We start from the raw sequence: 69893 nt of genomic DNA, 5'->3' as shown, positions 1-69893 counted from the left end.
AAAAAAGTAATTTGTTTACTATCATTTCTTTTCTTTTCTCTCATCTATCTTATCCAAGAATAACTATTATTTCTTTTCTTTTCTCCCCTATCTATCCAAACACAAATAAAAATTATTATTATCCTTTCTTTTCTTTTCTTTTCTCTCGTAATTAATACTATTATTTCTTTTCTTTTCTCCCCTGTCTATCCAAACACACCCTAAAGGTAACATTGTAAGAGATGGGCTATTTAATTTGGGCTGGCACAAAACTGACCGACAAGGTGGGCCAAGTTTGAAATCCGTGAGTTCTAACTGGGTTGGGCTCTGAACTTGAACTTGTGGGTTGTTATTAATATTACAGCTTCCTTAGCCCAACTTATGCATAGCTTTTTCGAACACTTGGGAAAATTCAAGTAAAAAAAGACGCAACAGGCTGACAGCTTGCTCATGTTAACTTCCCCAAGTAGTTTGAAATCAAGATGATTTCAAATTTTCAAAGATTGATAGGTGCAAAAAATTTATTGATTGTGAATAATGCTACTAAAGCAATTTTTGAGAGAAACTTGAATGTAAAATTAAAGAAATTTTAATTTAAACTTAATTTAAAGTGCAAATTCAGTGTAAGTAAGAGTATTGTTATTCAACTAAAAAAAAATCTAGACAACAAATAATGTAAATGATAAATAATCAATGGATGTTGGGTTTGTGATTCAAAATTGTGTACGGTAATGTTTTTTTTTTAGAAGTTGGACGGTCCAATTTTTGTGGATTGGTCCAACAAGCCCGAGAAATTAAGCTAGAGACAATTACAAAAATTGAACAGATCCAACTTTGCTTTGACCTGTCCAGAAATTTGAAGAAATAAAGAAACAAAATTTAAAAGTCACATGGTTACCGTTTACCCTATTCAAGAAAGAACAAAATTTAAAAGTCACATGGTTACTGTTTACCCTATTCAAGAAAGAAAAAAAAAAAGAAAGAAAAAAAAAAAGAGGATTTTAGTAACCAAAACTGATGTAAAGGAACCATAAAGTAAGTAAAAGACGAAGTCACCAAGTTTAAAATTTACGAGAAATGCTAACAAGTGACCATTGATTTATTACCTAAATGCCCATCTAATAATAAATTATTTTATAAGTGGACAAATTTATCAATTAAACAATTTAAAATAATAATAATAATAAATAAACACATTAGGTTGTCTAATAAGAAACACCACAATTGTATCTTTTTTGAGCTTTGGGGTTATTATAAATTTTAATTCCATCTACGTAGGGATGGCAAAGGGACGGAGTTAGAGCGGGTTTGGCTAAACTCTATTCCGCTCTGTTAGAAAATTCATCAGATCAATTCCGGCTCTATTCCATAACGGGTTTGTAATTGGTATATAATCACTATCCCTACTCCGGCAAACAAATTAAATACCTACTCTGTACAGCGGATTACGTTTAATTGTGGGGCAAGACAGGTTAAGCCACTTTTATTATTTAGTTAAAAAAATAAAATAAAATAAAATAAAAAATCCAATGTACTAAAATTGGGCTGATAAATAGTGACTATTGATATATTAACCGACACTTCCAGCAAAGTAACATGGATCTTACAAATACTAAATATTATATATGTATAATTTTAAAAGTTATATATATAATCAGGGGAAGGGCGGGGCGAGTTCATTACTAAATCTGACCTGCCCCAAACCCGTTTCAAATTTTCAATTCTTTTATCATACTCATTCCAAACTCATTTATAGAGCTACCAAATCCGCCCCCATTAGGGGCGAAGCGGGGCAAAAACCCACCGAGGCCTGAAAAAATTGCATCCCTATATCTACATATACACTATATATATATATATATATATATATATATATATATATTTATTTATATATATTTTTTGGTGTTTCCAAGTTTTAGTATTTCTCTTTTCTTTTCAATTTTTGTTGTACCGTGTTTATAATGTGGATTTGACTTTCAACAATTTTTAAATGAGGTAAAACTTTAAAATATTAATTTAAGAATAATGTTTGTCTTAGGCCGCATAAGAAGAAACTTTCTTCTTATGATGAGGTGGCCCAGTAAAATATTAACATATGTTTAAGTTTTTTTTATATAAAAAAAATGATAAATACAGGTAATGGAAATTGACCCTTACCTCTTTCTCTCTCACGCAACAATATATATTATTTATGTGTTTTGAATTTAACATCAAATTTTGTTCTGGAGAAAATTTATATATATCTATATATATATGTATATTAGATCGACATATTTTAGTCATATATTAGAGTTGGGACAAATAATCACTATAAATTCATGGAAAATAATATCTGTCATGAATTCATTTTCATGATATCAATAGTGAGGTTTTTTTTTTTTTTTTTTCTAGGTTTTTTCATTGATATAGAAATTAATTTTTTTTTTCTCGCTTATATATAAATTTTAAAACTTTTCATGTTCACCTTCCTTTTTTTTTTCTTTTTTATTATTTTCCCATCCCAATCTCTCATGAATTACAAAACATTCCATGTTCATCTTTGAAGGTACCAAAAATGGTCTGGGTCGGGTATGACCCATATCACTAAAGACTGGATCAGGAAATAACATTTAGCCAGATCGGATGACTGCCCACCAAGCCTAATATCCATTGAGACAATCTCCAAGCCCAATCTCAAAGCAAAGAAAACGGACCGATGCCCAAGAGGAACCCAAAGGATTGGTCCAACATGGAAGACTAAAGAAGAAGCCTCTAGAATAATTATTAAATTCTATAAATAGAATGAAAAGAGAGGGAAAAACGGTTGAGATTTTTTGAAGTGTAAAGACTTATCTTTCCAAATTGATAGAGTATGTTGATTGCATCTTCAATGGCGCCGTCTGTGGGAATCGAAGGAAGATCCAGTTGATCCTCAAGTACACTGGGAGCAAATTAATCATTCTTTCGGAGGATTTTGATTAATCTACGAAGTAGAAGCTTGATTTATGAAAATTGGACTCCGACCTGAGGAGATCGGGATCTGTTTCGCAGAGATTTGACCCTGACTGATGAAGGCCAGATCCGACGAATTCACGGCAGAAAAGATTTAGATCTAACCGGCGGAGATTGGAATTCGGCCAAGCAAATGCCAGATCTAGTACATTCACGGTAGTAAAGTTTAGATCTGATCAAGATCTCTCGGTTGATGACTCTGCTTCGCTCAGGAACGATGATTGGAGGTGAGAGTTCTCATCCACAAGAAAATGAACAACACATAAAGCTTAATGAATTGATGAGCCTGATTGAAGCTCTAAGGAGAGAAAATGCGGAACTGAGAGCCGAAATAGAGCGATGAGACGCTTCGGTACCTCCACAACCACCTTCAGCAGGAAAAAAAACCTTGCTGCCAAACATTGTTCACCAGGATGAACAAGAAGGAAACGTTACCCTGGATTTGCGCGGTGAAAATTTCAGGCCAGATGATTTTCCACCAAATATCCATCATCTGGAAGATCGTGAAGGATCTATCCATCTGGATCCGCATAGCGAAAGGATAAGCTGAAAAGAAGCCATGGAGTTCGATCCACATCGCGAAAGTATCAGGCGAAAAGAAACCATTGAGTTCGATCCGCCTCGCGAAAGGATCAGGCGAGAAGAAACCATGGAGTTCGATTCGCATCGTGAAAGGATCAGGGGAGAAGAAGCTATGGAGTTCGATCGCAGCAAAGCTACGCCATCTTGGCAGAGGGAGTTAACTGAGGAAAGGTCATTTGATCCAGTCTACCGTCCGTCAATGGCCACGTATGACTTCAGGAGTTCAGGTAAGAGATTTGTTGAACAAAAAATACTCCCGAAGGAAAATGAAGCCCTCCGCACGACGGCTCGGATTGTCGATTCTCTTTTATCCAAACCCTCGGGATATAACCTCATGGAAACATTGTTGGGTATTTCGTGCTTCAAACGAAGAGTTTCTAAGTCAGGAGCCATTGCAATGTTGGAGGAAACTCTCGGATTTAGGTTTTCTTTTTTTAAAAAAAGTAGTAAAGAGCAAAATCCTCAAAAAATAACAAGAGATTGGAACTAAACTTAGAAAGAAGATTTGTAGAGTACACCGCAGCAAAGTGAAAGATGAAGAATCGCAAAAGGAGAACTCATCGGAAAAGACCTTGTTATTGACGGAAACGATCAAAGGAGATGATGCTGGAAGATAAAGATGGGAAAGATTGAAGAAAGGCAAAAAATGGGAAGTTAGGGGTTTTAAAGAAGAAGTGAATCAATAACCAAAGAGTAATGGCAATGATGATATTTCAAAATTCGAAACATGGGCTTCTGAACCAATCGTTTGCTTCCCCATGTCACCGCCTCGAGCAGTCATGCCATTATTAAGTCTCTTCAATAATCTCACCCTAATCAATTACGGAGAAATTATGGGAACAGGTGAAGGTACTAAAAATGGCCTGAGCCGGGCACGACCCATATCACTAGAGACTGGATTAGGAAATAACATTAAGCCTGATCGGATAACCGCCCACCAAGCCCAATATCCATTGAGACAATCTTCAAGTCCAATCTCAAAGCAAAGAAAATGGACCGGTGCCCAAAGGATCGGTCCAATATGGAAGACTAAAGAAGAAGTTTCTAGAACAATTGTAAAAGTCTATAAATAGAATGAAAAGAGAGGGAAAAACGATAGAGATATTTTGAAGTGTAAAGACTTATCTTTCCAAATTGAGAGAGTATGTTGATTGCATCTTCAATCTTCTTTTCTTTTGTATCTAATTACAAACTTCTCATCCAAATTTAATTGTTTAAAGATGATTATCACCAAATAAAAATAGATCTATTAGATTTTTCTATCGAAAAAGTTATTTAATTTGGTATAATATGTTGTTCATATATTATATATAACATGTAATTCTATATCTGAGAGAGGGAACATCATCATTTGCGATAGATCCAATGTAGGCCTAAGGTCATTCCCCCACATGGCGCCACTCTTTATAATATGTGGTGTGTGTGTGTGTGTGTGTGTGTATATATATATATATATTATTTTTTTTTTTTTCCAGAACAATGTTTGATTTTAGATTCAAAACACAGAAGTAATATATATCGTTGCAATGAGAAAGAAATAGGGAAGGATTAGTTTCTATTCCATGTAGTCAATATTATTATTTTTTAAAACTTTAACACTTATTGATGTTCCTTCTTATGCGGCCTAAGGTAAACATTGTTCTTAATTTAAAACATAGAATTGGAATTGATTTGTAGAATCCAGGCCAACAATAATTTGGAATTTAAAATTGTCATCATTGAGTTTTTCATATTTGTTACGTTACTTTTTATCCTTCGGTTATATGACAATACTTAGACCCTCAATAGCGAGGATCCAGCGCTTATGTGGTCTAATGAAAAGAAAACACATCCTCTTTTATTAAAGAAATTAGAAAAATAAAATAAACTAGATCCTACTCGAATGAGATCGGATAAAGTGAGTTTAGCGATTTTTTTTTCCTCTTTTTTTTTTACAAGGGTTCAACGTCCCCCTCTGGTTCTCTATCTTTCCGATACCTCCTTCAGCCCCCTCTCTCCACCATTTCTTCCTTTCAACCTTCTTGTACATTACAATTCAATTGACAAAAATATTTGAAGGAAGTATGATCCATTTTTTCCCTCTTGTTTCACACATCATCATTCATTTTTTCCCTGAATAAAAAATCAGCATTTAAATAACCAAAACAAAAAGGAAAAAAGAGGGAGAGAAACGGTTGTGAGGATAAAATTTCATTGATATATATTTTTCCCCTGAATAAAAAATCAGCATTTAAATAACCAAAAAAAGGGAAAAAAAGAAAAAGTAGAGAATGAAATGAATTAGTTTTTTTTGCCACAAGTCAGGTTTTTGAGTTTTGTGTTAATATGTGTGGATCCTAAATCTAATACATAATCTTTTATGGAAAGCCCCCCTCTAGAAAAAGAACCTTAAATGTAAAAAAAGAAAAAAGAAAAAAAGAAGAAGGTCATACCTCCTTCAAAAATTATTGCCAATTAAATGATGATATCTAGAACTAGAAGTTTGGGAAGAAGAAGATAGTGGAGAGATAGGGCTGAAGGCGATGCCGGAAAGAGAGAGAATCAGAGAACGACGGTTGAAACCCCTTGAAAAAAAGAGTACCCACTTTACCCTCTTTCATTCTGGTAGGATCCAATTTATTTTATTTTTTTGATCTCTTTAATAAAAGATGACATGTTTTCTTTTCATTGGACCACATAAGCAGTAAGAATATTATACCTAGTGAGGACCTTAGTATTGTCCTTGGTTATATATAGCCAGTTTTGGGATCATGGTGGAGAGGCTTGGATAGGATAAGATTGATAAACAAACCCTATTTTTCTTAATTGAAGGAGTTACATTTCTATTGAATGGTAATTTGTCATTTAAAAATTAATTTAGAATGTCAAATAAATATGTAATTGTTTTTGACCAAATTATTTTCAAAAGGTCCTTTTAAGTTTCAAATTTGGTGATTATCTTTTATAACTTTGGGTCACTTTAGAACCAATTTATTTAGGTTTAATCATTAAAATCTAATTTTTTTAAATAAATATATTTTACAAAATTAAAAAAATAAATTAATGTTACCAAACCTTTAAATGCATAAATAGACATGTTACCGAACATCTCCTATTCTCCTTACTCACTTTTTTACTCATAATAAACTGTCAATTGATTTTGTTTCCAAATTAGTGGTAGTGTTACAACTTAAAATCAATTATTCGCTCGACTTTAGTTATGAGCGTTCAACAAAACTCTGTCAATAACAGATGAAGACGGAGTCTTTTTTTTTTTTTTTTTTAAATCAATAACAAATAATATATACATTTTTCTTCTCATATACTCACAAGAATGACTCTATCTATTTACCAAAAAAAAAAAAAAAAATTCCTTTTTCTTTTACCTTCCATTCCGTCGTAACCTAAAATAAAAGTCTTAACTATCACGTCATTCCCCGCGCATAAGTTTCTGCATAAACCCCTCAAAAACCCAAGTCTTGACGTTGACGTCAGTTTTTTTTGCACAGAGAGAAACCAAATGGCGACTCGTCACTTCACTCGCTCTTTTCACTCCGCCAAAAAAATCCTCTCTTCTGCTCCCTCTCGCTTCTGCATCTCACTTTCTCTCTCTAACCGGCCATTATTTTCTTCCTCTCTTCTCCGTCTACGACCTCTCGGCCCCATCTCCGCCAGTTTCCACCAACTCTCGCCGGGGCCGACCGTAAACCGATGTTGCTCAACTTGTCAGACGCCATTGCATCTGAAGGGCCCAAGCCCTCAATCGCCGAATCGTCCAACCCGGGAGGTCATTGATGGTTGCGATTTCGAGCACTGGCTTGTTGTGATGGAAAAACCCAATGAGGACGACACTTCCAGGGACCAGATCATCGATAGTTACATCAAAACCCTAGCTATGGTTGTTGGAAGGTTTGGATTAACGTTCTAGTATTATTATTATTTTTTTTGAAATTTTCTTATAATTTGATTAAGGCCGCTCCACCTTTTGATTGATGAGAGATAAGGAAGAAAAACTTTGGATCATATATATGTGTATGTACATATGTTGTTTTGATATGCACAGGAAATTTGGGAAAAAAATTGTTCTGATTTTGAATCTGATTTAATGTTTTTTCATTTTATCAAAAAATTGTTCTGATTTTGAATCTGATTTAATGTTTTTTCATTTTATCATGTTTTTTAATCCTTTTTTTTCGGCTCCCATGAGCGGAAGGAAGAATAAGACAGCTATGTATGGTCTTGAAACTTTGGATTTCTGTAATTTAGGTTGGATATGCTTTGTTTGATTGTCGATAAGTTACAGAAAATTGAAATTTGTAACTGAAATAAAAAATTTCCCTATAATATTAGAAAGCAGTGGAACAGAAATGACTGAAACGACTTATCTGCTATCTGAGACTCATAGATTGTAGTTTTTTTGGTTTCCAAATAAGAAAGAATTAGAATTTCATATAACTTTTTCATTCTTAGAATTTTATATCAGTGTGTTGAGAATTGAAGCTTTTCCTAGATAAAATATTCAGGAATTGAAGCTTTTGCTACATAAATAATGTTTTATGTTTTCTTCTTTCATCACTGAAGTCATGGGGTACTAAATTTGATTTATGTTTTTGTTTTTTTGTTGGATATTTATTATTGTTTGTGCCTATTGTGTTTTGCAGTGAGGAAGAAGCAAGGATGAAAATCTACTCCGTCTCAACTAAACATTATTATGCATTTGGAGCCCTCTTATCCGAAGAACTGTCATCCAAGATCAAAGGTGCTTCATGTACTTGACGCTTAGTTTCTGCTATTGTTTTATTCATCTTCAAATTTCTAAGCATGAGTTGTTCAAATATTGTGCAGGACTGCCAAGAGTACGATGGGTGCTTCCTGATTCTTACACGGATGTTAAGAATAACGATTATGGAGGTATGGAACTACATGGTCTAGTAGGAGGCATTTTGATGTCTCATAGATTAAAAATTCTCATCTATTTTTTTTTTTTTGTTTTTGTTTTTTGTTGTTGTTGTTGTTGTTGTTCTGAATGTTTATATTTTGTATTTTTATTCATGAGAAACATACACACATTTTTGGGTTGATAAATTTGTTAATAGGGACCAGCTAACTTTTCTAAGCCAAAGTTTTTATTTTTATTTTTTGCATTCTTGCAAATGGCTTTTATTATTATTATTATTATTATTATTATTATTATTATTATTTTCCTTTTCATATATTTTTGGTTGATCTCATCATATCTCATTGGATTATCTTTACATGCTTGTTTCTGTACCAGGTATTATCTTTACATGTTTGTTTCTGTACCGGGTTGATACTCTTTTCTTTTTTCTTTTTCTTCTTCTTTTTCACTTTAACTATGTAGTATTAATTTTTTGAGAAAATTAGCTGGAATGATTATTTAACATTTGGAGGACCAAACCAAGAGTTGGTTAATGTAGAATGTCATGCATACAGACTTGTCAGGTTCTTCATGAGAGTCTGAGACCTTCCCTTTTTTAGTCCTATAAAAGTGTGGGATGGGTATAAATACCTACAATGCGCCTGTTGTGACAGATGATGCACCCCATCACAGTGAGCTTTCATGGACAACAGGTTCTACTCGTAGGTCGTCAATACCATAAAACAATGCAATTGATTACTTTGTGAGGGGCTCGTAAAAAATATATGGATCAAATATATATAAATGACCTTTTACCACGTGGCATTTACTGTATTTTAGGTCTCAAACTTAATAATTGCAATCTACTTATACACAGAAGCAGCTATTCTGCATCATATATGCTATTTCGGGGTACCTGTATCTCCAAGATGCTTGATGTTTTTGTACAAGGGGTTGATAAGAAAAACACATTTTACCTTTAAAAATGGAAACAGAAGAGAGGAAACCCACTCATTTGAGTTCAAGTCGTAATTGGAACTTGGAAGGGGTTATGCTGAATAAATATAGTTACAAGTTATAGGGCCAACATGTCGTTAATTTCTTGTGGATTAATTTTCATCGCCCAAGCTTTTATGTTTGTAACATGGGGTACAGTGTGTAGACTCATTTTGTGGTTGTATCACATATGATATCTGATCCTAGCTATTCTTTTGGTTGTAGAATTCAGTCAATGATTCAAGTACTATTGAATTAAATGAATACTCTTTAAGGTCAAAATCTGGTGCCATAGCAAGACTCCAATCTTGAAAATTTCAATCAAATTTAACTGCTTCTTAAGTAAAGTCGATATAAATCAATGACATCATCTTTTTCATATTTCCATCAAATGATTGTTCTTTAAGTTTAATTTATCTGGATGAGGCATATATACATTTGGGGTGCAATGCAGTGTACTTGAAAATGTCCTAGTTATCTCTCCTACCCCTGCTATTTTTCTTTTCAATGTAACACAGTTTAACATGGGCATGGGCAAAAGGCCTTGTCGGGAGTTGGTATTTTAGTTGGCTCCTGTGTCTATATCTGCATTTGCTGTATTGTAGTTTCTCCTCTTGGTCTAAATTTGTTATTTTAAGCTGCAATGGCAAGGTGTCCCACTTACTAACACAACATTAGGGTTGATTGGCTCAACTCACTAGCACTAGAATTCTGCGTACGTTCAATTATTTCTTATCACCTACTGACATTCTATTCAGGTTTTTTTAATTTCTTGCAAGAAATTCAGCTTGGGCCTTTCAACTTGAGGGTCAACTCTGGCTGTGGTATATTTAGCATTGTTCACATAACTGGCCTTTCAGCTAAGAGGGAGACTGAGGCAGATGGTTAATGTTGAACATCAGAACATTTGAACCTAACTAGGGGATTGCTTGCTTAGTTTTGAGTCTAAAACATTGGGAAAAATTTGGTTGACAGTGTTTTGGAAAATTTTCTCTGAGTTGACTTAAAAAGAATTGATTTCACACCTCGTTTGGATAGAGGAAAGTAGAGAGAAATGAAAAGAGAGGCAGAATTGTTTATTTTGAGTTTGTATTAAATATGAGGAGGGAAACCAGAGGATTGAGACGGAAAAATGATAAGAGAGTTAGTAATTATCCGTTTTGTCCCTTTTTAGAACAAGGGAATTCATGTCTTTTCCTTATTATTCACAAAATAAAGTAAATCATTTTCTTTTCTTTCTCTTCACTGCCCTTCACTTTCTTTTTCTTCCTTATTTATCCAAACATGGGAATAAGTTAATACTTCTTCCCTCTCTTTTCCCTCATAGTAACGGAGAGAAAAGGTCTTTGGAGAATTGAAATCAATATACCCTACATTTCTAACTACTTGCTATTTAAGAAACTGCAAGGAGTTGTTATTTTGGAAACAAGAGAAACACAGATGAATCTTTTGTGATATACAATAGGAATGCTTGCAAAGATAATATATTTGAAAAGAGGAAATAAAAGTACCATTACAATATCTATAATGGTTGTGCCTTACTGTGTTCTTTCATGGTTTTTTCATATAGCCAAAAGAAAGCTATATATTTATTGTCACGTGTGATTGAACTGTTCATAACAGATACTTTTAGTTTCCATCTGTTTTTTCCCCTCTATAATTTGGTACCACATACCTTGTGGACTTGCTAGTCAGCACGTTTGTTTTCTTGACTAGAATTAGGTTTTACCAGTGTTGATGCTTGCATTATTTGTTTATAATCTTCTGATTTGATTTGCATTGCCAGGGGAACCTTTTATTCATGGGCAGGCCGTACCATACGACCCCAGGTACCACGAACAGTGGTTGAAACAAAATTGTCAGTCACCCACCAGAACTCGCAAGTCTGACAAATCAAGGTCCTCCGAAAAAAAACAAACTGTGCAGAAACAAGTTTCTCAAACTCCTATGGCTAATTTGAGTACGCAGAACCCTGGACCCAATATGCCAGAAGTGCCACCCTCTCATGCAGAATGTGAACTTGATATGAAAATGGCATCCAGTATGACGGGGGCACCCAACGTGGGAGGAATACAATCAGATAATTTTGGAGGAGCACCCATATCAAGGAACTCCGAAAATAAACAAAATGTGCAGAAGCAAGATTCTCAAACTCCTATGGCTAATCCGAGTACGCAGAACCTTGGACCTAAAATGGCAGAAGTGCCACCCTCTCATGAACATGCACTTGATATGGAAATGCCATCCAGTGAAACGGGAAGTTGGTCCAACAATGGAGGAATGCAAACAACAAGCATGGAAGAGGCACCCAAAGTGGGAGGAATACAGTCAGATATTATGGGAGGAGCACCCATATCAAGGCATTATGAAAATATACAAAATATGCAGAAACAAGATTCTCAAACTCCTATTGCTAATCCGAGTATGCAGAACCCTGGATCCAATATGGTAAAAGTGCCACCCTCTCATGCAGAACGTGCACTTGATATGGAAATGCCATCCAGTGAAACGGGAAGTTTGTCCAACATGGTTGAAATGCAAGCAAATAGCATTGAAGAGGCACCCAACATGGGAGGAATACAGTCAGATAATATGGGAGTAATGTCACCTCCCAACTGGGGAGGAATGCCACCATCCAACATGGGACCAATGCCACCAAATAACATGGGAACAATGCCACCAAATAACATGGGAGGTGTGTCCAATAACACACCATATTCCCAATATTGGAATGGATATTATAGTGGAGGCATGCAGGCAAATAATATGGTAGGGGCACCAAATTGTGGAGGAGTGCAGCCCAACAACATGGTTGAAATACAAGCAAATAGCACAGAAGAGGCACCCAACATGGGAGGAATACAGTCAAATAATATGGGAGGAATGCCACCTCCCAACTGGGGAGGAATGCCCCCATCCAACATGGGACCAATGCCACCAAATAACATAGGACCAATGCCACCAAACAACATGGGAGGTGTGCCCAATAACACACCATATTCCCAATACTGGAATGGACATTATAGCGGAGGCATGCATGCAGATAATATGGTAGGGGCACCAAACTGGGAAGGAGTGCAGCCCAACAACATGGGGGGAATGCCACCAAACCACATGGGAGGTGTGCCACCAAACAACATGGGAGGGGTACCCAATAACTCACCAAATTTCCAATGCTGGAACTGGCAAAATAGTGGAGGCAACCCTTATTATCTGGGAGGAATGCAAGCGAATAATATGGTAGGGGCACCCAGCTGGGGAGGAGTGCAGCCCAAAATGTGGGAGCAGTCATACAACTTAGGAGGGGTGCACAATAATGCACCAAATTTCCAGTATCAGAATGGATACAATGGTGGAGGCATGCCTAACAATATGAGTGGAATGCAAGCAAATAATATGGAAGGAGCACCCAGCTGGGGAGGACTGCAACCCAACAATATGCAGGGAAATCAGTCATACAACATGGGAGGGATGCCCAATAACACACCAAATTTTCAATATTGGAACGGGTATAATGGCGGAGGCATGCCTTACAATCTGGGCAGAATGCAGGCAAGTAATATGGTAAGAGCACCCAACTGGAGAGGAGTGATGCCCAACAACATGGGAGGTGTGCAGCCAAACAACATGGGAGGGGTGCCCAATAATGCTACAGATTTCCAATACTCGAATGGACATAACAGTGGAGGCATGTCTTACCAAAACAAGGAAATGCCTGGTCCAGGGGCATATAGGGAATACCAGGCTGGTGGAAAGACTTACCAGGCTCAAGATATGCCAGAAAGTGATGTTCCCCCACCACACCAAACCATCAATACGCACGCTGTAGATAAGCAAGGATGAGGGTTGTATTTATTTATTATTATTTTTATTTTTAAGTTATAGGGTTTATGCTATAGATATTCCTTACATTTTGAAGTTCATAAGAAAGTCTATGAATTTCGTTCTGATTCGATCAATATTGATGCTTTATCTGGTTGGATGAACAGATGGTTAGCTTATGATTTCTAATAAGGTTCTATTGGGTGTTTTTTTTTTTTTTTTAACTGTTTTCAATCTGCAGTATCATTTAGTCCATTATCAGTTTTAACACTCTTGGTTGATTGTACATGTCAATTGGTTATGCATGCTTTTCTTTTTTCCATGTTCTTGAATTAATTTAGTAGGCCTCAATCACTTAGTACGTGGAGTTTTTTATAATGGATTTTGGTTTGCATGTCAGTTCAAACAACTATATTGTTGCTCTTTGCTTTGTACATCATCACCCTGTTTGTTATTATAATTGTCAGTATTTTGATGTAATAGAAGAATAGTTGTACGAGCAACCTGGTTAAGAACTACGTACCAGTGTGTTCTTGAACACTTGGTCCTCTTTTGCATGAGGAGATCTGGAGAGCTCCCTCTGGGATCTGATTTCAAGTTTTCTGTAGTTGTTTGTTAGTGCGATATTGGTTTGGTTTTAGTTCAGTATGGGATCTGATTTCAAGTTTTCTGGATTGTTAGTGCGATATTGGTTTGGTTTTAGTTCAGTAGGTTGTTGGCTCTTTATTTGTACATCATCACCCTGCTTGTGATTATTAGCAACTTGGTTAAGAACTACCAGTGTGTCGTTGAACACTTGTCTTCTTTTGCACTGAGGAGCTCTGGAATGCTCCTTCTGGGATCTAATTTCGAATTTCGAATTTCATCATATTGTTGTTGTTTTTGACAGGTCGTAGTTGTTTGTTAGTTTGATAATAAGTTCAATAGTACTATACTGGATCGGGAAAGATCACAAATATCATTAAATTGTTGGTACTCTTGTTAGCCTAACAATTGGTTGAAGTGTTTCTTCCTTGAATGAATGGATCATCTTTTTTCTAGGTTAAGAGTTTTGCAGCATCGATCTTTACTGTGCTTTACCAAGAATTGTTGTCCTGACTTAGTTCATCAACTGGTACATCTGATGATTTGATAGAGGATAACGATCAGAATTCATATTAGAGTTGATTTAGAATAAAATTACAAGTACTGATCAAACTTTTATCTTATCTTTAGAATAAAATTACAGGGGTTAATGCATATTATGTTTTTTGTAGTCAAAATGGGAGATCAAAATAGAGATCACGACAACAATGAGTCAATTTCATGATAGACACTGAACAAAAACATCGTGATGAGTGCATTCTGACAGTGAGCTCGTGTCCTCATCACTGTACACAGACTTTCAATTAGAGTATATCTAATGGGGTATTAAGGGGTGTGCCTTCATCGCAACACAACTATAGTTGACACTTTGAAGCATTTTTTTTATGTGAGAGTGAGGTATTTGCTGGTTTGGCTGCGAATATTAATTTGTTGGTACCCAAGTCATTTAGAGCACTAGCTATGGTGAAAGCGGAAGCGTGAGAGCGATAAAATCTAAGTCAGAGTAAGAGCCAAAAAGTGTTCGTAGCTTGAAAACAACACCCATTGAAAATAATTGTATAACTTAAGTTGGTACCTGTGCAGAGTTAGGAATGGCGCTTTTATTTAGTTATTGGTATGCAAACAGGATCCAAGATCAAATTGGAGTTCTTGAAGTTGAAGTTCAAAATTTTCAGATTGGATAATTGAGGTTCAAGGTCAAGTTCAAATTGTACTCTTATATATAGGATGATTTGAATACAAAAAAGCCATGAGATTTTGTGAAATTTTATACACAAAGTTTCAATTGAATGATTTGAATCCTTGCACATAAAATTGGTTTATTTAAAATAATTTAATAATAGCATTACATAAAACATATCTTTTTGAATTTTTCTGCACAAAATATTTTTAAAAAATATAATATTAATGCATTCAATATAAATATAAAATTAAGAAAAATGGTATTCAAGCTTATTAAATTAATTTATGTGTCAAAGTAAAATAATTAGGATCATTGATAGTTGAAAATAAATAACACAATAATAAATATATATATATATATATATATATATTTTTTTTTTTAAATTAAATTTTATAACGATAAGAGCTTTATTATAGGTTTTTCAGTGAGTTAATAATTGAAGTGTGATCTAATTCAACCATCCAAGTCCAACGTGTGAATTAAAAAATCCCAAGTCCACCCTACTTATACTGAATCCACTCCGCACCCTGATACTTTTACTGTGCAACTGCAAGGTAACAAATCTCTAAAACCCTGCTATTTATGCGTGTATATATAAAGAGAGAGAGAGCCCCCAGGCACTGACGAAGCTAAACTCTAAGTCAGCTCCGGTGATGACCAAAGCCTCTCTCCGTCGGCTTCACTTTGCCGGTAGGTCCTTTTTCCTACGTTATCGAGCATTAGGTTTAGGGTTTCTGTTACAAATTTCTTGAGTTGTTGCAATTTATGGCTATTAGAGAGCTTCTTCTTGAATTGTGGATGATGACAGTAGGTGATCACTATATCTATTTGTAATTTTTTTTTTTTTTGTAAATATATATTTATATTTGTATGTCTATATCTATATGGCGTGAACTTCAATTTTGAGAGAATCTACTTGATCAAAGGAGAAATTCAAATTCAAATTCAAATTCAAATACAGAATTTTGTGATATTAAGAAAATTTCAATTGTTGTAAGAATTGGGATATTGTTTATACACACGCATATATATATATATATGTTTAGTTTTGTGTATATGTTATCTGTGTGCTCTGTGCCTACAAAAGCACGGAGCTTTTAATCTCTCTCCTATGTTGTTATTGTTGTATTAGACTATCAGTTAGTTCTTCCTAAGTTGCACTTTTTCAGGTCCATGCGGCTCTATTTACAAAATTTTTGTCTGACACCATTGCTGAATATTGCCAGAATCTTTTTGAACCTCAGGGATAAAATTGATTGTTTGCATTGAGCTGATAAACTAACCTTGATCATCCAAACCTTTGTTTAAATTAGCTTGATTTAGTGATTTCCTTTAGAAGATGTTAACAGAAAGCTGTCAATTTCTTTTATGTGTGAGTTTATGTAGTGGGCTACCTTTAGCCAGCTTCAAGACACTATCAATTAAATTTTGGTCATCCAAACCTTTGTTTAAACTAGCTTGATTAAATGATTTCCTTTCTAAGATGTTAACTGCAAGCTGACAATTTCTTTATTAGTACATTGCAGCCATCTTTGGCCAGCTTTGTTGTTTGAAATTCACAACTAAATTTGACTAGATCAATGCTGGTAATTTTTACCGGCTCTATCTCTGATTGAAATTTTTTCTCTGAGCTATTCTATCAAAATATTTGGCTAGTTTTTAGGATTTGTCTGAGTTGTTTCGATGCCTTCTAGGAGCTATTTTTGTTTCTTTCTATAAACACCTTGGTTGAGCTCATTTACTCAATCCGAGCCTTGTTCATGCCAGTTTCACTTCTGGAATTGCTTTTCTGCTGACTTTGGTAGTTTTCTCAATTCCACCATTTCCCACGCTTACAGTTGTTGAGCCATACTCATTTTCATATGTTATATTCATTTCAATTGTTTTCATCCTGCATTTACTATACAGCTCTATTGCTTACAACACAATATCATTTGCATACATTGAATTATTTTTACCACTGGGATCCGGTATTGTGGCCATTTTGAATCGATTAGGGTGGGACTGATGGGTAGAGGGATTATGTTTCCTGCAAACCCTCACGCCAAAATGACTGCTAAGCAAAATTTTGCATCTCTTCAAATGCTGAATATCTTATCACGTCATAATATTCAACACTATTTCACTTGAGTTGAATGTCTTTATGTTATTCATATTATCTAATATATTAATTTTATTTTCTAGAGTAAAATAATATCTTAATATGACATAATGTTCAATTTAGGCAGTTCACTTGTTTTGAAGCAATAATATAATAAAGTTGAATTATTGGATCTGGCTTTTAGGTGCTTGTCCAATCAAAAGTGTTGGACACATGTAACATACCCATGTTCAAGTATTGTGTGCTCAATGCAGATATTCCACCTACTTTTGAAGAATCCACGTTACATAGCTTGTGTTGCTTCATACCCTATCGTCTCTTCATCTTTCATACTTCTCAACATTCTTACACTTCTTGGCCTTTGTTTTTTTCATTGAAGGGAAAAAAAAAACTTTTTGATCTACTATTTGTCATGAGCTTAAGGGCTTTATCAGTATTTTATGTACCACTGACCATTTGCTGTTTTGTATTTCATTTAGTATTCCCGTATATGTCTGGTGAGTACTAATTAATGTGCACAATACATTATACAACTCCCTCTACCTTTACTTTATTTATATGTTTATTTTTTTCTTGTGATTGTATTCTGTTCACCATGACCAAAGTTCCATACATTAGGCTCAGGAGGGAAAATAGTGTAAAATTCTAAATGTGCTTAGGTTGAGTACTTAGGGGTTTGAGGACATGGAAACAGATTGGTATTCAGCTTCGGTTAGTTGAAAAGGTTTTACAAATTCATTGTTATGCTGTTTCAAAAGTTCTAGTAGGTGGCTGTATCTTCCGTTTAGAGGCGATTTCTATACTTTTGGCCTCTGCATTTTATCTGTAAATTAAACATGTTTTAGAATCAATCATGCCTTTCGTGACATAACTTTTATCTGAATTTTTACAGGTTAATATCATCAACCTCGATTGGAAATAGTGCCTTTGTTGTATTTTTAGTTTATGAAGTGGGAAAATTCGTTTTAGCAGCATATTATTTTTCTCACTATGGATTTGAAATTTAAAGGTAGAGCCTTGGTTGGGAGCATATACCATAAATTTGAGGCTATGTGCCTAGAGGTTGATGATTTTGTGAACCAGGTATTATTATTATTATTTTTATCTCTCTTCTTTTCCTTGTATATGTTCCTAATATTAGATAGTTTTCTCTATTAACTGTCTGTCACCCTGCTACCTTTCACGGGATGAGAATTCTACAGTCATGTCTTTGTAAGCATAAAGTTATCCTTTCTTGTGTTTGCATGCCATGAGAAACACACATTTTATTTATTTATTTATCTTTTGATGAGTAAAACAAATACCGTGTGTCACTATTTTGTGAATAAGATGGATATTTGTCCTGATTGTTGTCAAAACTGGAAATTTCTCTTGTAATATAATATGCACCATACAGGACACAGTTAAATATGTGGAAAATCAGGTGCAGACGGTTGGAGAAAGTATGAAAAGGTTTTGTTCTGATGTTGTGCAAGAATTACTTCCTCCTTTGGTGGATCCTGTTAAACATGAAACTCAAGCAGTGACTCCAAAACAAGATGATGCTATTGGGAACTATATTAGGTCAATGATAGGTATTGAAGAAGATCATGTCATTGATATAAAGAAGTCATATTTCGAGCCAGATCCTGTTGATCCTTCAAAGCAAGTTCTCCCTCTACCTTCTGCAGATACCATCCGAGAAGCAGATTCTGACTTTTCTTTGGGGCAAGAAGATGAGACTTTGATAGATAGGCACTTATATATGGGTGTTGAAGAAAATGTTGCAAAGGGGGAACTATCTCTGTCTGATGACCTGGACTTTATTTCTCCTGAGAATAAAGATTTGTCTGAACCCTCATTATTTAGTGAATCCGTTGAAGAAAAATATATAAATGGGTTTCTGCTTGAGGTTTCACCTCAAAATACTGTTCATGGTGAAGTGCTTATATCTGACAAGAAAGAGGGAACAGTTCATAATAGCTTTTCAGATGAACTTGAGGTTGTTTCTGATGTTTCAAGCACTCCCCCATCTTCTGGATTGCCCATTGCAGTTGTTTCTGGTGAGAATAAAATTGAAGAGACAGGACTTATTTCTTCCAGCAGTTCCTTATCAAAAGAATCTTATAGTCTGTCAGAATTTTCACATGCAAATTTCCCACAAACAGGAGAGAATAATCCTGTAGTTTCAATTGAATGTGTATCTGATCTCTCCAACGATCATTCTCCTTTTGAGTCATTTCCGATTGTATCCTATGATAACAAGGTTGAGGATATGGGATTTGCTTTCTCCAGCAGTTTCCTGTCATTGGAGCCAAATGGTGCGTATTTTCTGTTTCCCCAGTAATTGGAAATCTCTCTCTCTCTCCGCCTTAAATAAACTTCTTGTTTTGGCAGATGCAAACACCTCCAGAACTGATGAGGTAGTCTCCCTGGTTGGATCATCTGGAAATAGGTCTGAGCATGAATGCGCTCAATTGGAGGCTTTTATGTCTTCCTTTCATATTGGATGTCATGGCAATGCACAAGGTGACACCTTAGTTCCTCATTTTTGTTTTTGAGTTCTTATGTATTTATTATTGTTCTTAATCATGAGAGAGAGAGAGAGAGAGAGAACTTGTATACATATCTTTCACACTCTTAACCTAATAAGCCTATATAGGCTTATATAAAGGATGCAAGTCAACTTAATAACACAAGGGCCCTACTAACTATATGTAATTACATAATGGCCCAACACACACACACACACACACACACACACATAACATTCTAACACTCCCCCTCAAGCTAGAGAATATATATCAAATAATCCCAACTTGGAACAGATAATTCTTAACCGGTTATGACACAATGCTTTGGTAAACATATCAGCTAATTGATCTTCAGACTTCACGAATGGAGTAGAGATGCTCCCACGTAATATTTTTTCTCGAATGAAGTGACAATCAACTTCAATATGTTTGGTCCTCTCATGAAACACAGGATTTGAGGCAAGTTGAACCGCTGCTTGATTATCACAGAACAATGGAGTAGGAGCTTCAACTGTCAACCCAAGTTCTTTTAGAAAATGTTGTATCCAGGTCAGATCACTAGTAGTTTGGGCCATTGCCCTATACTTAGTTTCAGCACTAGATTGAGCTACCACCGTTTGCTTTTTACTTCGCCATGTAACAATATTTCCTCCTACAAATGTGCAGTAGCCTGTAGTAGATCTCCTATCTGAAGGAGAACCAGCCCAGTAGGCATTTGTAAAACCTTCCACCCTGAGATGACCATTTGATTTATATAGTAACCCAAAACCTGGAGCTTGCTTGAGATATCGGATAATCCGAAGAACAATAATCCAATGTGGCATTCTAGGAGCTCCCATGAATTGACTTACAACACTAACTGCATATGAAATATCAGATCGAGTGATAGTGAGATAAATTAATTTCCCAACAAGGCGACGAAATCTGCCCGGGTCATGAAATAGATCACCTTCATCAGACACAAGTTTTGTATTCGAATCCATAGAAGCATCAACCGGTCGACCACCCAACATACCTATTTCTTCTAATAAGTCCAACACATATTTTCGTTGGGATAAACTTATACCCTTCTTGGATCTAGTAACTTCAATACCCAAGAAATACCTAAGTTTACCCAAGTCTTTAGTGTGGAATCGATATTGCAGAAACAACTTCAACTCAGCAATGTCTTCAGAATCATCACCTGTGATCACAATATCATCTACATACACCACAAGAAATATGAAGCTAGCTTTAGTGTGCTGGTGAAATACCGAATGGTCGGTCTGACATCTGTTAAGACCAAATTTTAATGCCGCCTCAGAGAATTTTCCAAACCAAGCCCGTGGAGATTGTTTCAATCCATACAGGGCCTTTTTAAGGCGACAAACAGTGTGAAGATACTCCCCCTGAGCAACAAACTTTGCTCCATATAAACCTCTTCTGCTAAGTCACCATGCAAAAAAGCATTTTTAACGTCTAACTGAAACAGAGGCCAATGTCTATTAGCAGTAAGAGAAATCAAAACACGAATAGAAGAAATCTTAGCAACAGGGGCAAACGTCTCATCATAGTCAATACCATAAGTCTGGGTATAACCTTTGGCAACAAGACTGGTTTTTAAACGCTCAACGGACCCATCTGGAAGATACTTCACAGTGTATACCCAGCGACAACCAACCGGTTTGACACTTGGAGGTAATGGAACAAGATTCCACATGCCATTCTGATGCAAAGCATCCATTTCATCTTGCATTGCTTTCCTCCAGCCCGAATCAGACAGAGCATCCTGCACAGTCTTAGGAACAAATGTAGTAGACAACTGAGAGGAAAAATATGAGAAGGATGACGATAAGGAATTATAAGAGACATAATGAGCAATGGGATGATTAGTGACACACGAGCGAGTACCTTTACGAAGTGCAATAGGCAAGCAATCAGACACAGTGGACTGTGTTAGACCCAAAGATTTTGAAGACGATGGAGGAGGCACGACAGCAGATGGCTTTGGTCTTCGAGTGTACACCTGTAACGGGGCAGGCAAAGGAGATCTAGGTTGAAGAGAAAGTGAGGGAAGAGGAACCGCAGGAAGAGGCGACTCAGGAGTAATATCAAGAATTGAATCACTATCTGAAAAATATGGGATGGACTCAGAAAAGGTCACATCCGCGCTAATAAAGTACCGTTGAGAAACAGGATTATAGCAGCGATAACCTTTATGAGAACGAGAGTATCCAAGAAATACACACTCTGTGGCACATGGGTCGAGTTTATCAAAACCAGGACCAAGATTGTGGACATAACATACACATCCAAAAACTTTAGGAGTAAGAGAAAACAAAGGAGAATTAGGAAATAAAATAGAATGTGGAGATTTGCCATCTAATACAGATGACGGCATACGGTTAATAAGATAACAGGCAGTAAGAACAACATCACCCCAAAACCGTTTAGGCATGCGCATATGAAACAAAAGAGCACGGGTTACTTCTAAGAGGTGTTGATTCTTACGTTTTGCAACTCCATTTTGTTGAGGAGTATAAACACATGAATTTTGATGAATAATTCCTTTATCACTAAGATATGTATCAAAAGGGGTTGAAGAATATTCTTTAGCATTATCAGAACGTAGAATACGAATTGGGCATCCAAACTGAGTTTTGATTTCTTTTCGAAATTTTTGAAAAATTAAAAATAACTTAGAACGATCTTTTATCAGAAACAACCAAGTCAGGCGAGAATAATCATCCACAAATATCACAAAATAATGAAATTTATTGATTGAAGAATGTTTTATTAGACCCCATACATCTGAATGAACCGGATGAAAAGGACTAGAGACACGATTATTAACCATAGACTTGAAAGACATGCGATGGTGCTTACTAAGTTGAGAAACTTCACATGACAAGAATTTCAAATGACTAAGACTAGGAACTTGACGTTGCAAAACTTGAAGTGACGAGTGACCAAGACGACAGTGCCACTGGAATGGAGACAGAGAAGACTGAAGAGCCACAGGATAAGGTGCCAAATCAAAGTAATATAAGCCACCAGCTTCATACCCCGTACCAATCTTCTTCTTCGTTTTGAGATCCTGAAACACACAAAAAGTATGATAAAATGTAACAGAGCACTGAAGAGATTTAGTAAGCTTACTGATAGACATTAAATTAAAGGGAAACTGAGGAACATATAAAACAGACGAGAGAGACAAGGAATCACTAAGTTGAGTTGTCCCCAAACCTGAAACCTTAGTGGAGGAACCATTAGCAAGGGTAACTCTTTGAGAAGGAGTTACAGAATTAAAATTAGATAGAAAGAAGAACATCTAGTCATATGATCGGATGCTCCAGTGTCTATGATCCAAGGACTGCGAGTGGAAGACAATAGACATGTGTGTGCAGTACCTGATTGGGCAAAGGTAGCCGTGGAAGATGAATTAGATGCTTGCTTATAAGACAAAAATTGAGTATACTCATCACGTGGAACAGGGACCGTATCTGATTCAGCTACATTGTGAGATCCAGAAGCAACATCATTCGGAGAGGAGGAAACTTGATTTGCATAACTAGATGGTTTGCCATGAAGGTCCCAACAAAAATTCACAGTATGATTAGAAAGGCCACAATGAGTACATTTTCGTGATTCCCTGCCACGACCACGTCCTCCCTGTGAATCACGACCACCACGGGTGGAGCGTCCCCCACGACCTCCACGGTAAGCAGTATTTTCACCTTTTGAAACTATCAATGCTGAACGCTCACTACTTTGCCCAGTATTCAAAGTTGAGGTATCACTTACAAGTGTAGCGCACTGAAGTCGAGAAAACACATCAGCAAGAGATGGAAGTGTGGGACTGCCCATAATCTGTGAATGAAAAGACTCATAAGCTAATGACAAACCAGTAAGAAAACGGACAACAGTAAAGTCCTCACGTTGTTGTTGCATACTTCGAACATCAGCAGTAATGGGCTGATACAGCTCCTCACAGACTCCCATAACTTTGGAATAATACTCTTCTATACTGTGATTACCTTGTTTAAGATTGAAATACTGCTTACAGAGCTCATAAATACGAGTGATATTACCTTTCCCAGAATACAGTTGCTGCAATCTGTACCATATCTCCTTGGCAGTATCCAAATAAAGTAAAGTTGAACTAATTTGGGGTTCAATACTGTTCATCATCACAGAGATGATCTGAGCATCTTCCTTTTCCCATGCATCAAAAGAAGCATTAGTTTCCTTGAGTTTCTCTTTAGTCAGATGAGTACCAAGGCCTCTACCTTTGAGAAAAATTTTAACAGATTTAGCCCACAGTATGTAATTCTTCTCATTAAGTTTAATTGAAGTTATGGGAGAATGAAGACCGGATATGGGAGAAATCAAATTTGAATTGGACGCCATGTTAAACCCAGCAAAACAGAGAAGAAAAAGAAGCAGAATTTGTATTTTAGCCGAACCTTGCAAACGGGCCAGATCTGGTCAAACGGTCCAGATCTGGGCTATCCCAGGTTTAGTAAACCAGGGTTGGAATGGCTATTCTAGGTTTAGTAAACCAGGATTGGAATAGCATAACCGTGTAGCCAAGCACGGGTCTTCTTCTTCACACCTTCACAAACGCCGGTGAACAAAGCAGCGAAGACAATGGCGACCCAGTCACAAGCAACGGCCGAATTAATAGGCAGCTACCTCTGCAACTTCCGGCCAAAAAAAAAAAAGGCGAATCGATGAATCTCACCTCTGTAAATCAAGACGGCAGATGTCGGCGAGTTCGCCGACAACTAGGGCTGCAAATGAACCATGCTGTCTCGGGCTCGGCTCGGGCTCGTTCGTTAAGTAAACGAGCCAAGCTCGAGCCCAATTTATAGGCTCGTTTAGTAAACGAGCCAAGCCTGAGCAATGTTAGACTCTGCTCGTATAGGCTCGTGAACACGAGCTCGTTTAGGCTCGTTAATGTTCGTGAACAAAGCTCGGCTTGGCTCGTTATATAAATACATGTATTAGATATTATATATATACATATATATACACACACACTCAGATTTTTAATTTTATTATAACTTAAGTACTAAAATAAATAAAATAATGTAAGCATTATCTCTTCACAATCTCCTTGATTCTCTAAGCGTTGACACGTGCAATTTCCATCACTTTTTACCTTTTTTTTGTGTTCTTTTCATTTCTTTTGCATTCTTTAGGTAGTCAGTCACTTTATTGTTTATACCAATTAGATGAAATTGTGAAGAGCAAGTGAAGACCAAGAGAGGCAGAGACCAACGAAAAACCAGAGGGCAAACATAAAAAAAATTAAATCATCTGTGCATTCTTCCTCTCTTTCTAAGTCCATTGAAGATCAAAGTCCAGTGGAAGGTAAAACATCATCGATTCTTTCTGTAGGGCTCTCTCTTGGTGTCTCAAGGCATCACTGAAAATTGGGGCTTGATCTTTGCCTTCAGTAAGAAACCCTATTTTGTTTTTGGTGTTTTCATGTTTAGGTATTACATATCATACTTTTAATTCTGAAATTGTATTATATGTATTGTAAGTTTAGACTTCTCTTATAAAAACAAGTAGCTTTGATTTGATAATTGGCTGGAAGTCGAGCCATTTTTCCATGATAGTGCATACTGTTTGTTGTTGCATGTGGATTATAATTAATTTTGAGTTTGATTTTTATTTATTTTTGTAAAACGAGCTGAGCCCGAGCTTTTAAAATTAAGACGAGCCCGAGCCCGAGCTCAATTTTTTGAGCTCGTCACGAGTTGAGCCCGAGCCCTAGCAGACCCCATAAACAAACGAGCCGAGCCCGAACAGACCCAAGCTCGGCTCGGCTCGGCTCATTTGCAGCCCTACTGACAACCAAAAAGAAGCTGCCGGCAACGACGATGACGAACGATGCAGATCTGATGACGACGAATGATGATGCAGATCTGATGACGGTGAACGAGGAGCTTCCGGCGACGAACGAAGAAAGCAGGAACACCAACACCACAATTGCGATTCCGATCGTGATTCCGATCTTAAACAACACAATTTTAGACCCTCACACCCATGAATTCGTGTTGCTCTGATACCATGTTCTTAATCATGAGAGAGAGAGAGAGAACTTGTATATATATTTTTCACACTCTTAACCTAATAAGCCTATGTAGGCTTATATAAAGGATACAAGTCAACTTAATAACACAAGGGCCCTAATAACTATATGTAATTACATAATGGCCCAACATATATATATATATATATATATATATATATATATATATATATATATATATATATATAACATTCTAACAATTATATTGATTCTGAATGTTCTGCTGTGAAAATTGCATCATTAGTGATATTGCTACTAATGTTGATGACTACAACAATAAATCTGTTAGTTTTGAATTTTCATTGCTTTATGGGAGTGTATTTTGGAATTTTTCGGTGGATATGTCCTCTTATTTTCAATTATTTACATTTTTCCTTGCAGAACTTTGTCTTTAGGGCTAAGAATGTGTTTTTTCTAATTGTAGAGTAACTGCATACAATTCTTTGAGCCAATCCTCACAGATGATTCCTGTAAAAGCTTAGGGCCTGCTTGGTTCAATTTTCTAAAAACAGTTACCAAGAACTCGGAAAACAAAAAACTGTTTTCAGAGAACCATCTAAAAACAGTTCCAAAGAACTAAGAAAACAGGAAAACTGTTTTAAAAAACTGTCAGCAGAACAGATTTTTTGTACAGTTTTCTGTTTTTCAGTTCTCAGGGATTTTCAGTTCTCGGAAAACAGAAAACTGAACCTTGCAGGTCCTTAGTTTCCCCTAAAAAACATTTGAATAGATTAATAGGAAACCATTGGGGTCTTCAGGTTACTATACTAAGTTTCCCTAATTTTGTGATGCACGCACTAAAAGGTGAAAGTTTGACGCACAACTTTGATGTCATGTGGAGTTTAAAATGTCAGCTTAGTGAAAATGAATTCCGTCTAATTCTTTACTGAAAATTTGAACTTATTCACAGCCACATCCTTCTGTTAGGCTTCAGATTACTTGGTCCCTTGCGGCTTTTACCTGTCTTGTTGTGTGGGGTGCTAAAAGATTGTGTAGGTCAAGCTGCAGGCTTTCGAAGGATGTCCAGAACTATGTCCCATTGTCAATTCTTATAGAATATGATACATAACATCCTTCCATTTATATTTCAAGATCCATTTTTTACTGAAAAAAGACTAAAGCGACAATGCGTTTTGGTCTTCTATATTATATACAGAGCCAAAAGAATTTCTCTTTGATTTCTTCATTGTTCTTTCTCTTCATGTGTGGAAATTGATCCTGATAGTGATACTTATTTCACAACCCGCGCCCCTCCCCCCCCCCTCCCAAATTAGGGCATCATGTTCTATCGCGATGAGAAGTAATAATATGTTTTGCACTTTTATAAAATAATAATTATATAAGCAAGCAAAAACTTGAATTTTAAAAATATATAGAATTTTTGGAATTTTTCATATGCTTTGATATATACTGTATATATTCACCACAACCTTTTGATATATAAAGTTTTTATCTTCTCGTTTGCTTCAAATTCATTTGCGTGCTTTTATATGTGCTACTTGGACGCGAGGCAAGTTTTAGGCGGTTCAGGTCCTTCAGTCATTTTGCAGTGTCTATTATATAGTAGGTTCATGAAGCTCAGTATTTGTACATTCGTTATTCATGGTCAATAGAGATAGAAAATGCCAACTTAGAAAATTTAATTTTAAAAAATTACAACATAGAATTTACATGTGATAATGTTTAAGGATTATCAAAGAATATGTTAGTTATAAAATTTAAAACCTTAACGTTATGCGTGCCAAAGGGTTTAGTATTCACTTTAATTGAAAATAATTTTATTGGACAGTGGACGTGGGTTTGATATACCATACTTTATTCCCATAACCTGTATCACTGTATACACAATGACGGCTATTTTGGTGAGGGGTGGGGCTGTATATCCTTCATCTTTTTTCTACTCTTTATGTGCTTCTTGTATGTCCGGGGATATTCTTTTCATTGGCAAAGATATTGGTTTTATTTGTCCTCTGCCTTTGCTAGTTGGATAGATGACCAGCTCACTTCAGTGCAATTCTTTGCATGTCTATGATATGTCTTAAATATTGATTGCTAATGTCAGAATGCATTTACAGGAGAGGCAGATGACTTCAGGGTTGATATTGCTGACCCTAGCATGGAAACCATCGAATTGTCTGATAAGGTGAAGCTTGATGAGAGTTGTGTCATTGTGGACGATAAATTACTCTTTGAAGTCTCCAGTAGAGCAAATAAATCAAGATCGTACAAGGTAATGTGCCTCTTGCCTCGCACCATTGACAATTGTTGAGGTTGCGTTTGGTACTCTGGAGTAGTGTTATTGGAATGTAAAACAAATTGCTAGTTTTTGTTAAGAAGAAAATTCCATGATACATTTTTTTCCTGTATGTAATTTTATCCTGTTAAAATAAGCAAGTCTAAGTTAATCTCTTCCTTTTGCCAGAAAATGATACAGGATGCTTTTACTTCGAAAAAGAGGTTAAGAAAGGAGTATGAGCAGCTGCCGATTTGGTATGGAGATGTTGATATAGATTTCAGCCAGCACTCAGGGCAAAATGTTTTACCCTCTATCGCGAGCATGTCCTTGAACTCAAAGAAATCACCAACTCATGATTTATGTGACTCTGAATGGGAGATTCTGTAGAGTGTACTGCCCTCTGTAAATAATAATGCAACTGAACCGGTCGGCAGCCTCCCTCTATCCTGTGCTGATGAATTTGATGAAGATGAAGCTGCTCAGTGTTAATAATTATGTCTGAATTTCCCTTCCCGGTGAAAAAAAGGATAAAAATAAAACAGTGAGGTAGTTCAAATGATCAAGTGCATTAATTTATCTGTTTCAAGAGATGGAATGGTATTTGTCTATGACAATTTAAAGTTCTTAATAAATACTGTAGCTGAATCAATAGGCATCATTGCACTTCCTGCTTTGATGCTTGTTTAGTGCTTTCCCCCAACTTGGTTAATCGGTGCTTCTTTCCCCTCCCCGAAGACATTTATTGGTCGCTGTAATGTTGTTATTGTTGCAGGTATCTTTTATTGCAGGGTTTCTATGATTTGAGAAACCAGGAGATATTGCTAGGGTTAACTCACTATGGATAGTTGTCCCTATGGATTCCCATTGATGCCTGGGGGAGGAAACGAGGGCCCTCACTCTCAGGTTGGTAGAACTGCAAACCAGCAAGTTGCTCTTACATATCGAAACCATGATATGGATAATTTACGTGCGTCGTTAAAGCTTTTAACACATGCTATTACTTTAATCCAATGTACTACCCCTCTGTGGTACTACCCCAATTAATATTCTACAGAATATTTGATAATCAAACACTAATGTTTTTTCTAATTTTGAGGAGGTAGCATCCTCTCTAGTCAAAATCGTAGAAGTCCATAGAATTGTTTAGTCTTAACCAATGCTTCATTTTGGGAGTTCTAAACAATGCCTGTTTCCTCCTGGTCTCTGATCTTGTTCTTGTTAAAATAAAATTATGCAAGAATAAGATCACTTATTACTTGGGTTGCTCAATTTTGGAAATGGTTCCACCTGTATTTGTGGAGAACTTTGCATAAGTTTGGAAATAAAATCTTCAGTAGTGTGGTTGCATTCTAGGAAAAGAACTAGGTCCTAATTATCAACAAGAACCCAACCTACCAACCTTGCCTGAGCCTCATACCTACACAATACAGAGAAGTAAAGCAACACCCTGTTTCTAAGTTCAGCCAGGACCTGGTGGAAGAATTCGTGTAGTCTTTTGTAGAGCAGCCACCACAGACGCGCACGCACAAAAACAAAGCTCAATATTAATATACAGACACAACTCCTTTGATTTATAAGAGCTTTGGGTTGTGTTTATTTCCCTAGTTTATATCAAAGAATGCGATAATCCTGAATCAAGTGTGCATACAAAATCTGGTTCCATGTATCAGGCACTCCCGGTAAACACCAGTGGATGCAATCAGCGTAAGTTTGTGGATCTGATCTTTGTTCTTTTGTCAAGAGCTTCCCTTTGCGTTCACCATAAATTGATGTATGAGCATCTTTCCGGAACTCTGATAACTGGGTAATATTCAGCAATGTGACATCAATTTTTACTTGTTTTAACACTTCTCGCACTATTCTCAAGATATCAAGATTTGAACCAGTTCCCCAGTATGGTCTTTCAATGGGGTGCGACTCATTGAAGCAGTTTCCATCACTTCCAGGCTCCCATTCCCAGCTCCTGAAAATCAAAATTTTCGTAAGATTCTACTGGTAGACATAGTCAAAACTTTTCAATGTTCTCGAAGAACCAAAGTTTGTTTTGAGACTCACCACAGATGAGTTGGAGACATGGTCATGAAGAAGAGCTTTTGGTTACGAGGGTTAACACTGGTCTCTATCCAGTTTGCCCATGTTTCTAAAGCCAATCTGTATGCAGTGGTTACATTGAATTCTTGGACACTCTGGGCAGATCCATATCTGCAAAAGCAGAAGCCACAAATAAAGTGGAAAATCACATTCTGATATAAGCATTTTTATTAATTTTAAGTGTAGACGTCTAAATACTCACGTTGCGTTGATCAAAGGCTTGTACATCCACCATACATAGCTTTCAAATACCAAAATATCAACTCCTTCCCACTCTCTGCCATGCTTAGATATAGAATCAAGATTAACTTGCCGCCTTTTGACAGTATGATTTGTTGCATGGTCCGAATTAGACTCAACTATGAAGGGAGCCCAGTAATACTCGATTGATGCATCATACTCCTGAAATAAACACACGATACTTATATATATATATATATATTATGTTGTCTAAACATAAAAGTTGCTCATTTACAAGGCAATTAACCAGATGACAGGTAAGTTGATGTACCTCAGCTGTGAAAATCTTTCTAGGAGGAATTCTTTGAAGGGATTTCTTTCCCTCAGGAATTACAGATTGTACCAAACAGACCATTGAGTCAAACATGCCTCTCTGTATCGAGTCTCCTACAAACATCAGCCGTTTGCCCCTCAATATCTCCAATAACTTCAGAGCATTAAACCTATAAATGAAAGAAACATCTTAATAAAAAAAAAAAAAAAAAAATCATAAACTCCCCTTAAGGCGCGTTTGGAATGACCCCACAAATCATTCCATTTCACTTGGCAATGGCAGTTGGAACAACAAACAATTGGTATATGATTTTCATAGAACACCCAAACTTGCCCTAAAAACAATTTGGTTACCTTGGTAGTTTGCATGCATTAGGCTGCCATCTCCAATTTTTATAGTTAGAATCAGGTCTCCCATTCCTCTGGCAAGTGACTTGCTTGACCAAGTAAGAGCAACTCTCTTCTGTATAAAGTGGAAATGAGACATTGTCCCATACCCATTGCCCTTCAAAAATATTGCACCCTTCAGGGATGATTTCGTCGCCGGAAATATTAATCGGCAGTCTCACTACTCTATGCTTTTCGCTCTCCTGCCATAGAAATTGGCTTCGGTTGTTCTTCAAACTGTCTAGGATGATTCTTGCAGTTCCTAGGATCAGGAGAGAAGCTAGTGCTACAGGGAAGAGCAATTGGATCCGTCGATCCGGCGAGGCTTGTGTCGTCATTTAGATGTGGTGGATGAAGATGATACTGTTTGTATTTTACTCCATGTTTGAAAATTGAGATTAATTATGGTTGTTATTTGGAGGTGTTTCTTGGGTTTCAAGAATTTCAGAATCACTCCATGCAACTACCGGTTGGTGAGGTCAAGTTTGGTATCATGGTCAAATATTAAAAATTTTATAATAGTAAAATTGTGTTTGGTATACTAAGGAGGGAAAGTAGATGATATCAAAGAGAAAAGAAAAAAAAAAAGAAAAAGTGAGGATAGTGCTAGAAATTTTATTTTCTTTCTTCTTTTCTTTTATTTTTTTTTATCAGTTTCAAAATTTTGACTAGGGATTTGAGAATTAAGATACAAAACTATTGCAATAAATGTATATCAAAATATAAAATTAACTTGAGAAAAAAATAATGGAGAAAAAATATAAAAAATAAGAACAAAACAAATAATTATCAACTCATTTATCCTTTCTCTTGGACTCTATTCCCTCCACCTTTTCTTACCAAAGACAAATTTTTCATTTTTCAAATTTTTTCCTCTTATTTTTCTTCAAATAACTGATAATTAATCGCACTTCACTTTTCATAACTTATACACCATTTCTATTATAGAATAAAATAATATTATTACTCTACAAAATACATATGCACTCTACAATTATTATAAAAAATATAATTGCACCCCATTTTTATTTGTCACTTTAATTATATAAAAATTAAAATAAAGTGGAAGGGAAGATTCTTGTAATTTCTTTTACCTAAAAAAAAAAAAAGATTCTTGTAATTTGTAGCTTTCTCTCCTTTCAACATTCCTATCCGTATTTTTATTTTATTTTTCACTGTCCCTAATTTCTTTTTGGGATAAGGTATCCCTATTTTTTTTTTTTTTTTTTTTTCGGGAAATTTAAGGTATCCCTATTCCTAATTTAAATATCTGTATTCAAGAAATCCAACTCAATAACCAGAGTTGGAGTGTGCGTGAAATTGAATTTCCCAACTCAAAATCACACCCTCCCTCTCTCTTCCACGATCATTGCCGAAAAATGATTAGTGGTATCGGAGTCATTCGTGCGTGTTGCCTACGCCTTCCGTACTCCGCTGAGACTCCTCTACTCGGACCATCTTCGCCTTCTTTCCGCTGCCGTCGCAACCGCCGGCTATTTACCACCACTTGCTCCGTCTCCGTGGCGCCGAAGAAGAAGGAGAAGGTTATTGTGATATCCGGGCCCACCGGTGCCGGAAAAAGCAGGCTCGCTCTGGAGCTCGCGAAGCGGCTCAACGGAGAGATCGTCAGTGCGGACTCAGTCCAGGTTAGATAGTTCTCGAATCACCGTTCACTTCATTATCCTCTGTTTGGTTCCTTAGGACATTGAGTAAAAGGGAAGAAAATTACCTCTTGAATATTAATTCGAAACTGCGATTAAGGACGTACCTAGTTTCTTATTTAGAAACCCATAAAACCCATCCAAGAAAAAGGAGTTGATTTACGTCAACTAACAAAAAAGGGCAGTACAGTGGATACTTAATACTTGTTCGCATAACAATCTACATGGCATTGCCTAATTGTTATTGACTGATACTGTCTATCACGTATGCTGCATAATGACCTATTTTTGTAGCTTATTATTTTTTTTATTATATAATTTATTATTATTATTATTTATTTATTATTTTCTCTGTTGGATGCTAAAGTTGGATCACTTCACTCGTGACATAGGTATATCGAGGTCTTGATGTTGGATCTGCAAAACCTTCATTGAGTGAAAGAAAGGTACTTATAGAAATAAAGCAAACTATATTCTTGATTTGTATTTATACTTCAATATATTATGATCATCAGGACTTTTATTAATTGATGTTATGGACTTTTATTACTTTAATCTGGGAAAACTGCCTATCCATAAGTGAAGTATATGCTTTGAACTCGTTCTGGGATTTTTAAAAAATAGCAGATTCTTACATCTTCTGTAGAGCTTGGTTAATGCTCTTGTATATTCAGTTTCCTCTTTACCTGTTACTTTGGCTCTAGATCTTCTAAGGCCCTCGTCAAATGAAGTGAATCCTCAGCATAACTGCTGAATTTCTTTTGTGAAGATACATCCAATTTCTTCAGTGTCACATAACTCAGTATTAGAAAAATGATTTTAGTTCTTGCATGATTAGGGTTTGATTTATCAATAAGTCAGCTGTAATTGTCACCATGCCATCGATAATTTCCAACTAAGATGATTATCCTTGGCCATTGCATATTTTGCTTATCAAGAAATTGACCTTTGCAAAAGCTGGTTTTTCGAAAATCAATCTTTATCAGTTGCATGGGGTCAGTGATGGAGCCAGAAAATAATTAAAGGAGGGGTGGTCTTGAACAATCATAATGACATGGCTCTGGATGATGTATTTCTATGTTGCCTTTTTCTGCCAAAAATAGTCACTTCTAGAGGCACTTGACTGACAGTCCTTGCTCAACAAGAGTAAGTAATTCAATATCTGATTAAGTGATTATTCTACTTTTTAAACACGAGTGACTTGTGGCTTTAAGTTTTTGTTTTCCTTGAATGGATAGTTATATTATCATTTTCAACTGAAAAAATAACCCATATTACCACGTTAATATAACCATTTTGGACAGTTGGAGTGTGGCATTGCATCTAGGGTTCTCTGGTAAGTTCTTTTTTATAATAGAGGGGAATCATTCATTTAAATGTGATGAAATTTTCAACTTCTTGTCTTTGCTCTTTCTTTTTCCTGCATTAGGGGAAAAAAATCAGTTGAATAAGCTTATCATTTCTCATTAGATATTTATCAAGACTGAGATGAGATTTGATGCTGCTCATGGTATCTTGCCTGGTCTAGATTCAGCAATTGGAACTTGACTACAAGTTTTGTGAATGTAATTGTCATTGTTTTAAAAAATTTATAATATCGTTTTGCAGGAAGTACCACACCATTTGATTGACATATTGCACCCATCTGAAGGTATGTTGCTCACTAGACCAGATAGTATGTACCATAATGATATTTTGCATTGAAAGCTAATTTAGGGACATATGCTTTTTTTAAATTTAGGGTAAAGTACACTAACACCCCCTGAGGTTTGGCATAAGGACAGGTAGATGAAAGTTGTCCTACTTTTAGACAATCACACCCCCTTAAGTTTGATAAAATTGACAAAGACACCCTGACAATAGTGAATTGACTTTATTATCCTTTGATATAAAATTGACAAATACAATTTACTTAAATACCCTTGTATCAAATAAGTTTAAATGGGTTATGTGGTAAAACCCATCTGAAAAACCAAAAATCCTTACCCTCTTCTTCTCTTTCCCCTCTTTCAGACCCTAACCCAAACCACCAATATATATATATATATATATATATATATATATCTGTCCAGATCCTTGACTACTTGGATCTAGTTTCCCCGTGAAAATGAGGAATGGAAGGGGGCAGCGATGCTGTGGCCCTAGAATCCGAGGAGAAAGCCCCAATTTCACTTTTGATATCCAGCCCCAATGGTTACAATCAAACAATTCCAAAGACCAGCCAACTGGTTAGATTGGGAGATGACTCAAAAAGGTTTCACTTCTCCTCCAAGTTTTGCAAGTACAAATAGGATGTCTTGAGATTTGAAGGAGTTTTCACTATGCTCGTTTTCTTTGCTCTCCTGCTCTTTCGCTTCAAGAAGGAATCATTCATCAAAGTCGATCGGGTGAAGGTTTTACAAGCGGAGGTGTGGGTCTTTAGGGATCCAAAGCTTGCCTTGACTTTGAATGTTTTCTTCAAGATTTTCCACTTTTGAAAGCAGAACAGAAGAGGACACATAACTCGTGCCAACAAGAAAGAAGAATCAAGCTTGATTCTGCAATTCAATAATTTGTGTGATTGAACCGGATCCATCGAGGCTTACCTTATTCTTACACTAGCCTCCGCCTACACTGCTAATAACTGAGTCCGATGGATAGACATTGGTCACCGGCCGGTGGTTGGAAGGTGTGGAGGTGGTGTCATGGCCGAAGCTTTCGGGTCTGGGTTGGGGGTGGTGGTGACTGTTGTGTGGTTGTGCGTGTGTGTGTATATATATATATATATATAGAGAGAGAGAGAGAGAGAGAGAGAGAGAGAGATGAAAAGGGTAATTTGGTCATTTAATTATTTTGATATTTTATAATTAAAATTAATAAAATAATGAAGGGTAAAATAGACTTTTCACATGTTTTAAGTTCTGTTTGGATGACAATTTTCACAAGGGGGGTGTGGTTGTCCAAAAATAGGCAAACTTTCATCTACGTGTCCTTACCCCAAACCTCGGGGAGTGTCTCTGTACTTTACCCTTAAATTTATTTATACACATTGTATTGAAGGACCATTTTGATAAGACCATTCAGATTGACGACCATTAATATGGAAGGTGTCTGAAAAAATAAAATACCAGTATATCAGTTATATTTATGCTTTGGGTTTATATACTGGTGAAGGACAGCAGACATCCGCAACTAATTTCAAGCAACAAGGCTGGCTTGCTTGGTCTAGTTGATGTTTTAGCGATATGCAATTGGTGAAGTGCATGAGTGTTCTAACCTAAGTCACATAATTCGTGGAGTAGGGGGACTGTTTTGCGCTCCGTGCGAGAATTTGTGAATTGAGGGCGTATTCGATGAAAATTTGCGAATTCAATTTTCTGAATTTGCGAATTCAAGTTTTGACAAAGCGTATTCAAACGAATCCCTTCATTAGTAACCACCTGTCATGAGATTCCCTCAGTTATTCATTCAATGGTTGTAATGTCTGTGCGTGTATTCCACTTCCCTTCCCTCAGTTATCCATCCAATGGCCATGACGGGTGCGTGCATCACACTTCCCTGGCTAGAGACATTCCCAAGATTTGGTTACAAGTAAATGAATACAAAATTACATTCTATACAAGGTAAACTGGTAAACTGGTGCATCTAACTATCTTGCAACTTTTTGTTTCAAATTTAAAAATTCACTGTATTATATATAATTCTAAATAGATTATCAAAAGGCAATTTCTATTAATTATAAAAATGCAGAGAAAATCATTTTCAATAAATTGATATAATGGGATAAGTATACATAATATATATATATATATATGCAGACACTCTCGAGACGCTCCTGCTCTCAAATATTTTAGACTGTGGCGCTCCCGCTCTTGCTCTCACTCCCGTTTCCACTCTCAAATATTTTAGACTTTGGCGCTCCCGCTCTTGCTCTCACTCCCGTTCCCGCTCTCAAATATTTTAGACTTTGCACTCCCGCTCTTGCTCTCACTCCCGTTCCCGCTCTATGTGACTTAGGTTCTAACTATGATGTTGTTTACCTTTAAGGTAAATTACTTTAATGTAATACTTCACTAACTTTAGGTTATAGAGAGGTTCTATTATGGAGAAAGATGAAAAGCTTTAAAGATCAGAACCAACTGTTTATATTGCAGTCTAGTTATATAGATGTGGTCCTAAATATCATGCAAATTGTAATTCTAAGGGAACCTATATAATTTCCAGAATATATCTTATTTATGATATATTTTGTGTTTGTGTTGTAGCACGTAAATATTGATTTCGTTGAAAGCATGAAAGGCTTTTAAGTCTCTAAAAAATCTTTCCTGAGCATGCTTCTCTCTCTGTCTCTCTCTTTCTCTCGCCTGCTCACTTGTTTTTGGTAAATCAATGTATTATTATAAGACTTTGGAAGGATTTTTAAAAGCTTCATTTGATCATATTGAAGATTTTCTCCATTGATTCCTCCATAATGCATTAAAAAAGTTTTTGTTTAGGTATTATGTTGGAATTAATCATATGCATATAATTGACCTATATATCATTAAGAGGTTGTAAGTAAACAACCTTTCAAGATACTCTAGATTTTTCTGCTTAACAAGTCCATATTTTTCCGTGAAGACAACATAAATTATTATGATTATTCTATAACTCTTTAGATATAAAAGCAAATTCTTTCTTGTCTTTCATTGTTAACACATCATACATGTTTGACAATTTTTTTTTTACATACCTACACTTCTATCACAATGCACGTAGGTCTTTCTGTCATACTTGGGTTCTATTATGTTGAAACAATTCTTTTACGACATAACAAAAAATTGAAGCAAATTTTTACATATTTCTCAATGTTTCCCTTTGTGGAATAACATAGTTGCACCATGAAAATTGGCAATATATATCTTACGACCCTTTGATTTTTGGAAATATTTTGAGTTCAATGGTTTTTCTACCCTCTCTCTCTCTCTCTTTTCCGGTGGGAAAACACAAGAATCAAGATCTCCTATTTCTGATTGGAAATATCTGTATGTTGGTGTTGGGAGGGAGGGAGAAGGATTTGGGCGATGTATTTAGCAAGGCTGCAGTATACCCCCCATCCCCCTTTGTAAGATCTGAGTTACACTATTCCCCTCATATACTGTTATCTGATTCCATGGAAGGGCCTACTCCTATTTTGGTTCTTATATATGGTGCTACAGTGGTAGCGGCAGGAATTTTTCTTCACTCGTTTTCATGTTTCTCATCTTTGATAAGGACCATTCCATGGTATTTTCCTACACATATGTACATATACTAAGGAATAACCCTGTAGAGGATTTTGGTGAGGAAAAAACTTACAGACAATTAAGCAGATTAATCTTGTGAAAGGACACATATAATGGTATGTGTGAATTCAATCAAGCCTATTGGAGTCATTCGCGTTCATGCCATGTTAGAATATGGAGAGCAGAATGCAAAAGTGGGTTTTATTGATTCTATATCTCTTGGGGTTTGGTGATTCTGTTTTGAATCTTTTGATGCGTTTAATTTTTCATTCTATTGATGAAAACTTGACATTATGTACACAGAGTATTCTGTTGGGCAATTTTTTGAGGATGCAAGGCAAGCTACAAAAGATATTCTTGATGGTGGGCGTGTTCCAATAGTTACTGGTGGGACTGGATTGTACCTACGGTGGTAAGTCTCCGCATCTCCTGTATAAATGAGCTTCACTTATATGTTAATTATTTATTGAACTAGTAACACAAGAGAGGGTGCGAATCATTAGAAACCTTTGGACCCTTGAGAAGTTCATAATTCTCTGAGTATTTTTAATCATCTGAGAATTTTTCTGTGGCCTTTCTGTCTATGCCTGATGCATCCAAAGAGTCTCTTTCATAGATAAATCAGAAGTTAAAAGGATGAGTAATTTTTAGCCTCAATTCAACTTCATTGTTTCAATCTATGGATTCTCATCCAATTGTGTTACATCCCATACTCCTCCTTTGCTGAAACTATTTTCATCAAAACGCTGATTTTTTTATAATCGTACACAGAATAAATTTCAATGAGAATTACATGATGAGGACAGGAAGAAACCCTTACCCCTAAAAGAAGTGAAGAACATCCCAAGAGTCCTTACAACTAGATAAAGAAATCACATTGATCGTCAATGCTGACCAGGCGAGTCTTTCTGTGACAGGATAATCTCTTACTCTGGTAGATAAGAGGAAAGAGTCTTCCTCGTTGTTTCGACCCCTTTTTGGTAAAGCAATGTACAGAGCCAATATTGTATCATATTGACTTTTAACCTCAAAAATGTAAATAGCTTTACATTAGTTTGCCAAGGCAGAGGTTAAAATAGATTTCAGAACCACATTTTTCTTCCTTTTCACATGGAACCTACAATGATGCAATTGCACTGCTTATATATATATATATGTCACTCCTATTTATGTTATCTTAGTAACTATTAAATATAGGGTAAAATACACTTACCTCCCCTCTAGTTAGGGAAAAATAGAAAATTACATGGACCTCCCCTAAGTTTTGAAAAATTACACTTACCTCCCCTTTAAGTGACAGACGTAGTAAAAAAAAAAAAAAAAAGTGACAGACGTAGTAAATGAAGTTTGATAATTTACCATATTGACCGAACTAAAAATAATAATTTTAAAATTTTAATCACAGTGTTTATATATATAAGTGTCTGTGTATATATTTATATAGACAAAACCATGGACCATTAACAGGGTTGTAGAGACTCTGGTGAATTCAAAGGGCCTGTGAATTATATTTTACATAATCAATCCTGTTAGAGTTTGATTTGGTCAAATTTCCCTAAATTAAACATAATAAAATACAATAAAACCATTTTCAACCAATGAATACTTATAGATCAAGAAACTATCGCCGAGAGGCGCTTTCATGAAAGCAGGTAACTGATGGCCTTTATGTCCCCAAACTGGTTTGACCAAAAACATGCATTCAGAAACATGATGACAGTGATGGGCCTAGACTAATGGTGAATTAAGATAGAGATGGGAGCGTCCAGTGATTATGTATGTGTGAGTTTTAGATTGGGGAGAGTTTTAGAGAGAGGGTGAGTTGTTGATAGATTGTGTTTGTGTGTTGTGCGTTTAAGAGAGAGAAACAGAAGGCAGTGGTGACAGTGGCTGGTGCGGTGGAAGGAAGAGAGAGAGAGAGAGTGTGTTATAGAGAGAAACAATCTTAGAAAGAGGGGTTTGTGTTTTTAGAGAGAGAAAGAGTTAGAAAGAAACAATCCTTGAGAGAGGGGCTTGTGTTTTAGAGAGAAAGTGGTTAATACAAGAAAATTAGATGTTCATTTGAGGGAAAATTTGTCTTCACATATTATAAAGGCAAAATTGTCTTTTTGAAAATTTAGTTTGATGACATCACAGTTGACTGCGGTTGACCATCAGTGAAACTGACGGCATGGGGTCAGTTTGTTATGAAGTTGCAATCTAGAGGGGGTTAAGTGTAATGTTCTAAAACTCAGGGGAGGGTTGTGTAATTTTCCCTATCTAGAGGGGAGGTAAGGTGTAATTTTCCCCTACATATAAGGTATTCTTCTGTTTTGCATCATTTTAGGAGGATCTTGATGAATGAGCAAGACAAACTGAAGAAATATAAGCTTGAGATCCAAACGATCTCGTACTTTCATTGAGATCATGGTGTTTTGGGAGAAAGAGGGAAGGTATGGTATAGGATGGGATGGGCATTCCTTTCTCGATTGATAGTAATTGAATAAGTTAGCATTTTCCCAAATGTCTAATGATGAGCAAGACAAATCACTTTGAAGAACCCAAATTACTTAGTAGTGTAAGCTATTTTGGTTATTTCCTTAAAGAAATTATCATGTAAAGCTCAATACAAAGCAGTGACAGTGCAGAGTCTACCTGAATGCCCTACATAGTTCGGTAGAAACTCAACGATCCCTTGGCTCTGGTGGAAAAGCTACATCTAGTACCAGACCAATGATTTGAGCAATGCGCTCCAGGTTTTTTTCCCCCAGTTGTAGGTTGGATCACCCTTGAATTACCAACTAAAATCAAGTTAGCTTGGGTTATATATAGATGGAATTGATTGAAGTTTGGTGCAGAGTCTGAAGACATGGCTTTCCTTTTTTTCACGATTTGATATTGGTGTTATTTGTAATAAATACTTTTTCTATGCTAATATCTCTGTTGGCATGACATGTGATTGGATTATTATATCTAAATTCGATTAATAAACCAACTTACATAGCACATTAAAACCATGATACCTTTTTTGATATGTAAGGTTCATATATGGGAAGCCAGATGTCCCAAAAGCCTCGCGTGAGGTTACTTCTGAAGTGTATTCAGAGCTTGCAGATTTGCAAATGAAAGGTGACTGGGATGAAGCTGTGCAGTTGGTGGTTAAAGCTGGTGATCCGAGGGCCCAATCTTTAGCTGCCAATGATTGGTATCGTTTACGTCGCAGTCTTGAAATCATTAAGGTTAGTTAAGTTTTTTAGCTAGATTTATGAACTGTTGAGTAATATCCCTCTTCTCTCTGTCTAGCTATAATTTATTGAAATTATTTTTTGCTTAATATGCGATTTTGCATCAGGAATTCAAAATTCAACAATGAACTGATAGATTGCCCTTGCATTTCTTTTCAATTCTAGTTTGGTTTAGTTTAGAGTATTAGTCTCTAGTGTTCTTATGAGCTGCACTTTTTGAAATGTAGAGATATTAAATCGTATTTTCAAGGACACTTATCCGTTGTTTATTTATTTAATTTTTTCTGTCACTTTGCAGTCTAGTGGGTCACCTCCATCTGCCTTTCGTGTGCCATATGATTCTTTCAGGGAACAGTTTGATTCCCTTGTTACAGACAGCCCTCCTGCCAGCAACACTTCTGCTGATGGACTCAAGGACAGTAACTCAAAAGAATTGGATTATGAGTTCATTTGTTTTTTCCTGTCAAGCCAACGGCTGGATCTCTATCGATCGATTGATTTCCGGTGTGAAGATATGCTTTTAGGTAAACAATGTCATGGCCACTCTTATTTTGTTTCCCACTTTTTTAGAGCTCAACCCTAGAATTTACTCTTCCAATTTGTCTTAGATTAGCCAGTCATTGTATTTGAAACATTATACTTCAAAATATGGAAAATACTTCTTTTTTAGTGTTTATTTATGTTACAGAGGAACGCTCTTTAGCAAATTATGTCAGTGTTTGTTCAAATCTACAATTAGTGAATATAGAGTGCCTCCAGTTTGCTTTTCCTTTCCGAAAACAATTTATTATCACATATTTAGCTAGTATGGGTAATGAGTCATTGTCAGTTCTGTTTGGGGTTTCAACCTCTTCTTCAGATACTACTCTCAATGCATTTCAATGTTGTTAGTCTGTTGTTTATGATTTTAACTCTCAAAATCTTTTTTGAGTCCAATCCTAAGAAGCACGGACACGGATACGGGACACGGATACGACACGACACGGACACGGCGACACGGCAAATCCAAAAAAATTAGGACACGGACACGGCGAATAGTATATATATATATATATATATATATATATATATATATATATATATCAGCATTAATAATTTTTAAAAAAAAACACTGATATGTTTAGGTTGGAATATATATATATATCACTGATATGTTAGTATATATATATATCAGCATCTTTAGGACACGGACACGGCGAATTGTGGCATCTTTAGGTTAGTACATATATATATCAGCATCTTTAGGGTAGTACAAAACAAAAAATAGAACATATCAGCATTAAAATTTTTTTTAAAAAAAAAAAAAAATTAACATATCAGCATTAAAAATTAAAAAAAAAAAAAAAAATCCAGAAAAGTGTGTCCGAGCCGTGTCTGAGCCGTGTCCGAGCTGTCTGAGCCGTGTCCGAGCTGTTTGAGCCGTGTCCGAGCCGTGTCCGAAAATTAAAAAAAATAAAAAAATTCCAGACACGTTTTTTGGCGTGTCCGACACGTGTCGGGGCGGTCCGACGCGTGTCCGTGTCCGACACGTGTCGGACACGGATTCTTCGCCCATTTTGGAGTGTCCGTGCTTCCTAGGTCCAATCTCATCACTTCATCATCATCATTGTCCTTGCCTTCATCCCATAGAGTTGGGGTCGGCCACATGAATTCTCTTTTTCCATTCTTTCCTATTATATACCATGTCCACTCTTAAATTTGGAATTTTCAAAATCCTTTTTATTACTTCATCCCACAAGTGGTCACTTACCTTCTACACAACAACTCTTCCTCTTTTTATAGGTGCATCATCGGGCCTACATTGAATATGACCATACCAACTAAGTCTACTTTGCCTAATTATATCATTTATAGGATCTATACCTAGTGTTCCCCTCACACGTTCGTTATTTATCTTATTTCTTCTATAGTCCAATCTCATCACTTGTTTTGTATTTCTGAACTCATGTTTCTCATAATGTACATTGTACTGTATTGAAAAGCTTGTACAGAATATTAGATTTAGGTCAGAAATCTCTGATATTGTATTCTATTAATGAACTTATAGTTAAGAATTTTTGGGAAGTGTTCTAGTATATATGTTGATTTAATCTGTAGGTGTTGATTGATTTTAAGACTGTGTTGAGTATTAAGCACGTAGTTGCTCAGCTCTTTATGTGAATTTTCACGGCCCTTGATATTAGTTTTTCAAGTTCTGTTTCTGGGTTCTCTCTTCTATTTATTCTATTAGATTGAATGGACATGGTGTATAGGAAGGCTTGAATTCACTGTTTCCGTCTATGTTTATTGCCTTGCAGATTTCAGATATCTCCTGCTGCTAAGTTTCTTATTTCTATATACTTGCAACAATGATAATCTGTTATGAACTAATATTTTTGAATTGATTGAATTCCAACATGAGCAGTATTTAGCTTTATTGCAATTGTTTAATACATAATTACATATCAGTCTTTGCAAATTCCTTCTCCTCTGAATGGCCATATAGTAGTCTAAGTTGTACCAACGGGCCAGTGGCCTAGCGGTATCAGCCTCTTACCTCCCAAAGGGAGGTCAGAGGTTCAAGTCTCAGAAGAGACAAGTGTGTGTGAGTACCAACTAGGAAAAAAAAAAAGTTGTATCATTTTACATTTGACTTGTATTTTATATTTGATAGAGGCTTTTGACTGCGCGATTGGTGGAAAATTCTATTATTGACGTTTAGCTTATATATCATCTTGACAGTGACTTCTGATTGCAGGAGGTGATGGGATTTTATCAGAGGCCAGATGGCTTCTTGATATTGGTCTTCTGCCAAATTCTAATTCTGCAACTCGAGCTATTGGTTATCGACAAGTATGTCTTAGATTTTTTTCCCTTGCTTAATTTGCAATCAATGGTTGTTTGCTTAGTTTGTTTCTTTTTCATCTTGATGGAAGAGGTACAGTACTTATCTCATTGTTCAGAATATTGATTGCATAACCTCTTTGACCAAATCATATCATTCATTTTGCTAATTTTACTATTTCTCTAATTTTGCAACTTTGAATTGTCATTTACATATTTTACTGCTTAATGGTAAAGGTTGTTTGTCTTTGTATGATGCTTTCAGGCTATGGAATACTTGGTTAAGTGTCGAGAACAGGGAGGAGGGAGTTCTACAAGAGACTTTTATGGGTTTTTATCTGAATTTCAGAAAGCATCTAGGTAATGTGTTTTTTTCCATTTTTTTTTTTTTTTTTTTTTTTTTTTTTTTTTCAAATTCACATATAATTTAAAAATGATTTATATACCAGGTTTCATGTTGTTCAGATAAGACTGTTGCGTTGATCAGATATTTAATTGATATGCTTGTTTGAATGGGTGTTCAAACATTTTTTTTTTTCTCTTTAACTTTTGAAATTGAATATTTAATTATCACTTTATGTACTGCCTGGAAATCATTTCTCTGTGTTCATCCATAAAGCATATATTTTGTACAATACAATGTATTTTTAAAAATTTTGTCATGCTATTTTCCATTTAATATTAATTAGTGTTGTTTAATGCAGAAATTTTGCTAAAAGGCAGTTGACATGGTTTCGCAATGAGGACATTTATCATTGGATTGATGCTTCTAGACCGCTGGTATGTCATTTTTTTCTCACATTTTTAGCTCAAATTATATAACAAATCATTACACACGAATATGCATATGTGCCCGAGTGAACTCAATATGGCACTACATGGTTGATATTTGGGTGAATTCATGTACTTCTACTTTAATGTTGAGGGCTTAATGACGAGCAAATCCTTTTTTTCAACATTGAAGAGGTATTCTTGTTTCCTGCGATAATGACAACAGAGGGAGATAAAACTGTGGTTGCCTGAAATTAAAACATCTTCAATGGTAAAAACACCGCCGTTGTTATCATGCGTCACTGTTTAGTAAAAGTTTCTCTGAAGAAACAAAAAGGTCCATGAGCACCATAATTGGCAGTATAAGTTACAACACCATACACAATACTTTTAAATCATTCACTTATTTATTTTTTTTTTTTTTGATAAGTAAGAATTTTATAAAAAACGCTCAAAGGGGGGTGCGAAACCCATGGAAACAAGATGAAAAGGCCATAAAAAGCCTCAAGCCTTCAAAGAGGCCAAAAAAATAACAATCTCCTCAACAGAACGATAATCTCTCCCTGAGACCCAACAAAAGAGAGTAGAAATAATAGAGAACTTAAGCATAGAAATGGGTTTCTCCTTGCCATCGAAGTATCTCCGATTCCTCTCGAGCCAAATGCACCACCAAACACAGAGAGGGGTAGCCCTCCAAGCATCCTGGATGAGCGCCCTAATAGAGAAACCTCTCCAAGCCTCAATCAACCCTCTAGAGGAACAGGGCATAACCCAGGGGACCCCAAATAACCCAATCATCATATCCCAACAATCTCTGGTCATACTGCAATGCAACAGAAGGTGATCCACTGTCTCCTCATCGCGACGACATAAGTAACAACGATTGATAACCACCTGCTTTCTCCTCCTCAAATTATCCCGTGTTAAAATCCTACCCAAGACAGACGTCCAAGCAAAGAAGGCGATCTTAAGTGTGGACTCCAAAGCCAACAATCATTAAAAACGAAATTACATTAGATACAGGACCGCTATAAATTTTCTAAAAGAAGAAAATAGTCATTCTATCCTGGCCTTTTCTGATCTGCATTTTATCAATCAATAAATCATTACCTTATTTCAACCTTCTTGTCTTTATATTGTAATTTCTCTTTCTTTCTTTTTTTTGTTTTTTTGTTTTTCATAGATATCTGCTATTATTCAATATTTTTTCAGCCGTCTATTAATTTGGTTTTATTAAAAAAGATTTAGTAATTTTTCGTTTTACCTTCCTTGAGGATAAATTTCAATAGTTTTCCTTAAATGCACCTTTCTTTTGAATTTTGTAATATAAAATAAAATTTCTGGTTTTGTTTTTGATCATTTTATACGGTTATGCCTTCATATTTTATCCGTTTGTGAGTTCTGTTTTTCAGATTTTTTGAACACAAGCTCATTTCCACCTAATTACTCTCTCTGTGGGACTAATGTGGGATACATATCAACATTGTTGTTCGTTTTCTAATGTCATAATTGAAGCATGTTATCTGATAAATCATAGACACGTTCTCAACAGAAATCACCACCTGTTTCTGCATGGGAGTTCCATTTGAAAATACAGACATGAAAAACATTTTACAATCACTTTTAATATTTTTCTTCTGTGGTCTTCCAGTGATAGAATTGACAAGTTGTATTCTGGGAACTTTGGCTTTTCTTGGCTGGTTTTATGATTTTGTGGGATGCTTTTTAGCAGTAAGAACAGCATCTAGAGAACAATCCAAGGATTCCCCTTAAATCACGAGCAATTGGGATGCAAATGATGCAAAGTAGAATTGTTATTGGGTCCCCCCTCCCTGCCACGGGAAATATAATGGATTTTAGATCATTAACTTCAGAAGAATACTAGTAATCTTTTAAAACAACTCAACAAGACCTATCCTAACAATTTGGTCTGCTATATGAAGTCCTTGCCGGTTACTCTTGCTATAATGTATAGACAGCCAACCAAGCCATGACTCACTATCAGATCAGCATGAAGAGAAACACTCGACGTATTCCTAAAAAAAAAATGGAATGGTTTTAACAGAAGTTCTTGCTGTTTCACATTTCTTTACTTTAATAATACTATTAGTTCTCATGGTGCGCAAGTGTTAGAAATTGATTGGTGTTCAAGTCACACTATTTGGGCACTGATAATTAAGATGGCTATGAAAAATTGGTATTGTATGCTGAAGGAATTGAGCTTCTTAATTTCTTTTGCCTCAGGCATTCTCATACCCTTGTGCTTACGTATAACAAAATTTGCATAAAAATGTGCTCAACTTTATAATTGATGCATTCCGTGACCAAACTGGGAATTTGACTTTGATTCACAAATTTTACAGGAAAATGTGCTCAACTTTATTATCGATGCATACCGTGACCAAAGTGAGAATTTGACTGTGCCTGAATCACTTAGCATGAAGAGAGACTTATCTAACCGCCGAGAAATATCGGCACTAAAGTCGTATCGCACTAGAAATAGGTATAAGTTTTTGAATATTGAAGCATGTTTTATCATTCATCTCAAAGGGCTAATTGATTCTTTGCATGTGAAGGCATTTCATCAACCGTGAAGATTGTTCAGATATTATAGAATGGATAAATACTGAAAGGCAAATAGTTGAATCTATTTGTTAGTTAGCACTTGCGAGTTCAGTTTTGACCTTCTGGATGGGAAACATCTAAAAGATTTTTAGTTGCTTGCAAAGGTTAGCTTGAAGTTGTTTTGTTATGCTATTTCCCTTTTTCTTTTCCCCACATCGGCTTTTAATCTGAAGACGCGTGTGTTTATATATGCAGCAAAACCGTGGGATTCCAGTGGCAAATCAACCATTAGCATTCATCATCTTTGATGCCTGAAGCCCTTCCTGATTATTTTCACTGAGGCAAGCTGTTGATTATGAGTCTACGTGTGTTGCAAGCCAGTGATTTAGGCAGGGTGATATTGAGGTAAATGTGTAAAATGCATTCTAATGTCTCCTAGAATCTGTTGTCATTTAGTGGGAAATTATTAAGTTTTGCTCAATATTTAACTGGACAATACAAATAAATGTCTTCTAATTTTGCTGTCAACATTTGTCAATCTTCACTAGTCCTGACCTCTACAGATTACTGATTAGAGAACTCTCTACTCTTGATGTGGAGTTTTTTTTCTTGTGACTTGAGCATCATACTTGTGAGAATACATACAATGAGTTCTTGTAGCATCAATTCCAGACCCGAAAGTGTACATATATTTAGAAAAAAAACTTTGTGAAAAACAATTATTGAATGAAAGGCAATTAATCACGCATATAGTATGAAACATTAAGCAACAATAGAACTCTTAAATGATCTCGTTGCAAGGAAGAAGATCAAAGTTTGATAGATTAATTCTTGAATCAAATGACAGAAACCAACCAATAGCGTAAATTGGAGGGGAGAGGTTGATTTTATATACATAAGCTTTCTTCTCCAATATCCATGGAGGAAATCCCTATTGCCACCAATGATTACGGAATATGTATATATATATATATATATATCGAAAAGGTTTATTACTTCGCTTGGACTCAAGTCTCGGCTTCGCGTATTGGACTGAGTTTTCTTCATTGCACAAAACAATGACCATAATGCCAGCTTTGTTTCAGTTTTGCAAGAGAGAGTTTTCCATTCCATGTGAACTGAGGTACATAAATCAGTTCAAAATTTTGTTTGATTAAAACTATCATAGATAAAGAGTTACAAAAAGCTTCAAGTTCATAGAACATTTTATTTTTTAATTATATTTAAATTGTTTGAACTGTTTTAAGAACTGAACTATCCAATTTCATGGGACAATATTTTTTTAATCATCTTTAAATTGTTTGAACTGTTTTAAGAACTGCACCAATCCTTAACATATGTATCGAAAGGTGCTTAAAATTTATATTGAGATAGAGGGAAATGAGGGACAGATAATCTTTGTTTTACAAGTGAGGATGAAGTGGAGTGGAATGGATGACAACTTGAATAGTGTTCAATAAAGAAGGGAAATAAGATTCACATTTTTAGTTTTTCCCACTTGAATTTTTTATTTTATTTTAAAAATAACCTAACCAAATTGTTTTTAAAAAATGACTCATAGGTGGCGAGTATCGGAAGAAGTACTTTATACTCTACTTGTATAGTTTTATTTATAAAATTATTAAGTGAAAAAAATAAAATTCCAGTATTTTTTCCGTTCACATCGTTGTTAAATTATAGTGAACCCGATTGTAGATATTAAGGATAAATTTAATAATTCATTCGCTATTAATATAATAAAAAATTCTAAAATTCATCCTTTTAAATTTATGATAAGTTATATTTTCTAACTTATCTGTTGGATTCGCTAATTGATCCATGACATTTAAAATATATCTACTACTAGTTTTAAACTACCTGATTTAAAAAAAATTTGAAAACTGCACATTCTCTTTAATTAAGGAAAATTTACCATACTTTAACAACATTTAACATCATTATCTCTCCCTCATCTTTTCCAAAAAAGTTGCTTGTTTCTCTTTTAACCCGATTGACCCGTTCTCTCTCATCTTTTCTATAAGTATACGTCTTTTTTGGTTATATTTTCCTAACTCCATATATCATGCTTTATATATATATATATATAATTTTTCAATCATTTATGTTGCCAATGAAAGTTGTTGCTCCCAATTGACGTTCTCTTTCATCTTTTCTATAAATATATGTCTTTTTTTGTTGTATTTTTCTAACTCCATATATTCATGCTTTATATATATATATATATTATTTTTTAATCAATCCTACTGGCAATGAAAGTTGTTGCATGTCTTGATATTATCCAAATAGTGGGAATGAATGATGATTTTTTTTTGAAAAAATGAAAGAGAGATAATGACGTTAACGCAGTTCTATGGTGATTTTTTTTTTTAATTCAAAAGAGTGTAGTTTTTAAATTTTGATAATTTTTTTTAATTTTTAAATTTTTTTTAAATAAGTTGACGTGGTGTTGGGTAGATAGATTTTAAATGTCACTATTAATATAGATTAAAAAATATTTAATTTAGAAGATTTAAATTCAAAATCCTAATTTTTATATTAAAAAGGAAGTGATATTATTTAACAATAAATAGATAACGATTGCTCCAACTCTTCCTTATTCTCATTTACACTTCCAAAACAAAGCAATAAATTTTTTTTTTTTTCAAATTCTTTTTTTTTTTCTCCAATGTTATTTATTGAGTTTACAACTAAAAGCAGACGGACACCTCGAACCCCTCACCTCAATAAATACTACTGCTACTTTATATCTTCATCTTTTTCTCATTTCATCAACGACATCCGCTTCATTTCTTGCATTTCTCTGTCTGCTTTCTCTCGCTAAAAGAACAAAAGAATGAAAGGAACAATGTTGAGATCCGTCCAAGCTTCCCTCCGAAGAGGTCCGAATGCATCATCTTCTCCTTCGTCATTTCGACTACTGTGCCGTGATTACTCATCTGAATCGGCCCCCAATCGGAAGGTTGCCGTCTTGGGAGCCGCCGGCGGGATTGGGCAGCCACTTGCGCTGCTCATGAAGCTCAACCCTCTCGTTTCTAATCTAGCTCTCTATGATATCGCCGGAACCCCCGGTGTTGCCGCCGATGTCGGCCACATCAACACCAGATCTCAGGTCCTTTCTAAACCCTACCCTACCCCACTTATCTACTCTCTTTCTCTCTCGAGGATTCTGTACTGTTAATTCTGATTCTGTTCGGATCTCTCATTTATAGGGTTTTGATTCATTGATTCTTCTATAAGCTGCTACTATTCTTTTGATTCATTGATTCTTTTATAAGTTGCTACTATTCTTTTATAAGTTACTACTCTCTCCTCTCTCTTTGATTCATTCATTCACCTCTAAGTTACTCGTGTGCTTGATCATTTGATTGGACTTGTTTTTCTCTCCGGCTTTTTTTAGGGTTTTGGTCTACCATCATTTGGAATTGATTTCTTGTTTACCTGTAGATAGATAGAATTTTGATGTATATTCTTCCAACTGAATGCTGTTGCTTGTAAATCTCTCTTGTGTTTGACTTATTTACCTATACATCTGTTTTTTGGTTTTAGGTGGCTGGGTACATGGGTGAAGATCAACTAGCGCAGGCATTGGAGGGGTCTGATGTTGTCATCATTCCAGCTGGTGTACCAAGGAAGCCTGGTATGACTCGTGATGATCTCTTCAACATTAATGCCGGCATTGTCAAATCTCTGTGCACTGCAATTGCCAAGTATTGTCCAAATGTGAGTAGCTTTTTGCACAAACATTCCTGATTTTGTTTCATTTTTGGCATTTTTGTTGTATTATATATTTGTATTTTCTCACTTTGGGATTTGGGTGATGTTTTTAGGCACTGGTTAATATGATAAGCAACCCTGTGAATTCAACAGTCCCCATTGCTGCTGAGATCTTCAAGAAAGCAGGGACGTATGATGAGAAGAAGCTTTTTGGTGTGACAACACTTGATGTTGTTAGGGCTAAGACTTTCTATGCTGGGAAGGCAAATGTCCCAGTCGCAGGTATGCGTTGATGGACAGCTTCTTTCCTGAATGGAAAAACGTGGTTTTTTTCTATAGTGAAGTTTAATTCATTTTCTCAATTTTTTTTTTTTTTTTCCCTGTGTTTACAGGGGTTAATGTGCCTGTCGTAGGTGGCCATGCCGGCATAACCATTCTTCCTCTGTTCTCACAAGTATTACCATGCTTTTCTCTACATCAATTTGTTTAAGATATATCACTTGCTTATCCTGTTTATAGCATTTTGTTATGGTGGACACCTTTCAGTATTTCTTTTCTTATGTTGGTTTAATTGTTTGATTATTAATAGGCCACACCAGAAGCCAATAATTTGTCTGATGAAGACATTAAGGCGCTCACCAAGCGAACACAAGATGGAGGGACAGAAGTAGTGGAAGCAAAAGCTGGAAAGGGTTCAGCAACACTCTCAATGGCGTAAGTGTCCGTTGGTACTTTCACTTGGTTTGTTTTATGAATTCATGATTACCATGAGCCTGGACTCTTCCATACAACTTACTAGGTCTTGCTCACTAATATGTTGGTATAGAATATTCATGGGATTTAGGTGGATGATTTATATTGAATCACATAATGATCATTAAAAGTAGTGTGCTAAGGCACATTTAATAAAATGGCATAATAAAAGCCTGATTGAGACTTATCTTCAATGTGCTTACATGTAACCAATTATTTTTGAAGTCCTATGTCAGTAGCTCTTGTTTTGGAAGCTGTTGCCTGGACTTTTTCAATTAACGATAATTGTATGAATGCTACTCTAGGGTGAAAGATTAAAGGTATGTTCAAGGATGAATTTCATTGTGTGTATTATTCATTTTAGCATAATGTTTAAAATTTCAAGTCACGTTGAATATACATGATGGCTCAGTTTCTCTCGTATTCCTTGCATTCCTTCTGAGCTCAAAACCTCGTGGTCAAACATACCACAGAGATCTTATGAAGCAAATGAGGCCAGAAGGGATCTCCTAGACCTCTGTCTCAATATTGTATTTTTGTTTGTCATGAACGACATGTTTAATTTGCATACTTGCATTATGATATTGGTGAGCAGCTTTAGAGCATTCTCAATATTGTATTTTTGTTTGTCATGAACGACATGTTTAATTTGCATACTTGCATTATGATATGGGTGAGCAGCTTTAGAGCATTCTCAATATTGTATTTTTGTTTGTCATGAACGACATGTTTAATTTGCATACTTGCATTATGATATTGGTGAGCAGCTTTAGAGCATTCTCAATATTGTATTTTTGTTTGTCATGAACGACATGTTTAATTTGCATACTTGCATTATGATATTGGTGAGCAGCTTAGAGCATGGTCATCTTAGTTTTTTCCTGGGAAGTTTGCTTACTGACCTGGTTTGGAATGATTTCTTGAATACCTACTATGGTAGAATATTCCTGTCGTATTTTCTCAGATTTTGTTTAATTTTTTTTTCATCTTTTCTCATGTATTTCTATATTTCTCGATGGATGTTTGTTGTCTTTGCTTATGTGCTATGACATCAATGCATAAACTATACATGGGTTTTATTGGTTCCGTTGGCTTTTCTCAGAAACATGTTTGCTATATGATTAATTGTGGTTAAAATTGAAAATTGCCTTATCTTACTGCATTGCTTAGGGATATCGTCTGCGAATCCAGGATTGTCTTTGTAACATGTTATAAAGTGCCTAATGTTTAAGCTTATTTATTTAAAAATGTGAGTAATTTTTTTGAGGTTCTATGTTGCGTCCCCTCACCGCCCTCTCTCTCTCTCAATAACTGTATTACAAACCAAGTTTGTAACTGTAATTGATGTATTTGGTAAGCAATTTTTGACATGATGCTTTTGCTGCAGTTATGCAGGAGCCATTTTTGCAGATGCTTGCTTAAAGGGTCTTAATGGGGTCCCAGATGTCGTTGAGTGCTCATTCGTGCAGTCAAGCATAACTGAATTACCTTTCTTTGCTTCTAAGGTGATGAACCAGGATATAACTGTGATAATTTTGTATGCAAGGTTGATCACTTCATTATCTATGTGGATTGAAATAATTGATCTGTATCATTTTATTTTTCCTTAACCATAATCAATTGGTCTTATATAATTGTTTCATTGTTGTCCTTGTTTTATTTCCTAATCATCACCATCCTTGCCTTAATTTCTAATTACAAGTAATTTTTCCTTTTATAATTGACTTTTTAAAATTATTTCTAATATTCTCATTCTATATGCTCATTTCAATCGCCCTCTTTCGTTTCTTACATTCTATAAGAACTAGTTTTTCCCTTGGTGCATTTATATGCCTTTGTTGGATATATATATCCATCCAACATACGTTCTGAAATAGTTGCTGCATCCATAACTGCAGGTGAAGCTTGGGAAGAATGGTGTGGAGGAAATTATGGGGTTGGGCCTGCTTTCGGACTATGAAAAACAAGGATTGGAAAGCCTCAAGCCTGAGCTTAAAGCCTCTATCGAGAAGGGAATCAAGTATGCCAATCAGAGTTAGAATGAGCCGTGTAGGGCTTGTGGGACATCAGTCTCCTTTATAAAAGGGAAAAAACCATCACAGTTTTGCAATTCATGCTAGTTTTATTTTGTTACTTGAGAGTTTGTTGCTGCGTGGGTTTTCCTGTTACCAGTACAGTAGGCTTAATTTAAGCAGAAGCTCAGTTAAATAAAGTCATTTGTTAAGACTATTATGGGCTTGACGTCACTCAAAATTTACAAATTTTCCAATACCAATGGCTTCGCTATAGGCTTTGACGTTACTCAAAATTTACAAATTTTCCAATACCAATGGCTTCGCCCGAGTACTTTTTTGTGAAATAAATATTGTTTGATAAAGGCACGCATTCTCGCCATTGACCTCCTTGCATGTGCTTGTGTTTTCTTTTCAATTATTATTATTATTTGGAACCACTCCTACGAGGGCTAGTGTTGTTTTTCTTTTATACTGGTGAAAAGATAATACCATGTCATTTTGAAAATGGTAAGGACTCATCGAATGCTAAGTATACATACCAAATACCATGTCAGGAAATTGATACGTATAATAATAACTCAGATGAGTTATTTTTCCTTCTCAAGTGGGATTTTGAGTAGAAGGGTGTTTTTCGAGGAATGCTTTCGACTGTCATCTCAAGGCGGAACCCATGCTCTCTAAACAGTTCTCTCCTTGTGTGTGTATCCCAGGCACAATAGTAGCCTGTGTTCAAGTTACAGAAATGGAATTTTGACATACTTGTGTATATTGCTTTAATTCAAGGAGTCAAAAGCATGCATTATGCTGAAAGATCCATCCACTAATAATAATAAAGTTACAGAAAAAACCAACCAAAAGGAAACTTAGGGGAGGAAAAAAAACAGAAAAGAAAAGAACCACGAGCAGAATCGAGGGAAATGAGTAGCACGGTGACCCGGAGACTATTTTGCCCTTAACTATTTGCCCTTGATGTAGCTTCAACTTGCAAGTGCACTCCCTTGCTTAAGCAAAGGGTTATAATTGGAACTAACTGTGGGCATAACGGACCAGCATTATCCTTCAAAGTAAACTCTAATGACCTAGACCTGTTATATATAGTACTGGTCTCCCCTTCTATGATGTGAATGGAGACTATGATGCACTGATACAAATAATATAATACCTAGCATAAGTTTCTCATAACTGAAATTGGAAGCAATTCCTGGAAATTTACGTCTTACCAGACAAGAACTCCCATCACCACTATATCCTATAGTTATCATACACAATCTTTCAACAACTTTAAATGCAAAACAACAAGTTTCAAGTAATGGTAAGAATTAAGACTTCTAAGATCTAAACCATCCAAAAACATCTAAGGGAAGGATACCACTCTGCAGCCAAACAATAACACCTTAGCTCCCTGCTACACCCATCATATTCACAAGCAGAATGAGCACTCCCAAAAATGGCAAGGCAGGTGTCAACGTGAATCAACATTCATCTACTACAGATGCTGCCATTTGGGAAAAAATAGATCACAATAGGTTAAAAGAAGAATTATAATTCAGATCTCCAAAACTGGAACCCTATAGAAAGAACATGTTCATGTAGCATGTACTAATAGAAAAGAAAAATGCCCAGTGCATAACTTGGAGCTCCCATGTTAGTGCACTTCATAACCTTGACATTGAGTCAAACAACAGATCGTCAGCATAAGTGGAAAACAATCTATACAACATTGATTTATGTCCTCAAAGCATGTACAAAAAACTGTTATGGGCTTGGTGCGGTTTTAAACACGGTTTTCCACGTTTAGTGCATTTCCTAAATTGGACTATGAGTCATATCGCCCATCGTCAAAACAAATTGAAATAATCCTGCAGCGAGAATTTCATTTCAGCTCTAAGTTTTGGCCGTTTACATGAAGCAAGATCTGTAGGTAACCATACTCACAAGTCCTAAGATTCATAACCGAGTTGTTATGAACCACAAGGATTGTACCCCAGTGGTACTCCTGAACTTTTGGAAGGGGAAAGTTGTGAGTTCAAGTCCTTATAGGTGCAACGTGAGTCAATAAATTATTTGTAAGGACAAAAAATAAATAAAATAAATAAGAGTTATTATGAGGAATATAAGAACTTTGAATCTCCTTATCATCTGCTTCAAGGTTATGCCATCTAAATTATTTAATTATGCATTCTGTGATTTGATACCTAAGCAATTCATTATTTTAGCAGTTCTCAATAATTTTATTTATAGGAGACAACCCAATACTGACCTGGTGCTTGGCAGAACAGGGATGAAAGGCCAAAGGTACTAGAGGCAGAAATGGAGGCATTTATACCATCTGTCTGATTCCTAAAAAAAAGAGAATTAAAACCAAGATTTTATTGCTTTGGATCAAATTAAAGTTTGAATAATCAAAGAGCAAAATTTGAGTAGCCCTACATACATAGTTGATAAATCTGCATCCAATGAAGCAAATCTCTCACGCCATTTGGTTGCTCTTACCCATTGAAAAATGAAAATGCAGGATACTAGGTGAAATAGATTATAAATAGACTAATCAAAAAAAAAAAAAAAGGACTATAAAAGGATCTTGCACTAAGTAGCTGCTCCCAAACTCGAACATGAGCATCTCACACTAGGCAACACGAGCTTTTTACGAAAATAAGGAAATTGAAAAATGTCCAAAATTTCAGCATCATGTTTTTATTCTTAAATAAGAAAATCTAGATCCTCAAACATGCACCTTTATTTTTTCTTCACATGCATCCCAAGAAAGACAGTGCATCTGCCAAGTTATGTGTATTCTCTTGGAAATACAATCAACCTTCTTCTAGCCAGCAGCTCCTCCACTGACAGAGGAACTCGACTCACATCAAATAGTACAACAGCATACTCCACGGATCCCTAGCTACCATGCAATAGAGAATATGATTTGTATTCTCTTCGACCCTTTAAGTAGATGGGCACGCACGATACGACAAGGATATAGTCAACACATCAAAATCTAAAAAAGTAGGACATGGACACGAGTGGACACGACTAATATAAATATAAATTTTCATTTATATATAGTTATATACCATTGAGGAAGACAATTATAAAACTTTAATTAATTTATAATTTTTTTTTGATAAGTAATTAATTTATAATTTATATACTAAAGTTACACAAATTAGAAGATGAAACCAACGGGTCAGTGGCCTAGCGGTATCAGGCCCTTACTTTCCAAAGGGAGGTCAAGGGTTCAAGCCTCCATGGAGGCATGTGTGTGTGAGTATCAACTATGAAAAAAAAATAAAAATAAAAAAAATAAGAAGAAGATGAAGCTATTTGAATATTAGAAAATAATAATATTATACTATAAATGTTATTACTCTCCTACCTTGTCATTATAATTATATTTTTGTTCATACATGCCGTGACATGTGTATATTGTCAATTTTTTTAAAGAAAAAAAGTTGGACATTTTGGGGTACATTCATAATGTTGTTTCCAAGTCTATCGTGTTTGTTTTATAGAATAAGACTCGTAATGAAGTGTGTGATATGTGTTGGTGAGTCTTTGGAATGTATTGACCGGAATATGCCGGTTAAGTGTCCGAAATAATAAAAATTATTTTTAATGTCCGACGACATGGATATGACACCATCATAGAAATGTATGTGCTTCTTAGTCCAACATCTTACATATATAGCACCAGTGGTAAAATAATATCTTTGGTAGCTGCTCCCTAATAAAACCTAAAAATTTGAGGCATAAAATGTAGTGACACACAAGAAGGGATATTTTCAGGAGAACAGAAAAAAAAAATCCCAACAAAAAAATTGCCTGGTCAAAATTTTGTTAAAATATTAAGTTTGCCACAATATCAATAAATGACATAGATGTCAATCAATATATTGCCACAACCATATTCATATAAGCAGATATACATACATATATGTGTATGTGTATGTGTATATATATTGAAAGAGAAAAGTTTAAAATACTGTGAATAAACTATGACCCTGATGAAGATCTACTAACCACGTCTAGTTAATCAATGATGATAGCATAGTTATCCTAAAGCTGAAAATTTTAGACATAAGTTGGTCACTTTGGACTCGGATGGCAGGTTTCAGGGTTACTACCTTGAGGCCTCAAAAATGAGTCCTGTTTTATGCGATACCCATGGTTTGCGAATGATTGCTGATATTCGGAGTTTACGTTGTAGTCACGAGTCCAAAGGATGCCTAGTTGGAACTGTTCCTCGTCACCCAAAAAAAAAAAAAGCTTGGTCACTTTGTGTTTCTCAAATACAATTTTTCATGTTTGTGGTTGAAGAATGCACCGATTTGTCAATAAATTTCTAGATTCTTCATGGTGCAGTTTTTTAAATTTTACTATAATACATTTTGAAAATTTTAAATGTATATAGAGCCATCATAGAGGCCCTACAATATTACAGTATAACTTCCTAAAAGTACTTTTGCTAGTTGATACTCACACACCCCCTCGTCAAGGAAATGTTTGCACCCAAGAGGAGTCGAACCTTAGACTTGATGCTTCCTGGGGCACCAGGGACAAGTTCTTAACCACATGAGCCAACCCTTGGGGTTTTCCTAAAAGTCCTTTTACTTACTGCCCAGTATTATAAAGCTCAAAAAACAGTACACAACACAATTTGCGAGATGTGATATTCTCTTACTTGCATAACCAGAGTGTTAGTTACATACCAGAAAAAGGACACAATTCCGAACACACCTGGGGTATACAACTCTATGAAGGATCACAAATAAAATTTCATGTTCTGCAACAACACTAGAATTTTTTTTGGAGTAACTCCACAATCCACCACAAGAAGAAGAAGAAATATGCGAAAGTATCTGTTCTAGTCTGATTGAAGGAAGCTCCATTCCTTCAAAAGTGCTATTTCTCTCATGCAAACAAAACCACATAAATCAGGGATGAGGCACATCCTACACCCTCATAACTCTCCTCCACCTACACCTGCCACTCCAGGACCTCATCAAGTCCAACATAATCCACGTGGTTCTATAGACATAATTACAACACTACCAGATACCGACCTGGAAAAACACACACTAATGCAAATTATGACACCTTTATTAATATGATGGAGGTGGACCGAGCTAAATATACATTCAACAGAAGGAAACACAACACAGGATAGTTTGGAAACATTGTTAATCTGCATGATTTGGTTAATACAGGGAAAGAAGCATGAAATTGTAATAGATTGACCAAAATGTGTTTCCACTTGGGACTAAATCCAGTAGATACAGTACAAAATATAGGCCAAAATTTAGTGAAAAGAGACTAAACAGTGCAATTTAGTGGAAACTAGTCTTCTAATTTCTAATATTTGCTTGGTCTATACCAATCTCTTCGGTAGGGTGCCCAGTTTTAAGACTGAAAGATGTGATTCACATTTTCTGACATGACAAAAGTGACAATTCGTCATGCCACTGATATTGTTTCAAACACAAGGAAGCATTATGAAACAATCACAGAGGCTAACAATCTTTGCACTACGTGTGAATAATCACAGAGGCTAACAATCATGTTGATATCACCTTAAAATAATCATTGGGAATTCTAGAAGGAACTGAATAGAGAGTGGATAATGCTGGTGCAACAATTAGAACTTTGATACAAAATTTAATATATTAAAAAATTTGAAAGGCAAGATCAGTGCAGGTTGTATGAAAAGACAAGAAACAGATAAATCCATCAACGCAATATGAGCTTCATACCCTTAAAGGATTCATTCATGTCCTAGGTGAATGCCCTGCATCTGATACATATGCAGATGAACAATAACTATCACATTCTGTATGTAGAATATCAGATTGAATTAATAAATGTATCCTACATTCAAGAAGAAAGCCGCAATGTAATAGCAAAGACTCTTAGACTGTATTCACTACATAATAATTAGCCAAAAAATGAAAAAGAACAAAAAGAAATTACAGCTTACCACTTGAAGAAGAGCCAGAATCACTACTAGAACTGCTTGAACTACTTGCCTTATCCCCTTGCCTTTCTCGAACAGGAGAAGAAGTAACAATATTCTTTTCATCTGCTTAAAATACCAACTGATTCGAATTCAACAATGCAAAATAAGTAGGTTGGCATTCAAATCAGCACATGAACGTAAGACTAAAACACCAACAATCGTCATGTTTTAAAACTGTCACCGTTTTAGTTTCTTTTGGTTCCTCCACAATGGCCAGGGATGGATTCTGCAATGATAATAAATTAATGCACAAGCCAAAAGGACTTCCCTGCGGGAATATTGGAAAATTTGCAATTCAAGGTCTTACCGTTTCTGGGATAGCATCACTAGCTTCTATTCTTTAGTGAAAAGCAAGTTCGGCTTTTCTCTTTTTCTTACTCAAATTCTTTTTGTAATTGGTCACACACCTATCAAGGTCCCAAAGTGTTTCTGCATCAAGGCTGTCAATGTCCACCTCAATCTCATCATCATGTTGGCAAAGTGCTGAGTTGCTCTTCTTAATGATCTGGACAATGTTGTCCAGCTTTTCCGAGGGTAACCTCTGAAGGTTTGTGCTGAGCCTTTGCTTCTCCTCATAAGTCATGTCCCTTTTGCTAGTATCCTTTGCTTTAGGTTTTTTTGGAACTGGAGTCCTGCCTACTCGAGCAAAATTTGAGGGTTTCAATTTTGCATCCACGGGCTTTTTCATTGATTCTGACCTATCCAAACTCATCTTGTCAAGAGCATGCTGGGGAGGAGGAGCAAACGGGAGATGAGACTTCCTCGAAGTGGGAGAAGACATGCCAATGCCATAAACCATGTCAAACCTTTGACCAAGATTATACTTTGCCTCTATAACTGCCCATTCCTCTTCAAAAATCAGGGACGACTGTTCTGCCATAGCATGAACGTCCTGCCCCTTTGGATTATACGTCATGGCATTACGGAAAGTAAGTCTCACATCCTCAGCGAATTCCCTCGGAGACTTGTACCAATTCTTGGCTAGCTTACTCATAACTGTGCCCAAGTCCATAGGGTGCTCAATTACATCATCATAGTCATGGAGCCCAAGTGCCTTGGCATCAACTGGCTTATTAAACACCCAAGCATGCTTGTTCTTCATCAACTTCGTGAGCAAATCGCTACAGCTCTTAAACGCTTGACTCATACACATATCCATAGCAAACCCACCTCGTATTTCACCATTAAGCTTCCTCCCACCACTTGATTTCAACTTCTTGTTACTTCCATGAGTGGGTAACCTTTCCTTCCCAAGAACAAAGTCTGAATTTTGGTAGTAAGTATTTGCTTTCGGAGTTCTCTTATCTTTCTCAGCAAATTCACCAACTCCATGATTGTTCTCCATCACAGAAACACTTAGCTGCTGGAAAGGCCCCGAATCATTAGGAGCCACTGAACATGCATCCGAATTCACCATCACTAAATGTGCCTTGTTTATCACATCATTCGCAGAGTGCAGTAAATGACTAGAACCACCTGTAGCAGTAGAATACCCATTAAGCTGAACCTCCCTAGCTTCAAGCACTTTCACTAGACTCCTCACCTCATCAAGCTCACTCCCTAGCTTCCTCCTAAGTTCCTCAATCTCATTGTTCAATCTAGCTGCTGCTAAATTAATCTTTACCCGATTGTCAACTTTTGTAACAACTGGTTTGTTCACCCCATTTCCATTGGGCAGTTCACAGCCATTTGGAACGCCAAAATGGGTTTCTTGATTGTGTTTCGAAGAAACATCAGAATGGGCATCTAATCGCGACAGGGTTTGCTGTGGCTGTGAAGAATTAGTCTCTTCAGTAGCTAGGGTTTGCGAACACTGTGCAGGAACGTTGTTGCTTTCGTTATTGCTGTGATTGGTGGTTGTGATGGTAGTGTTACTGTTGCTCTTGATGCCCTTGTTGTGAATCTTCCGCGTATAGACTTCGTTGTTTTCTCCCCATCTACGCTTCTCTCTCGATTCGTTAACACCTAATACATCAGAATGCGCATCTAATCGCGACAGGCTTTGCTGTGGCTGTGAAGAATTAGCCTCTTCAGTAGCTAGGGTTTGCAAACACTGTTGAGGGTTGTTGCTTTCGTTATTGCTGTGATTGGTGGTTGTGATGGTAGTGTTACTGTTGCTCTTGATGCCCTTGTTGTGAATCTTCCGCGTATAGACTTCGTTGTTTTCTCCCCATCTACGCTTCTCTCTCGATTCGTTAGCACATAATGCACCCGAAGCCATACAGGTCTGTTCGATTCAAGAAATCGAAAACCCTATTTCGATACGTTCGAAAACAAAATTAAAAACCGTACAGATTAAAATTCACATAAATTGAATTTATACGAACTAATACGGATTGTGATATATGCTTAGAGAAGAAGAGCCAAGAAATTGACCTGTGCAATTAATCTTTGTCAAAAAGAAGACGAAAATTAGGGTTCCGATTTTTCGACAACCCGATACAGAACGTATTCGATCCGAATTTCCAAACTTCTCTCTCTCTCCTTTGTCTCCTGTGTGCGTCTCTGTTCTACCGGAAAGGATCGAATTCTGTATCTCACGCACCGGTGACGAACTGATCGAACGGCGGCTTGGCTTTCAGCGTGGCCAGTGTGGGAGGTTTTCCACGCGCTCTAGTTGCAAGTAGGGTAAGTGTTAAGAGGTTTCCCTAGGAATAGTGTATCCTCTGCCCAATACTAGGTCTGCAACTTGGTGGATAAGAAGTTTAGTTTGAGCCCAACCCGACATATAAAATGTTTAACTCAAACCTAACTCCAACCCTAATCCTTACCATTCAACGCGAGTCTAACTCATATTTCTAATTTTAAACTTGAGTTTTAACTCGGGCTTAGATTTCGAATTCTAAAGTCGAGTTAATTTGAATTACTCATATGACTAATTTGATTAAAAAACTATTAAACAAAAAAAATTACAAATTTTAAATAAATTACTAATAAATATTTTATGAAAGTAATTATATTAGATGCTAATATACAAAAAATTAATATTTAATAAAGAAGTTGAAAAGAAAAAGGTGATCTAATTTGAAAAATATATACAATGTATTTAAAGTTAAAATATATATATATATATATATATATATATAATATTAGAATTAGGTTCGGGTTGCTAGCACCTGTAATGTTTCCGATTTTCGTCATTTCCTATCTTCTGATCTTTCGAAAGTATTTTCGTCGTTTCTCGTTTTGCGTGCCAGACACCATGGGTTGTGCAGGGTGTATCTGACTGTTGATTGGGACATTTCTATGATGTTTTTGTTTTTCGCCATTTTTTATTTTTTCGGAATTTTTGATTTTTTTGAGGGTATTTTCGTCTTTTCTCGTTTTGCGTGCCGGACACCGTAAGATGTGCGGGGTGTGTCCGAGAGTTGGTTGGGGCATTTCTTTGAGTTTAGAACTCTTATAAATGCAACGGTCACCGTTTCGACATTTTTTCGTTTTTCAAGCCGAAAAGTCCCGTGTGGGACCCGTTACCAAAATTGTTGCGTACGAGAGTTTTTTTTGGGTTCATTTGCACTTCATTCATTTTTATTTAATGTGTTTCATGTGGTTAAAAAAAAAATAGTTAGTGTACATATATATGTATGTGGTGGAAAATAAAAATGTAAAGTTAGTTTTTTTATTTAATTTTAGTGGTGGGACCCACCACCACTTTCCTTTAACTTTTGAGTGGCCAAGAGGCCATCATTTTTGGCCTCACTTTTCTCTCTCTATCCCTGGCAGTTCTCTCCTCCCTCTTTATTTTCTTTTTTCTTTTTTTTTCCTTAAGCTTTCAAAGCTTGATTTAAGCTTAGCCTTCATTTTCCTTCAACTTTTGAGTGGCCAAGAGGCCATCATTTTTGGCCTCACTTTTCTCTCTCTATCTCTCTCTCTTTCCTCGGCAGTTCTCTCCTCTTCTCTTTATTTTCTTTTTTCTTTTCTCTTTCTTAAGCTTTCAAAGCTTGATTTAAGCTTAGCCTTTTAGAGATTTTTGATGCCGTTTGCAGCATATTGAGAGTTTGTTGAGCTATACATTGATGTAAGCAATTCCTTGTTTGGCCAACCATTGGATTTTCAAAATCTAGGGATTTTTGGGGGGTTTTTATCCATTTTGAGGTAGAGGTATTTAATCTACAATCTCTTGAATTTAAGTGAATTATTCTCTCATAATTTGTGCTATAATATGTTTAATTTGTGTATATTTCATGAAATATTTATTATATGTTGTATATGAGATGTGATTATATGTTAGTTGGTATGTAATAAAGAACCATGTTTAAGTGATGATAATTTCATGCCAATTGTATTTTAAGTGCTGAATTTTGTGATTTAGAAGCATGATGTATATTTCTATGAATTTTCTATAAGGCATATATGATGTAAATATTTGATTTGCAAGGAATAAATTTCTCTATTGGCATGGCATTGAAATGTATGAAAACACTCATGCACTCATTGGGAAAGAAATGGGGAATGATATTTGAAAAAAAAAAAAAAAAAGGTTTTTGGGGAAAATATTTGATAAAATGTTTACGAAAACCCGGTCGCCTAGGAGTTGTCTATGAGTTTGTGGCGTTAATGTGACTTAGAGGGAATTAGGAAGACTACCCTAGTGTTACGGGGTTGGGATCTTGACAAGCCCCCTGACAGCCATGGGATGATGTTAGTGTGCACTGGGGGTGCCCAGTGGCATTTTCGTAAATATGGCGAAAAAGTGAAGCTTGGAGTTTTGGCTTGGGATCTTTATGGGAGGTACCTTGAGTCCATAGAAGATGGTTGGCGCAGACGACATTCGATTTGGATGTCGTGCACTTTGAGACATTTATATGTGGGTGCAGATTAGTGGGCTTGGTACGGGCTAAGTTCACAAGGTTAGCTCAGATGTTGCTTAAAGCATGGACCACACAAGTCATGGACGTGTGGCATAGTCAAGTCAGGGACATGGGCGGGCGTAGGCAAGGCTCAGAGTGCAAGGTTGGCTCAGGGGACTCAGACATGGCTTATGGTTACAAAAGATGGATAAGTGGGCTCAGGTGGTTGGGGGAAGTTACACTTCCCACTAAGTGGGCTTAGTTGGTTGGGGGAAGTTACACTTTCCACCAAGTGGGCTTAGTTGGTTGGGGGAAAGTTACTAACACTTCCCACTAAGTGGGCTCAGTTGGTTGGGAAGTTACACTTCCCACTAAATGGGTTCAGTTGGTTGGGGGAAGTTACTAACACTTCCCACTCGTGTGCATATATTATGGGGAGTGGGAGTGTGCTGAGTAACTTCCCATGCATGTGGCACAAATCTGAGGGGACAACACACAGGTGGTTAGAGTCGGTTTTCTTCCACTATGCTAATATATAAAAGGTGGCAGATAATGTGTAACTTCCTGTGAACAAGTGGCATGAGCAGAGCGTGCTAACAAGCTAGTAGTTGGGCTTGTCAACTATATATGTAGTGTTGGCACACTTAGTGGGTGCCAACATGACCTTAGGTGGATGGGGGTGTCATCCACCACTTTAGTGGGTAGTTGTGGGTGGATGGGGGTGTCATCCACCACTTTAATGGGCAGTTGTGGGCGGTTTTGAGAGTTTGCCTATATATTGCTAATATGGGTTCTGTAGAGAGGGAGATTGAGAATGAGACACGGAGTTGTGTTGTGAGAGACTCTTGTATGCTTCTACAGGTTGAGGCATTTCCTTGTACTATTTTATGAATAATAGTAAAAGGTTGGAAGCCTTGTGCTTTTGTAAATTTGTGGGTGTTATTGTCTTTACATTCTTGCAACTATATTTGTGTGTGAGAGTGTTTTACTTGCTGTGTGTTCTAGGCAGTAAGTGTGAGTTGGCTGAGCTAAGTTAGAAATTTAGAAAAGTTGTTCATATTTCTGGCTTAGTGCCATCACAGGGCATTAGATTCGTGTTCAGAATTTACCCCTATGACACCTAGCATGGTTGAATTAACTGGGCCCCAAATGACGCCCTGGAGTTGCCTTGTGGTCAGGGACAGTTAGCCAATCCTTTTCTTGTGCTGCCATGGAACTGCTATGGGACGAGATGCATTGATGGTTTGGAAAAAGGATGACGAAAAATGTTTTGAAAATGGGGAGCGACATTGCATGACACTGCATCCCATAGCACGGTATATTTCATTCATGACTTGGATTATTAATGTTGCAATTGTGGTTTGTTTTCCTGGAAGTGGTATGATCCCAATTTCTTTATTCATATTCCTTATTTGGATTCACGGGGTTACAAGAGGTGTGTTTTAGGCACCTCCTACTAAGCCGTTGTGCTTACCTTTTTATCATTAACATTTTTCAGGGCACGGGAAGGAAGTGGTGGAGGCCGACCCGTCACGACTTAAAGAAGACTAGAAATTCATTTGTCACCTTTTGTATATTTAGATCCATTCTTTGTAAAGCTTTAAAAAAGTATATTCATTTTGTAATGTAAATATAACCACATGACAGTATTTCTTGTGCACTTGGAACCATGTTGGTGTGTTGTAATGAATGGGAAATGATGTTATAATTTGTGTTAAACTATCGTTGTTAATAACTATGGGTTATTGTGTTGTATTTGCCGTGAATTCGGAAATTTGGTCGTGTATTAGGTTTTCTGCAAGTTGGCTCACAAATAGCCCAGTTTTCTGGAGTTTCAGGCTGCACATAACAGCATTCTAGGGCTTGTCGGCTGACTGACAGACCATTTCGAGGCCATTCCAGTGAGTACAGCTTTTGAAAGCTTTGTTTCGGCCGACCGAAACCCCAGCATCAGTTGGCTGACACCCTATCTCTAGTCGGTCGACAGTTCATTCTGAAAAGTCCCTAGAGCATGCTATTTCTGATAATCGTTTTGGCCGACTGACCATCTTAGTCAGCCGGCCAAACCTGTACTTTCAGCTGACCGACAAAGGGCCATCAGCCGGCTGACTTTGCCCTTTGACCTGTGTCTTTGACTTCTCCTTTTGAGCTGAGTTTTAGGAATACCTTGAACCTTAAAATGATCTGTGTGTTACCTATGAGCCTAGGAAAAGACGGTATAACCCTTAGTTGACCTCGGGTTCGGGTAAGGACCCGGTTAGCAGTTCGGACCCACGAGTTCGGGTCGTTACAAATTTAGTATCATAGTGTTAGGTTCGAATACCTTTCGGACTACAGGTAGTGGCTTGCTTGGAGGGGTAGAAGGTTGACCTGTGTTGATTACGTGTTTATGTTTATGTGCTTATTATTTTATGAAGCATGTTTACTTGTTGCCTGTTTAAATGTTTCACGTTTTGAAAGGCATGCCTATTTGCTAAGTGCTTACTTTTTTAAATGCCAGTATATGTAAATGAAGTGTATACGTGATCTAAAAGCATGTTAATTACGTTGAGATGACAATTATGGGGTATGGTTATTATATATATGTGTTCATGGGTGTGCATATGGTTGAGTATGGGATGGTTGCTAGTATGGTAAAGTACTTGTTGCGGCATAGATGGTTGTGTGAGTTTTGACCTGAGTAGGTGTAATACCCCTAATTTAACAAGGATAAGTCTGGAATTTATTTAATTATTTAAATTGTGTTTTATTTTATTTAGTTGTGAATTTGTTGATTTAATTGTGAATTTTTTAAATGACTTGTTTTGTTTGGTTGTTTTATTTAATTGTTTATTTAATTGGGTTTTAATTATTTGATGTAATTGTTTTCTTTAAATAGAATTAATTATTTTTCTTGAAATTGAATTAATTGTTAAATGATTTAATTTAGTATAAATGGATTTTCTATAAATAGAGTTTTATGTTAGTAGGATTAGTTAAGGGTTTTGGTTTTAGACGTCATATATGTAGCTGACATAATTAAGCATTAATTAGGTTTCATATGGGTCGACTAAGGATTTATTGTAGGGTTTAAATTAAACTAGGGTTTTGTGTAAACTTATAAACCTATAAATATATCTGTAAAAGGCTGTCAAGGGTTTAGAACCCTCACCACGTTGTGGAGACAGAAGAAACAGAAAGGAGGAAAACCAAAGGGGCGCCGGGAAAACTTAGAAGAAAGACGCTGGGATTTCTGAACCGAGTCTCACAGGCAAGTTTTATAATTAGCTCTATCTCTTTGGGCTGTGTTCTTTGCATCTCTAACACAATCTTAGGATGGGTAAAAACTAAAATAAACTGATTGGTTGCATGTAATTTGTTAAAAACAGGTTGTGTTTCCGATTAAGTATTTTGCATGTTTTATTCTGTTTTGTGTAACTCTTGTTCCAATTGAATTCAATTAATGAATGATGAATTTAAATTACTCTGGAATACCCTAGGACTTAGTTTTAAATCAACAAGAAACTTGGGTTGGAGGAACAAAGTTGCCGGAGTTGGAGAAGAAGTTGAACATCATGTTTGCTTTTAGGTGCATGTTAATCGTTTTTAAACTATTTTGTTTAATTCTTGTTCCCACTGAATGTGATTATTAATCAAGGAAGTTAATTAACTTTTGAACACCCAAGGACTTAGTTTTAATCAGCAAAAAAATTTGGTTTAGAGGATCAACACAGCCGGACACCGCCGAAATTGGAAAAACGATGCACAGTGGAAGGAGCCTGCTCTATTTCAAGTAGAGCAGGCTCAATTAAAAGATGGAGTAGACTCTACTTTGTAGTAGAGCCGGCTCTACTTGGTGATGGAGGCGGCTCCACTTTGGGTGGAGCCGGCTCCTTCGAGGGTTTTCATTTTTTTTGGTTTTCTGCAAGACTGCTAGCTACTGTGCTTGGATTAGTGGGTTTCCAGGGGCAACTGAGTGTTTAATTAGAGGGTCTCAGTGATGTTTAAATTCCTACTAAAACTTCAAAAGGCATGATAATACATATTATACCATAGAAGGTTAGTAGAAGGGACATTATGAAACTTTTAAGAAAGTTTACATGGTTGCTTTGTGCGGATGATTCAAGTTGTTTAATTTTAATTTAGCAATTGAATTAGGCGTTTGATATGTAAATCATATAATAGGGGTATGGGATTAAGCCTATTAACTAATATAAATTCAGTTAATACTTAATAAGGAACTAGTTGATGATTACAAAAAAATTGTTTATGTCAACTTGTGGGATATTGTGGAGTAATTACAAGTAAGCATGTAAATTCTGTTAATGTTATTGTTATGCTTATTGTGAGTTACAGGATGGTTATATTTATTCTCTGCATTTAAAATTTGTTGGAGAATCAGGTACTGGATGTATTGAACAAGTATGCTAGTTAAACATTCTTGTTGTTTATGATTGGATATGTTGATATTGCTATGTTATGCTGTCATATATATATTATCAATTCTGGATGGATGTTTGGTATGCACCGGTATGGGACGGTGACATACTAGGGGGATTAGCTTAAAAATGGTAATCCTACCTACTCTGGATAAGGGATGGATTAACTACAAAAGTTAAGCCTTACCTATCTTTTGTGTCAGATCAATAAATAATTGAATGACACTTTGGTTTGGAATGGAATTTAAATATATTTTTATGGTGCCATGATATGAGCCTGAGTCTCAGAGTCATTGGTTAGGGAGTGTATATGCATTGGGATGCATAGCTGGCTATGATGGTTCAATGTGTACCCTGCTAGGACTAGGTAGTCATGCCCATCTTTGGGTGCGTTTTCGTATGGTGCCTACTAGTCAGGTTAAGACGGGCCTGTAGTCCAGTGAGAGTCATGTAGTGTGATTATATATATTTATCTACGGACTATTAACTATTGTTGGATTGGTTATGATGTACATGCGTATCGGGTCTCTGCTTGGGTAGTAGTAGTATAGAACTTGCATGTGGGCCTGACCCACTTATCATTTTTCAGGCATCGGACATTTCCAGTCTAGAACTTGTTCGTGCTGAGCAGAGACAATCTTCCATTCTACCGATGACGTAGGACTTCTTTCCAGATATTAGTTTTGGATTTTATCTTCAGTTTTTACTTTCATTCAGTTTGGGATTTTTATTAGGGGTCCACTAGAGATGGATTCCCGAGTTGTTAAACTTATGGAATTTTGGATTATCAGATTCTAAGTATTTTATTATAAAGGATTGTATTTTTAGTTTCTTCCAGCTTAAACTTTATTTATTAAATTCATTTTGTCATCTGTGTTCGTATTACATATTAATTGTTTGATATCCCTCAGGTTTGGGCCTGGGCCTGATCAACTCGTGTCTCGGATCCGAGGGGTATCATAGTAGGCGAGGAGCTCGGTTGCTCCA

General features: G+C 36.1%; 5 protein-coding genes across 11 annotated transcripts; 3 read left to right on the top strand and 2 right to left on the bottom strand.

The window, feature by feature from the left end:
• Positions 1 to 15528: 15528 nt before the first annotated feature.
• On the top strand, positions 15529 to 28637 carry LOC132308603 (uncharacterized). Of its 2 annotated transcripts, none has more exons than XM_059806727.1 (6): positions 15529 to 15686; positions 17990 to 18180; positions 18494 to 19397; positions 19474 to 19605; positions 27768 to 27922; positions 28115 to 28637. In XM_059806727.1, the coding sequence occupies exons 2-6, from the start codon at positions 18088 to 18090 to the stop codon at positions 28313 to 28315; spliced, it is 1485 nt and encodes a 494-aa protein (XP_059662710.1). In that variant the 5' UTR covers positions 15529 to 15686; positions 17990 to 18087; the 3' UTR covers positions 28316 to 28637. The 2 variants fall into 2 exon arrangements, with proteins under 2 accessions (XP_059662710.1, XP_059662709.1); XM_059806726.1 differs by having other exon boundaries at positions 15539 to 15690; positions 18111 to 18180.
• A 543-nt stretch (positions 28638 to 29180) lies between these two features.
• LOC132308602 (protein trichome birefringence-like 31) lies at positions 29181 to 31507 on the bottom strand. Its single transcript, XM_059806725.1, has 5 exons — positions 30887 to 31507; positions 30531 to 30702; positions 30222 to 30421; positions 29984 to 30130; positions 29181 to 29891 (listed from the first exon to the last, which is right to left on the bottom strand). Exons 1-5 carry the CDS (start codon positions 31255 to 31257, stop codon positions 29540 to 29542), a joined length of 1242 nt encoding a protein of 413 aa, XP_059662708.1. The 5' UTR covers positions 31258 to 31507; the 3' UTR covers positions 29181 to 29539.
• Positions 31508 to 32199: 692 nt separating this feature from the next.
• On the top strand, positions 32200 to 47868 carry LOC132308601 (tRNA dimethylallyltransferase 9). Its single transcript, XM_059806724.1, has 12 exons — positions 32200 to 32565; positions 32973 to 33026; positions 34189 to 34231; positions 38127 to 38235; positions 40843 to 41041; positions 41346 to 41571; positions 43785 to 43879; positions 44136 to 44230; positions 44575 to 44650; positions 47005 to 47144; positions 47218 to 47370; positions 47462 to 47868. Exons 1-11 carry the CDS (start codon positions 32299 to 32301, stop codon positions 47297 to 47299), a joined length of 1386 nt encoding a protein of 461 aa, XP_059662707.1. The 5' UTR covers positions 32200 to 32298; the 3' UTR covers positions 47300 to 47370; positions 47462 to 47868.
• A 2048-nt stretch (positions 47869 to 49916) lies between these two features.
• On the top strand, positions 49917 to 53948 carry LOC132308600 (malate dehydrogenase, mitochondrial-like). The gene is made up of 7 exons (XM_059806723.1): positions 49917 to 50315; positions 50753 to 50926; positions 51034 to 51202; positions 51313 to 51374; positions 51510 to 51634; positions 53061 to 53178; positions 53572 to 53948. Exons 1-7 carry the CDS (start codon positions 50040 to 50042, stop codon positions 53710 to 53712), a joined length of 1065 nt encoding a protein of 354 aa, XP_059662706.1. The 5' UTR covers positions 49917 to 50039; the 3' UTR covers positions 53713 to 53948.
• A 468-nt stretch (positions 53949 to 54416) lies between these two features.
• LOC132308599 (transcription factor GTE4-like) lies at positions 54417 to 62380 on the bottom strand. 6 transcript variants are annotated; one of them, XR_009482450.1, is made up of 6 exons: positions 62075 to 62380; positions 60006 to 61951; positions 59880 to 59924; positions 59660 to 59777; positions 55949 to 56028; positions 54417 to 55183 (listed from the first exon to the last, which is right to left on the bottom strand). XR_009482450.1 is itself a non-coding variant. In XM_059806721.1 (2 exons), the coding sequence occupies exon 2, from the start codon at positions 61917 to 61919 to the stop codon at positions 60039 to 60041; it is 1881 nt and encodes a 626-aa protein (XP_059662704.1). In that variant the 5' UTR covers positions 61920 to 61951; positions 62075 to 62380; the 3' UTR covers positions 59532 to 60038. The 6 variants fall into 6 exon arrangements, 1 of the variants encoding a protein (XP_059662704.1); XR_009482448.1 differs by adding an exon at positions 59436 to 59476 and having other exon boundaries at positions 59660 to 61951; XR_009482449.1 differs by having other exon boundaries at positions 59880 to 61951.
• Between the last annotated feature and the right edge of the window lie 7513 nt (positions 62381 to 69893).

This window comes from Cornus florida, unplaced genomic scaffold (genome assembly GCF_030987335.1).
Source record: "Cornus florida cultivar Cherokee Brave unplaced genomic scaffold, ASM3098733v1 CherokeeBrave_3.0.0_Hap2_Chr05, whole genome shotgun sequence".
Taxonomy (NCBI): Eukaryota; Viridiplantae; Streptophyta; class Magnoliopsida; order Cornales; family Cornaceae; genus Cornus; species Cornus florida.
Note: the sequence above shows the minus strand (reverse complement) of the source record. Positions and strands in the feature narration are given on the sequence as shown.

Bases quoted from the DNA above. Each gene is read 5' to 3' on its own strand.
- LOC132308603 (XM_059806726.1), top strand. From the start codon at position 15,650: ATGACCAAAGCCTCTCTCCGTCGGCTTCACTTTGCCGGTAG. The intron at 15,691-18,110 runs GTCCTTTTTCCT...ATTTAAAGGTAG, and splicing joins CGGCTTCACTTTGCCGGTAG to AGCCTTGGTTGGGAGCATAT. The intron at 18,181-18,493 runs GTATTATTATTA...TGCACCATACAG, and splicing joins TTGATGATTTTGTGAACCAG to GACACAGTTAAATATGTGGA.
- LOC132308602 (XM_059806725.1), bottom strand. From the start codon at position 31,257: ATGACGACACAAGCCTCGCCGGATCGACGGATCCAATTGCTCTTCCCT. The intron at 30,422-30,530 runs GTACATCAACTT...TGTTTATTTCAG, and splicing joins GAAAGATTTTCACAGCTGAG to GAGTATGATGCATCAATCGA. The intron at 30,131-30,221 runs GTGAGTATTTAG...CTGCTTTTGCAG, and splicing joins AAGCCTTTGATCAACGCAAC to ATATGGATCTGCCCAGAGTG.
- LOC132308601 (XM_059806724.1), top strand. From the start codon at position 32,299: ATGATTAGTGGTATCGGAGTCATTCGTGCGTGTTGCCTACGCCTTCCG. The intron at 32,566-32,972 runs GTTAGATAGTTC...CTCGTGACATAG, and splicing joins TCAGTGCGGACTCAGTCCAG to GTATATCGAGGTCTTGATGT. The intron at 33,027-34,188 runs GTACTTATAGAA...ATCGTTTTGCAG, and splicing joins CTTCATTGAGTGAAAGAAAG to GAAGTACCACACCATTTGAT.
- LOC132308600 (XM_059806723.1), top strand. From the start codon at position 50,040: ATGAAAGGAACAATGTTGAGATCCGTCCAAGCTTCCCTCCGAAGAGGT. The intron at 50,316-50,752 runs GTCCTTTCTAAA...TTTTGGTTTTAG, and splicing joins ACATCAACACCAGATCTCAG to GTGGCTGGGTACATGGGTGA. The intron at 51,635-53,060 runs GTAAGTGTCCGT...CTTTTGCTGCAG, and splicing joins TCAGCAACACTCTCAATGGC to TTATGCAGGAGCCATTTTTG.
- LOC132308599 (XM_059806721.1), bottom strand. From the start codon at position 61,919: ATGGCTTCGGGTGCATTATGTGCTAACGAATCGAGAGAGAAGCGTAGA.